Consider the following 72,089-nt stretch of genomic DNA (forward strand, 5'->3'; position numbering starts at 1 on the left):
CTTGCAATGACTCAAGATAATTTGAATAAGTGGTATATAATGCCTTGACATAAGCTATTAGAGGAATGTCTATTTAAACACCAGTGGTTTTTATATCATGCATACTAGATCTTACTTCTGATATTAAAGCAAGAGGGTCATCATTTTTCAATTCAAGAGTGAACAATTTAATCATCAATTGGACAACTTCAAGTTCATAGTGTGAGTCATAGAGTTCCTTCAACTTCTATAAGGCTTCAAAAGAATTTGAAAATGGTGAAATATGGCGACTCACCTCTTCATTTATAGACGTTGCAATCAAGGCATAGGCCTTGTTGTTCTTATTTTTCAAAATGGAAATCTCCTTATCTAAGGTGGGCTTTGCAGGTTCATTACCTCCTTCTGCTACACAAACTCCTTTCCACAACTCATTGAAAATGAGATTGTGTTTTATCTTCCTTGACCATTCAGGATAGTTCTCTTTTCGTGAGAGAACTACTCCAAAAATAGATATCAATGAATGCATTTAAAAAATGTATACTGTGTAAAATGTACTCTGTTGCCAATATAAAAAAAATATTTGCACTTCTCGCCGTAAAAATACAATTATGATATATTTATAGTAGAGGTATATTTAGGGGAGGGAGTATATGGGGGAGGGTAAATGTATTAAGAGCGAAAATATATGTATTATGCAATGGCGCAACGATATATGTATTATAACGTTAATTATGCAGGAGGTAAATGGTTGTGGGAGGTATTATAACTAGAGGTATTCAACGTGATATAATATGAGGTATTATAACCCGAGTAGTATGACTGTGGGAGCGTAGGTATGACAACATTATATAACAGGAGTGGGAGTGTACATATGAAAACTTTATTTAACAGAAGTGAGAGCATAGTATATGTATTGGTGTGCGGGATTAAACCAGTGGTAGTTATGGTATATGTACCCTATTGTCGAGACAAATTTTGGTGTGTGTGTGTGTGTGTGAAATCAGTGTGTGGGATATCATTCAAAGCTAGGAAACGAGAGACAATGTATGAATGGAGTATGGGAAGGAGGTGGTACCAAAGTGGTATTAGAGAAACCGAGAGTCACATTATATGGCAGTTATATATTAAAATGGGAGGAGTCGAGACGACGGTGATAGGTATGTTAGCGGAGGGACGTATGTCAGCGGATAATGTGGTAGGGAGGAGCGATGTGGTTCCACTGAGTAGTGAGGAGAGGTCTGAATTAACACTATAAACCCACTGTATGGGAGTCCACGCCTCCGCTACATCAACCCAAAAGACAAGCAACGATGTATGGTGGTTAGTAAGCGGTGGAAGGTATGATATACAATAATACAATGGCATAACCTCCAATAACCTTCAGGATAACAATCGCAATAACATAACAACGCATGCGACAGTGATAAAAATTTCGACATACCATTCACGCGGGAGAGGTCGCCTCTCGCTTTAATGCACCTTACCACACCACACCATGCACCAGGCAACAAACCTCCAACACCCTCATGCATTCAATATATCCAGGAAGAAAACTCTAAATGGGAGCATAAAAATGGTAGAATATAAGAGCTACAACTCTAAAATGGGACCTGTGCTCATATATCATGTCAAGCCAGGAGGTAACTCCTCAAATGGAATTTTGATTTTATATTAAGGTTGATCATAGATATATACATGGAGGGAGAGACTCTTGGGCTTCATCTCCCAGTGTCTCTTCATATTCCAACTCTCCTTATTTTCTATTTACATCATTTTACACATATTCACCCAATCCCAAGGATTAGGTGTCAACACTATAGATAAAACTTTCCTCGCTAGGGTGTGGTTGGTTGACATGTGAGTATTATAAAGAGTTTTTGTATCATAGTAAAGCATTTTACTTATTATTTACAATGTAGTTTAAATAATCTATGTTTTTACCTTTTTTTAAACATAATTTAGCAAAAAATTGTGTGAATTATAGATTTGAGTTGTGGAGTCTACATAATCCAAATGCACTGGGGGTTTCCAGAGCACTAATTTAATTTATTCATTAAAAATGCAATTTAAACAACACAAAATTATGATCTTTTCCAAATTCAAGGGGAAAAACAAAAAAGTAGAATAGTCCAAGTACACCATTATTTATATAGTCAATACTAGATTAACATGGAAAAAATACCTAGATTACTACAAAAAACAAGAAACAAAAATAAATAAAAACACAATATAAAAATATCACCACGACACTCTTGATCAAAGATAAAAAAAATAAAAAAACTAGCGCTGGGAATATTTATACTAAAATTCATGCTTGGGGACATGGCTTCACATAAAAAGTTACAAAAATAGAGTCTGCCACTACTGAGATTGTTGTTAGAGATAGGCCCTTCTAAGAACAATAACCAAAATTCTCTAGCTACATCTAGAGAAAAACTAAATATCCTAGAAACATAAAACCTCCATAAAAAACCCCTAAAATCTTAATGCATTTAAACTTCATATAGACTAGACAAGAGAAGGGGGGCAATCATTAGTGCCTTGGTCTAACTCATCATGAAGGGGACCATTGAAATATGGTAGGTGTCTCATGGTTGGAGAAGATGAATGAATTGGAGAAGAGCCTCCTTGTTGAAGCTGACATAAAACAAATTATAGTTCATGTAGTTGTTGATGAAGGGTTGCCATTTGATCTTCAAGACCTTGCAGTTTGACTTTGTGTTCAACCAACAACTTCATAACAATAGTTGATACAATTTGGCTATGATGAAGTTGAAGATGCAATACTTCTTGTTGCAATTGCTCCATAACCTCTACCCACTTTGGTGGTGGAGATTTCTTGAGGTCTGGATTTTCCATTTAGTTAATAGAAGAAAGGAAATTATATCATCCAATAAATAAGTAGACTGAAATTTTTATTTCTATGACAACACCTTGTAGGATCTAGTCGAAAAGACTGCTTTAATAGAAATACTCTTCCTTAACATAGGAAGAGGGGACATTGTGGCCTAACACCCTCCAATAAAACCAATCACCCAAACCTAGAGGAACCCCCTATCCCATAGGAGGACGATCACTAGGACTATGCAACTCCCAACCCTGAGAAAATATATCTAGGAGCTAAAAGAACTAATCACGCCACCACCTAGAATCAAGGGAGGAGAGAAGAAACCAGAGAATACGAGACAAAGTTGATGAAGAAAAACCTAATTTCCCAAATAACAACCTTACAAATAGGGTAGGAAATTACCAAATCAAGTTTCAAAGCAAACTAATTCAAAATATAAGCTCTAGCTTTGGGAGGCCAACAATTTAAACACCAATGAATTCACAAAGATAATTTAATGCAAGTTCATCATGCTATCGTAACACAAATAATATTGTTTACTTCCTGACTAAAACTAGAACATACCAAAGTGGACTATTCCCAAGAGACCAAAGATTCACAAGGGAATCAACAAAGACATAAGGGGATGACACCACATTCCCCTCACGCAACCAATGATTAGAAATATTCGACACCCTTTCAAAATAAAGCTAGTATAAATTGAAAAACCAAAAATAGAAAGGCATCCATAAGGCATAAATAACAACCATCATACACAAGAGTGAATAATTGATAACAAATTGATCTAATAAACCTCACAAGGAATTCTAGAATTCAAAATTCTCTTGGTTTGCTAAAAGCTCCCTCTCCCACCATTTATCTTGATACATAAATGTCATCTCCAGAAGTTGAACCATGGATTTGCTCATTTGAGGCTCGATCAATTTGTGCCAAAGGACTATGAGAGGCTGTAGATTCATCACACATAGGGGAAAATCAATCTCACACCCATGCTCATTCAATACGAGATGAAAGATACCTCCACTGCCCCATGACAATCCATAACCAAGCCCTCCATGCACAACTAATTATGAAACCGGGGGAGTACCAAATTATAATAAGCATGCATGGTGGCAACATGGATGGTAGGGATGTCCGCTCCCCTAAAACCCATTTTGTTGACTTGTAATTCTCCTTGTTGGGTGAACCAATTGTTGGGTTGTGTTATATTCTTTCCACGACTAGCCCCAATAGTTAAGCCGGGGGGTTAGAGGGGGGACGGGTAGCGCCCCCCTTCGCTGCATCCGACACAACAAGCGGGGGTGGTAACCCCCTTTTACGGGGTTCGGGGCAGTGCCCCGGGAATTTTTTTTTGGACCCTATATTACGTGGGCGGACCTACCTATGGTTTTGTGCATGGATTTTGCACATGGTTTTGGATGTGATGGTTTTCGGTCCATGGTATTTTGTAGATCCGGTCAAGGGAACTACGATTATGTTCTAATATAGGGTTAATGGATTGGGCTTTATGGATGCTTCAAACATACATACATATATATATATATATATATATATATATATATATATATATATATATATATATATATATATATATATATGTAACATTGAAATGAATATAATGAAAAATCAATCTGGTAGTCCCAGTTTTGGGATCCAGGGGAAAATCTTTGTGTATATTTGTTTTATGTGTTATGCTCTCACCATTGTTTATTTTTTGTTTTTAGAATTTGTATGCAGGTAATTTCTGTACGGAGTTAAAACCTACACCAATCACCAAATTGAACTTTTGTAGATATGTGTGAAGTGATGGAATGATATAATAAAAAGACTCGATCGTTGATTAATAATGATCATTTTGTTAATCTAATTGCCTGATTTGCCATTGCATTTGCCTTGAAATTATTATGCCTTAAAACATGGAAACATTGATAATTAGAGAATCAAGATAGAAAAATCCTTATATAATAAAAAATTAAATTAAGGAGAGAGTCCTTAGGGTTGGTTCCTTTCGATATTGCTTTCGTGAGCAAGAAAACACCCTTGAAAGAGCCCATATGTTTCATATTGAGAAGCATATTGATTATCAGAAACCTTTATCAAACTCCAAGAGAAATTAATTTCTACTTGTTCTTTGAAATTTAAAATAACTCATGCACCTACTACTTTGCTAATATAATATTATTTATTATTTATAATATCCCCTCCTAATAATATTAGGATATCCCTGAATAATTTGAATTTGTTTGGTGGCAAAGACAAAGGTTCGGGTTCGGACCATGGAAAATAGGAAGAGAACCAAATCCGATGATATAGTACAAATAATTTTGAATGTGTTTGGTGGCAAAGGTTCCACAAAAGATAGGAAGAGATCCAAACCCAATGCCCAATGTCTAACTAACACAAATTAAATTACACTAATAATGGAGGTGATAGCGACAGGCGAAGGGCCGTTGCCCGTGCACAGTGGGGCCCACCGTCAATCCATGCACGCCATCCGTGACATGAATTTAAAAAACACAATGAAGTTGTAATTCCATTTCATTTGCCATCATTTCATTTCAATTCAAATTTTCTGCACAGAGCAACAGTAAGAAACAGTAGCGTGTGCGTGGGGACTCGGGGGTTGGGAGGTCGCAGTTTCAAACACCGTGCATTAATGGCAGGCGAATAAAAGAATGTGGGTGGTTTGTTTGTCTGGAAGCATGCAAATACATCAATCCCGTAAGGTTAAAACCCAGCGGTCACATTTTAGTGGTTTTTTGGGGTTTTATCTCATGTTTACACTGAGGGTTTAAACTTCACAGTAAAATGTTTATCTGTCATATGACTTGACCTGAGTCCTCCCGTCACTTTATCTCGTCCCTGTGCAAAGCTTTTTCCGTAATATTTTATTTCTGCATTTTCTTGCTCTGCTTTTTCCAGTGGTCTGAGGTTCTATTCCCTCTGCTAAACTCAGTGCAGCAGTGAATTCGTGTCGAAAAATTTGAAAGCTAGCCAGCAGTGTGTCTCGCATGGTACCCTCGGCCGGTGAGCTGTCTGTCCGCATGGACACCACTTGCAGCTCGTTGCTTCGAGAACTTCAGGTTTGCATTGCCTTCAATTGCTTGTCATTTTGTTTTGCCTTGTGTTTTTTAAATGTTACAGCAGTAGTCTATTACATGGACCAGCATTGGCTTGAAGGCTTCTCACATGGCCTTGCATTGGACTTTTTTCTGGATTTAAGACAATGGGTATCTTGAATTTTGCTCATACCCTGCATAGTTACGTTCTGGGACGCTGTATGTCTAGAGTGGCGTATGTTTAAGTATTTTTATTTTTGGGTTAGTGCTTCCTGAAGCGCAAGACGTATTAAAATTGCCTCAAATGCCGGAGGCCCTCAACGGAGAATCACTGATCACTATCACAAGCACATCGGGTACTCCTCTGTCAAAATCACCCAGGACCTCGCCCCTGGGCAGAACTTCTTATTTGTGTTTTCGGGGAACTGAAAAATGACACACCATGATCATCTTCATCACTAAACCCATAAGATTTGAACTCATGTCAGACCCGGACTGGACTCTATCTCATAATCTTTCTTCTTTAGCTGGTTATTTTTCACGAGCTGGTGTTTGTTGGAATTTATGTTTCCTTGATCACGCAAACTTGACAGCATCGCAGTGTTGTCAATATGCTTTTTTATTTTATTTTAACTCTTAGTTAAGGCTACAAGAGTAGACAAACCCTGTGCGCTCACCGCCTAGCTACATTATGCTTGTGGCTTAACCACCAAGCTGTTCCAAGTAGGGTGTTTACCATTAGGAGACCGGGGATGCCCCGCTTCTGATGTCTCTGTGTAGTGTTTATATTCAGTGCACCGTGTTTGGCATCTTGGAATGGTTTATATGACTGTAAAATCTCCTCTAGATTCTATGGACAGTTTGCACACAAATTGTTGATTACCCAATTCCCCATGCAGTAGAGTACCCAGCTTCTCTCAGTGCAATTAACATTTCTTCAGCTCAACCACCAAGCTACATTATTCATTATCCTTGTAGCTCAGAGGCTGACACGTCACCATTCTGCCTGCAAGATTTCAATCTAGGTAAAAAATCATTAAACATTGTGTTCCTTATGCTGATTGGACCTTTTTCGAGCAGTCCAAGAACCTGGAGTTTTTTTGTTGTTAGGTTTGGTTTCAGTTGCATTTTCAACGGCTCCGAGGGCTTTATAGGCATCTTATTCTAGTTGCGATCTGTAAAATTTCCATATCATTCTACTTTGTCACCGCAGTGTTCACGATGGGAATGCTAGTTTGAATTTCACTTAGTCCTGTTGGCAATAAGACTTCTGATCACTTTAAAGCATTTTTTGTGGTTATGCAGCATATTTGGGATGAGATCGGAGAAACTGATGTCGAGAGAGACAAGATGCTTTTAGAACTGGAGAAAGAGTGTTTGGAGGTTTACTGTAGGAAGGTAGACCAGGCTAGCCATGCAAGGGCACGGCTTCATCAGTCACTTGCGGACAAGGAAGCAGAGCTTGCCTTTCTCATAGCTTCCATAGGAGACAGGAATCTTCACTCTCAGGTAGAATACGTCCACACAATGACGCCTTTATAGGATAGACCATAACTAATTTTTTTTTCTACTGCTTGCTTTGGTGTTTGTCAATTTTCCATGGGATGTCTATTAACAGTCATGGTGGCACTTTTAGATGCGGTATCCATGCACTAATAGATTTTTAACTTAAAAGTTCATGTAGGCTGCTTAATACGATAAATGAAACCTATGCTGTTATATCCCTAATACATCATGTTGCATAAATATGCAGAAAATAATAGATAACTCAGAGTGTAACCTCTTGGGCAATCATATGTGCAAAACATAACGATATTTAATAAACGACTCCAGTTTTGCAATTATGAACTGGAAGACATGCAACTGAATTTGAAATTGGCTCTCAACTCTAGCCCTGGTTGAAACGATTTATTATGACCTTTTTCAAGACTTGTCAACTTAGGTCTCAAGCAACTTATGTGATTGTCTTAATATGCATTGTTTTTGATAGGCTTCATTGGAAACTCACTTTGTGTAGTGCAGATAAAGGGTTCTTCGGGAAGAACTAAAGAAAACTATGACATTTGTTTTTTCAAATTTTGTTTCGAGTGCTTCAATGTTGTTATGTATCAGCAGTAGTGTCCATTTGTGTTTGCTAGTTCTCCCAATTGTATGTTTGTGCCTAGTGTTCCTCTTTCATAGACTATAATTATAAATCCATAATGAAATAGAAAAGGAGTGGTCTTGCTATCAAGATGTCTGATTAACAAAACAGTTCACTAAAGAAATCAATGTGCATTGCCTGTCAGAGATGGTGAATCTCCGTTCTTAGAGGGAAAACTGCTAATACTAACAAGAGTGAAGATGTATAAAGGCTAAATAATATGTTGATTGATATATGGATTGTTACATTAGGCTGAGGTATATTTATGTTGTCATCATGTCCCTTCATCAATTATCCAGTTTTTCTAGTAATGACTGCTATTGTTATTATTATCTATCCATTTGTAACTATCCTACTGATGCCTTATATATGCACATTACATTTTATCCTCTCATGAAATGCTTCAGTCTTGAAACATTGTTGGAGATGGTGTTTTATGTTGCCATTAACAAAATGCTGTAAGTCCCAGTTTGATTAGAATAATGATTTTTTAAAGTGGCCTGCATTGATGATGTCATCTTCCCCTTAATTTCCATATGGAATTGTTGTTTCAATGTGGCACACTACTGTTCTTGTAATAGTGTGGTTCAATTTTTATGAACTTCGTTCTCACAATCATAGATTGTAGATACAAGTAGCTGTCAGGTATGCTCCTACAAAATGTGGTCAATACATGCGTGCTTATTGTTGTGTTTAGGGGACTATGGCCTTAACTTAGGTTAAGGCTAATATCAATGAAACGATACTCATACTTTTGCTTGATTCTTGATTTTGGGTATGCCATTGAGTAGCTAATGTTGTGTGAGTATTGCTTTAGGATAGTATCTGCATCTGATTTACGTGATTCTTTTGCTTAGAGGTGTTATGTTTGTTGGTGATGATTTTCTAATAATAAAGCTGTTTGTGAATTCAACATTGCCTTCTTCCATATCAATGAAAATTCTACTTTCTTCTAAGAACTCTAGTAGATGCAGCTAAATTGCCTCTTTACTCTTGCTTATTCTTTCCTCTTTTTAAATTACCAATGAAATTAATACTTGATCATTTTCTTTTGAAGGTTCTTCTGTACTTTTGCACTTCGTATGTTTTGATTTGTCTTGGCCTTTCAACTTGTATCTCTCCAAATTCAATTGTGAAAATAAAAAAAAAAGAAGTTTTTTTTGACTAATGAGTCCTGAAATTTAATGAAGTCAAATGATGATGGTTGTCTTCATTCCTATATGAACTAATTTTTAGCTATTTTATTATTGTTGTTATTGTTGTTATCCTTCTCTTCATTAGCAAGAGGGAATTTTTATATAAAAATTATGGCAGTCTATGTTGCATGAAACACCGAAATGTTTCAATTATGTTGCAAGAAAAAAAGGAATAACATCCATAAATGACAATTTAGAAGGAAAACCAAGTTTATATTAACTTTCGTAGATGACGGTATGACACCTGTGTTTCTGTTGAGTTTTGGCGTTTTGGGTATTGGTACGGCACGAAATGCCGGGTTCCTAGATGTTTCATGCAACATAGATGGCAGCCCTAAACCCAAAGTCATTATGTTAGAAAATTACGGGATAGATAAGATAAAATAAGATAGATAATTTTATTAATGTCCAACAAATGACCACAAGGGAAGGGGAAGAGTCCTCACCCCCCATTGGGTTTGTTGCACGGGCAAAAGGAAACATTGCTCTGTGGGTAACTTGTCTTTATATATTTGTCTCCCCTAACATCCAAGGTTGAGGAGATAAAACTCATGAAGACCGTCCAAAAGAGTTGGAAGAGAGTCTACTAAAAAACTTGAGCCCAACAACTTCTACTTACGAGCACAACCATATAAATTAATTCACTAGTAAACTTCGATAGTCTTCAATCTATGAAAGACATCAACACACTTACCTCATGATACATCTCACATTGCCAAAATTAAAAAACATCATAATAATTAATTGAATTATAACTTTATAATACATTATTATTATTATTATTAATTATAAAAAGAATTAATATGTAAAATATCATGGAGATTCACCCCCACTTTTATCATGGAGATTCTTAACCTGAAAATAGGCTTCATTACAATACCATAGGCCAATACCATGGTTTATCAATACCACATGCCCCAAAAACTATAACTCATTTCATAGTAAAAATATTTTATTTTAACTAAATTTTCTAACTAATTAAATTGAAAATAAAAAGGGCATAACTACCTTTGAAGTAAATCTCAACCCTCTATCCTCGACAACTACTAAAAATATTCCATTAATAATCCATAAGGTTAAATCCATGCTTTCCACCTATTAATTAATGATAATAATTAAATTAAAATTTTGGAAGCCATATTCCAAAATAGACACACTTATTGGTGTAAAAATTCTAAACACTTCACTAGATACAATATTCAATTGATGGCTATTCCACTTCCCCTAGGTATTTGGCAATAATTGATTGATGTCTCATACTAGAATGAAACACTTACTAATCAAACTATGAACAAATTCAGTATAAAGACAAATTAATGTGTTTTGTCCTAGGTTGATGTTGGAGTGGTTGTCCATGTTGGTATTGCTTTTTATTATTATTGCTAGATCTTCTTTGCTCCTTTTTGAGATCCTAGTTTTATCAAAAGATTGAATACGCTTTGTAGTTGTTTGAGTCTTCACATGTTTTGATAATATAATCTCTATGTAGATTATCCTTGCCAATGTTCGAAAACATCGCCCAAAGTTGCCTGAGGTCTCCTTTACTCCTTTTAGGGCTTCTTTTTATACCTCAAGGCTTTGAATTGCATATGGTAATAAAATAGTGATTTCACCATCATTGTCACCTCTTGAAAATTTAGCATGTTTTTGTATATTGAGAGCCTTAGATATTAGAGTATGTTACACTTATCTACTCACTTGTGGTATTAAGATGTAAATAGTCTTCATTTTTGTGTTGTTCTTAGATTATCTATCCTTTAGTTGATCTCTTCATTCATGGGCATTCTTTTTTTTCTCTCCATATTTTGGCTTTCAATGCCAATTCTTCTCCATTCTAGGTATTGTCTAGATTTTTGGTTTTGGGTGGGGAGGACGGGGGGAGGGGGAGGCAAGTATCTAAACCCCCCTACTTTTCCAAAAAAACTCATGGTGCTGAAGTTGCGTCTCCTTTTCACAAGCTTGGCTCTCCATTCCCTTCTTCCCACCCATTTATTTCCTTTTGTGTATAATACATATGCTTTCTTCACCCAAAGCTTCATCCTCCAAGAGTCTACTCCCATTTGTGAGAAGCATGTTTACACACTCTTGTTATCATGCACTTTAGGAATGGGTGGTCCAAGCTTTTGATTTCCTTTATCTTCAAATACTGCATTCTACTTTTTCTTTCCTTTTCTTCTACACGAAAAAATCAATCAAGAGGATTCTCAAACCATTACCTGCCTTAAATGCATGGATCTACCTTGAGCTACAATGATCATGTGTCGATGGGTTTGTTGGTGGTCCAAATTTGCATTCCCCACTACTTCCATAATTATGCAATGATTTCCTTATTCTTTAAGTATGGGGAATTAATAATTGCATTATTTGCAATTAATTTCCTCATTATACAACTTGAATTATCATTATTGATGTTGATTAAAAAATATATACTTTTTATTCTTTTGGATGTTGATTCCCTTTGAGATACCTCGTCCACACGTTAGTTCTTGAAGATCCATTGTTACATTGGCTAGAAAGTTGTCGTATTGACTTCTCATCTGATGTGTTGGATTTTTGTTTCTCCCAAATTACTGCCCAGATTCTTGACTTTTATTAGTTCGTGGAAGCTATTGTTAAAACATTGGATTTTCTTTTATCTTTATGGTCTTCACCATTATTTTTGAATACTTTTCAACAATCTAATATTATAACGCTTATAATCTAATGTTATAACTGCGTTTTTTTTGTAAATCGAGGTCTTCTATTAACCCAAGAAGTTAAATTTTACAATGTACATCTCCAAAATTCTGTCAGCCTCATTCCGATCAGATTTGTTGGCTAGCAAATATAGACCCATATACTTAGACAACTTACAAAACACAAAAGACATCCAAAGATTTACAGGCTAATGTGCCAAAATACATGTATATTCAGAAAAACTCCCACGATCATCCTTAATTAGTAGAATTAACTAGAGCAAGGTTGTTTGGACTTGCTCCTGGAGATGGGGTTGGCTTGTAATCATAGTGAACATGACCTTTCACATGGGTCAACCTTGCTTCCAGTCTCTCTATTTTTTCCACAATGTGACGTTGACCACGCCACAGACTCACCATACGATCATGCAACTGCCATTGGTTATGTTGGATATGACCAAGGATCTTCATGAATTCCACGCGATCCTCCTGACAAGCTTGATTTAATTGATCCAAATTGGTAACCGGGGACTTAACCAACATATCTAAAGAATCTTGCGAGTGAGCAACACCTAGAGCACTTGATGCTAGCTGAGAGGCGGATGGGATGGAGGGTCCTTTTCGTCTCATGGAGCTCTAACGAGCAAAAACACTTCACCCGCTTGAGTCACGACGACCTCCACGCCGAGGAGGCATATTGTCACGGGAGGACATTGCTAAGGTAGAAGACACCATTGACACCACATAAAACCTTGTGCTAGACTATTGGACCACCCTGGGGCCAATAGAGGATGTCATGGGGACATTGTGCCACACAGCTACAAACTCCTAGCTCTAATGTACCCACCCACAACAACACACCAAGTTTGAGGAGCCAATAGAAACTACAACATAGGAGCAAGCCTTAAACCACCGCACCACCCAGAGGTCACAAGAGAAGGATATAGAGAACCATACTCAACAAGCCACAACCACCCAATGCCAGCGCATAGTCCACCCTCGACACTCTAGGCTTGAGGGGTCACCATGGACAGGCACTAAATAGGGAGCCGAGAGAAATGATCATTTAGAAATGCAACAAATCCAGTAACCCTCGACAATGCACAAACCAAAACACCAACCCACAAGCTAGAACACAAGAATAGGCTTTTGGGGACCTCTTCCACCTCAATTAAACCACATGAGAAGGGGAGCCACAACAACTAAGAGCAAAAATCCGATCATTGTCGCAGAATTCTAAAAAGGCAAACTTAAGTAAACAAAAGACCCAAGCATCGCTAGCGAGCCACCCAAACTTAAACTTAACATGAATAACCCTCAATAGAAACCATTTAATGACCAGAGGAAACATGACAATACAATTACCGTTCACCACACACTGAAGCAACCCAACCTGCTGCGCCAGTGCAAGAGAGAATCCTCAAGGTGGCACACCCACGGGAACCCTCCAAAAAACTAGTGATGGAGAGATCGACGACACTGCTACCACATTTTCCTGGAACATCAATCCCCAGGGCACCCCTTCCCCATTTCGGCGCACCAAGCTGACTACCAATTCAAGTGGAGCAGAGCATGAGGTTCCAGAACCAGAAATACAAAAAACAAACCTTACAAAACTTCAATGCATTAACCATAGAAACAACTAGAATTAAAAGTTGTAATTGCCACCCACTGTGAGCAGTAGGCTCCCACACTCTTGCATGGGCGGGTGATGCCACACCAACCATTTCAAGGATCATTTGTATGATTGTAAGGGCAATGTACGCCCCCCACTATGCATTGTTTCTCAAGTTATTGGCTCTCTCGCCGGGGATACTTTTAAAAATGATTAATTAAATGTTATAATTATTTATGAAGAACTTAATTTTTATTCATTATTAGTATTTTAGTTATGGTTAGGTCAATTTAGTGATAGGTTACAATATATTCATTTTATTTCATATTATAATAAAGGAGATAAATTTGTAAAGGTATCTTGTCTTTTACATTATAAGAACTCCAAGTGACTAAAGCATGGAGTTACTTCTTTCTATTCTTATCCCATTTTTAAAATTTAATTCATAAGATTATTAGTCACCGATTCCAAATTGCTTATTAATGGATATAATCACTTTTCCTATCATTCCTAAAGTAAAAACTCCTCAAATTGCTCACGAATGGATATAATCTCTCTTCCAGTTATTCCTAAAGTTAAATCTCTTCCACAACATTATTCCTAAACTTAAATCTCCTCCACTACATGAGATGATCAAACTATATCTTGATTCCTACAATTAAAAATCTACTTAACTTGCCACTCATGGATTTGCTAGCTCCCCTTGATTATCCTCGTGCCATGTCTTTTATTTAACCCTTAGTAGCGGAACTTAGGTGTCTTATATTCCCCCAATTATTTTTAAATTATTCTCTCCTCTTCCATCGAGATCACCTCCATGTTGCCGCTAGATTTCGTTGACTTCTTGAGTTTCCTTAGTCACCTCTTGGATTCCTAACCACAGTTTTTCACGCCTTTTGGGTTGGTTTCTTAAGAATTGGTTGCTCTTGACTCCATATCCTAGATTCATTTTATCTTGCAACATTAACTGAGCAACCTTTATAAGAGAATCTTTCTTCCTTCATTTTCAAATTTTCCCCTTTATTACTTTTGAGTTGAGGTTAGGGTTATTTATAATTACTTTAGAATTTAAAAGTATCCCTTTTAACTTAAATCTTATAATAATAATGCTTTATAAAAATCTTTAGCTTCTTGGCATTTAATCAAGTTTCTCTTATACATATATATTCCTCCTTTTTCTTATATATATAAGAAACTTTTGAATATTTGTTTTGTTTTTCTGTTTGTAAAATTGAAAAGATGTGATTGTATCACAGGGTGTTAATTTTAGGTATGTTCTATGCTTAGAGAAATTTATTTCAATTTTCACAGTTAGCTCAATATCTTTTCTAGATTAGCAATCACATCAGCATTAAAGTAAATTGCAGATAGAACATAAACATAGATCGCAGAAGACAAGCCAAGACAAGAGGACACAAGATGTGGCGCTAGCCAGGGACAAACCCCAATGTGGGGAAACCCTTGATCAATTCTTCTTATATGTTCTTCAATAGTTCAGCAGAGAGAGAGAGAGAGATAGTACATTTACAACAGAAGTCAACACTTTGACTTATCTAAATAAGAGCATAGATCATCTCTAAGTAGATGATACATGAGGTAGTTGAACTCAGTTGAAGACATGCTGCTTCAACTGATTCTCCCAGGTGACTCCATCACCATGCGGCACCTATCATTGTGCTGCTCCTCATCATCATGCTGCACCTCACTGTGTTGCACCATGCTGCACCCATCATTACTATGCTGCATCTCATCATGCTTTACCAATCATGACTGTACCCATTACTGTACTGCATCATGTACCATTGCTGTCCAAATGTGCTTGTTGCACCATGCTTTCCACCATGTGCTTGCTGCACTTTGCTTACCATACTGTTGTCCTAATGTGCTTACTACACCATGCTTGCCATGCTGTCCCATTGTGTTTGCAGCACCGTCCTCGTTGCTGTCCCATTGTAGCATGGTTGTACCATGCTGTTGTCCCAATGTGTTTGCAGCACCATGTACTTGCTACACCAAGTACCATTGCTGCTATCATGCTGCCCATGCATCTTGCTGCACTATCACTATGTCTATTAGTATGCATTCAAACTTCATGGGTCACCTTGCTTTCACATCTTATCATGGACTGTATTGGTTCATAGTTTAGGATCTCTATTTGCTATGTAGGATGGAAGATGGGACAAACTTCATCATAGGCCATCAAGACAAATCTAACATCCCTCATACATAGGCAACATCATCCATGCTTGTCCAACCTTGTTTGCTGTTGACTATTAGTGACACACTGGTTAGGGCACATACCTGTGGCCTTAATCTTTTCCAAGCTGCCCCAAACAAACCTTGGAAGACTGCGGCTTGCTGAAGGTGAACTCCTCCCTTACTAGGTTGCTGCCTTAGGGCATATGACAGCAAACAGCCCACGCTATTTCTTTGCCGTGGTGGTATGGCCTGCGACCTACCACATAGCCTTGCTGTAGCATACAGCTTCCTCCAAATGTGCCCAAACAACGAACGTTTTACTCCTCTTCTACTCAGCCTAGCAGCCTATCCTTTCGGCCCTAGTTTCAGCCTTAAGACTCACCAAACTCGACCTCTTGTAGCAACCCTCTTCCACACTGTTCCTTGACCCTTTCTGTTTGCGGTTAGGGCTTATATTTGGCCTCCTCCTTGACTGCGTCTAGGGCATAGCTTGTGGCACTTGTTGGACTGCAACTAGGGCTTGTGGAGATCTTCTCTAGACAACGTATAGGTTTTCCTTAGACAGCCTATAGAAGGTTTCTCCTAGTAGCGTAGCTAAACCCTCCTTCCAACACTCGGTCACTTGTCGTTGACCTCCAACATCCTTCAAACCCTCGCTGACCTGTCTTCCTTGCTGCAGCTAGGGCAACCTCCTTTCCTCCAATGTCTAGGGCTTCCTCTCCTAGATTTCTCTTCCACTAAAACCCAAAGCGAGTGGAGAGAAATCAAGAGAGAAGTGTTTGTAAAATGACTCTCAAGTCATCTCCTTTTATACTAAAACGTTGAGCACATGTGGGGGTTATTTGGTCGTTGGCTGACCTTGACAAATTGTCTTATAACAAAAATAAACTCATAACTTCATGAATACTTATCGGAATCGGATGATCTTTAGATCAATCCTACACCTCTCGATGAGAGGGATCCAAGAAAAATATCTGCTCACATAAGTAAGATTACCCACATGGAGTTTGGCCCTAGTTGCCAATTTTAACACAGGGGTAATTAAATCAAGGAGATGTGACCATACATGTATTCACATGAGCAATCTGAATATGGATGCATGAGTTTGAATGTGCATATAGATATGGGTTTAATAAAAGGACCTTTTCCCACATTGATTGCTGACTTTTGGCCCCAAAATTGCATAAAAGGCATGCTAAATATGTTCAAATAAGATCCATTCGTAGCCTTCAAAACCTCACTGATGACAAGAGGAAGAAGATCTTGAATCAATGTAGTCTTGGTAGAAACAACAATTTTGGTCATTTCGAGCATTGACAAAATGGATGTGATTGCAACTTTTACAATAGGGATGGACACAACCTCAATTACGTTGGATTTAATTATATCCAAAATGACAAAAGAGATGAGAAAGACGAACGATGTGTGGAAGACTTGAAGAATGAAGTGGAATACTACAAGTCGTCTCAACACCACTTGAAAAAGTTCATCACATAGGTGACGAGGCTTGTAATGAAAGCATACTAATACAAATGAAGTTCTTCAAGTTCAGATCAATAATTGAAGTCAAGGAGTTTGTAGATGAAGCCATTATACTAAAATGCCTCCTTGCCTAGGAGTTTCGGGATATTACTTGTTAGCACTAAGATTGAATTTCTTAAAAATTCGATTTCATGGGTTTATTATGAGATGGATTTCTTGGTTGATCCATCAACACAACATCGTTGGCGTGTTGAGTGCTTTTAAGACTTGGCACATGGTGGCATGTTTTTGTTACTTATGGATAAATTATTGGACAAGTTATTGAATATATTATCCATTCATAGGTAAAGGTGGGCAGGTGAATTTGTGGTAGTGGGTGCCACATACTTCTTGTTTGAGTGCAGTATTTAGAGCAGTTATGCAAGGATGAATGCTTTGAATGGGATGATCAGGCTGGCTTATTTGCAAGGTTATTCTTCCAGATCTAATCATAAATTTGGATACCCTTTGGGGGGATGTGCAAGGAGTTAAAATTTCAAGCAAATATGAGAAGTTGCTACTTTTAGAGGTTTCTAAAGATGGTTGGATTGACATGATGATTACATATTTGAGTGCCTAGTTGGGAGTTTTGCTTGTGGCTTGAGTTTTATTTGATTTCATGGTGGTGTTATTTTTAGCAATGGTGACTAGCTTTTTCGATACCTAGTATGGTGTGCATTGCGAGTTTTAGATTCGAAATATTAGGGCCTTGTTGTGTTTTGATAGAATCAAGCTTTTGTGAGTTTTTTCTTGTATGGACTTGTTAAGGGCTTTGGTCTTATCACAATGCTTGGTAATAAAGCCAATTAAGCAATTCTTTGGCGACCATCTCTTCTTCATTGTGTGTAAGAGTTTCTACAGTTTTCGTAGACTCTTGCTGTGAATTTCATTTTTGATAGAATTAAAGTAGTAGGAATTGGATCTTTCTTCCACCCTAGTCGCTTTCTTCTTTTTCTAGGCTCTGTAAGGTGTTAGTCTATTTGTTCTAGTTATCTAACTATTCACATAAAAGCAAATTTACTTCTTTTCTAACAGTTTGTGAATCTTAGTAATTCTAGGCATATAGCTTAGGCAACATAGGTCATATCGATTCAATGTTCTGTTAAATCACAACAAATTTTACTTGCTATAACTTACAAAAAACTTTACTTGCTATAACTTTGTTTTTATCACAGAAATAGAGAGAAACATTATGTTTTTCTTGATTTCTGTGCATTGGAAAAGTTTAAAAACATATTAAACATAAAATAATACTCAAAAACAACATTTAATTTAGCATAGGTAGCCTTAAAACGGTCAAAACAGCTTGCTGTAAATTCTGTTCCGTCCTCTTATTAGTGTGTTAATTGATGTTCTTATTTAGTGTTAATTTTCTGCATTGTTCAGTGTGCACCTAGGGAATTTTTTAGGGAGTTTCCAGCTTTGCTGTTTTCCATATTTTATCACAGGTTTTATACAAGGTTAGGAAGTTTTTTTATTTCAATTCTAGGTGTTACTGATAATTATTGAATTGCAGTTATTAAAGAAACCATTTAGGGATACCCCTTTGAAATGTTAGCAAGTATTAAATTTGATGTGAGGGGATGTAAGCAAGGTGACAATGGTTCCATCCTAGTGTTTCTGGACTCCCGTTGGCTTTTGCAGAGCAAGAATTTCCAAATGATGCCTTGCAAAATAATTATGCAGCATTAGGAATTCAGAGTCATCTCTGGCAGCATTTATACTTTGAACTTTGAAGAGGTTGATCGATTTGGGGTTAGCATCCACCATGTTAGGCAGAATCAATGTTGTGAATGTCGACATCAGGATAAAATCAGCGAGGGTCTGGCAAAAGAATTTTTTTGTTGTTGTAAAAATCAGCGAAACATCAGCAAAATTTAAAAATATTCATTTTTTCCCAATTTTTTAGTATCTAAAGCATTCACAACATAAAATAAATGCATTGACACATAAATATGAAAAGAAAACTAATGTATAAGATGTGTAATTGTCTAGTGCTACATCACACATAATAGTAAATTATGTCCTGAATCTTGAGTCCTGACTCAGCCTCAATATCAACAAAAAAAAATAATAAATGTTAGGAAAAATATTGAGAGTGGGGGTGGGGTGTGGGGGATGGTGAATCGGTGTTTTACACACTTTCAATTTCAATTTCTTATTCTGATTATTATACACGACTATTGTAAAGGAAACTAGCGTATGTATGCGACTGTTACTACAGAAACCCGTGTATATCTAGATAACTTATCTGATCATCTGTACAACATTAATTAGTGCATTATTATTCCATTATTCATCAATTAAATAGTAAGTATGAGCAATTAAGAAGCAGATAGAACATAAACACACACAACCATATGAACACCAAGATTTTTAGGTGGAAACCCAATGTGGGAGAAAACCACCACTGCTGTCATCTCTGTCTTCTTCTTTTATTAAAAATAATCTTCTTACAATCTTGTACTGATGCATACTTTAACCAGTACGTAGGCTCCTACCTGCAAAATGCTACAACCTTCTCTCATTTTCCAGCTCCTACTGGAAGGGAGCTACAACCCCCTTTGTGAAGACTGCTATCCTCAGCTCTTTGTGGATCACTTTTTAGAATGTTTCAAACTGGATCCACTCTCAACAATTCTGAAATCAACTACTCAAATACTGGATCATCAAATCTTCTAATGTAACCAATGCAACTTGATCAATTCAGAATAAATCATACCAATGCATAGCCACTCATCAATATACCAACACTGTCACCCATCACAGAAACCAACTGTTGCCATTGCAAACTATGATCAAACATGCATCAGATTGTATATATCACTGTTATTGATCATACTTGCGTATGTATACGCTTTTCCTAAAGAATACACACACACAAATATCAAAATATTGATAACTAAATCTGAATCACTGTGCCACTGAATCAATCACCCAAATAGATACTGAAGCCAACATAAATCACTGAACCAAATACAGATTATCACATAGTAGCATCATCACTTAGTCAACTTCTAATTCATAATCAATTCAGCCCAATCAGTACTGTCAAACACAGATTATTGTAAGAGAGACTTCATCGATAAATAGCAACAAACACAACAAAACAGATCAACCATTATCATCAATTCATACTGCAAAAGCCTAGTTGGTGTACACGACTCTTACAAGGCACTTCCGCATATGTACGCGTTTTTCATACTTGACACCAACATACAATTCTGTCCATACTGTGGAATATATACGCGACTAGTCAGAAGGAGATCCACGTATGTACACAATCTTGCAGAGGCAAACCAACGTATAGATCTGAAATCACTGAGTCATGCTTTCGCTGCAACCACAAGATATACTCTGCAACTCTTACTGTCTCACATTCATGTCAGAGTATCATTAACACCACAAATTTATCACAGTTAGATATTTTCAACAAACAAATTAAACAAGTACTTATGCTACCATACTTCAGATTTTTTAAGATCCGTGTCTTTTCCTTTCTCCTTGGTGCACACGTGTTTCAGATCAAATTATTCATAGAAAACACAAAATTTGCACGACCAACACTTTGATCTCCATCTCCTTATATAGCTTAGGCCTTAGCCAATACCTTAGGACAATCCCTTAGTAATGCTGATGGTATTCTTTGACGGGATCAAATACCCATTGTCGCGCTCATTACTATGGGCCAATTCCGTGGTAAAGACCCCTAGTATTGACAATAACATGGTGCAAAAACTGTACACGACTTTTCTTCACCATACCCACATATGTGTGCAATCTTTATTCACAGGACTTGCGTATACTTTCCAAACTTCACCTTTATCATTTCTCTGTCTCTGCACTGTTACTCCCTTGTCTATCTCACCTGTAGCATCTGCATAACCATCATGTGGACATCTTTATCAAGTAGGTTGCCATCAAGGACAACACATTAGTCATAATGCCAAAATAAATGTATCTCATATCATGAGTCTTACACTAAGTAAGTTCTAACTTCGAACTAATGATTTCCTTCGGCCCTTTTGTCGGAAAATGTAATGGATTTTCTTCTAGATGAAGAAGGCCCTTGTGTTGGCATTGGACTTTGATGTCCTGTAGAAGTAGGGGGAGGTAGACTACATCCTCTATTGGTAACCGTGGTAGGTGGTGTCATGTCCTCCTCTTGTTGCTTATCCTGCTCCGACCTCTCTCCCCTGCAGAGGCTATTAATTTTTCATTAATTTGTTCTATGTTGCATCTATCACTCCAACAATATCCAATAGCATCCAATTTAACAATTATTTGTCTTCAATTATCCAATGATAGTAGAGCAATAGTAGATAGAACAATTAGACAAATGCACAATGAAAGATATGTGAAAATTCCTAAACCAAAATCCCTACTGCAACAAACTGATGTTACCTCTCCTACTTGTTAATCCATACAAGTTATTTACTGTGTTCTACGGTAAATATCGAAGTAAATCTACTGCAACCTTCACTTAATTAAAATAATATGCTGAAACAAAAAACTGAACAATAGAAAGATACAACACAAATGACAGTTGTTTTTGGACAAATGTCCTCGGAAAACCCTAATGCGAGAATACCGGTGCAATAGATCTGAGGATTTTTATTATTAAGCATAAGTTATTTCTAAATACAACCTCTGGATGCCTTGTTGGCAATCCAGTATAGAGAATATCACTTGGCAGAAGAAATTAGTGAGATTACCTCACTCTACACTGCAAGTCCCGACTGATCCAACAACTGAACCAACGAGTCCCTGGCTACTTCTGCCCTGCCCTTGCGCAGTCATTGCGTGGGCCTGCGTCAGCCTCTAAGGCATCGCATCACCTCCTTGCTGGGTCAATTTTCTCTCAGAAGCCGACTCCAGCCATATCTATCCATCGATCATCATGTCATCCCGTCATCATGTACCATCTTTGCTGGTCTCTGCTCATCTAATGCTGAACATTCTTGAATCTAAAGAAGAATAAATGTTGCAGGGGAGCTCCAACTACCACCTTGCCGCTATCACCATCGGGGAGACTCTGCTACCACTCGAAATCATCATCATCATCATCATCATCATCATAGGGAGCCATAGCTATCACCCAGAACCAAAGACAATGGGCAGGACCAACCTGTTGAGAAATCCAAAAGGGTGGCAACTTAATTGATTTCTCTTATTATAACATTATCTTGTGATGTTTCATTATTAGTTTTCTTCTTTCAATCTATCTTATTCTTATCATCAAGACTAATGTCAAACAACAAATAGAAAAGGGCACGAGATGTAGGCATGTAGCCAGGGAAAAACCTTAACACAGGGGAAAACCCAGTCAAGTAATTCTTCCTTCAATAGATTCAAAACAAAGACTGAGATGACCAAGACCTTCTAGACTAAAGACTACTTCCATCCATCAAGTCAACCTTGACACATCATGCTTCAGTTCTGTGGCATCTTAATTATGCTTTAGTCCTGTGACAGTTTCAAGTAGGCTTTAATACTTCGGTTCCGTGATATCCCAAATGAGCTTCGATCCTGTGATAAACTTCGGTTAGCACAAACTCTCTTGCAATATAGTTTCAGTCCTCGGTCTTGTGGAAATAGCCCAAGTTTCGGTTTAACAATGATGGCAAACACTGCAATACATTCATTTCTCGGTCCTGTGGTGACAACTCAAGTCTCGGTCTTGTGGTGGCAGCGTTAACTTCGGTCTGTGGAGGTGGTAGCCCTAAAACAATTTGGTTTGCATTGATACTTAAACTCCTTGAAACTTCAAATCATTCTTCTCTTCAACTTTACCGTATTCCCTCCCTGTAATACACCAAATTCTTCTCTGAGTGTTCCGTACTTCTGTCTCTGAAATTTCTGGAAGTTATGTCTCTGTAATTCTAGCGAAGTTTACACACCTATATATAGTGGTTTCCCATAGTAAAATAAGTCGACATGAACTTGTTTGTGAAGCCTACTTTTGGAGGATGAGTTTGAAGGCTGACCTTGCAAGGTGACTTGATGGAGGAGTTCTTTTGACAAAATAAATTAGACTTTGACTTAAATAAAAATCCTAAAGCCTACAATGGAGGCTTGACCTATGACAATTGACCCAAGCATGAAACCCATGCTTTAACAAGTCAATTTAATTAATAAAAAAATTTCTTTTGGCTTTCTATTGATAAATATATTTCATTATGACTCAAGTAAAATTATGAAGACCAAACCTAGCTACATACTTCAACACTCCCTCTTAACTAGGGAAGTATTCATTCTTACATACATCTATAGAGGTACATGGAAAATCTCAAAACACATGATCTACGAAAAGTTTAGGCACCGCAATGCCATGGACTAGAGGTCGTCGAGATTTGCGAGGCTGGTCTTGCAAAGGTTCGACCAGTTCAAACCCTAACTCCTTATATCCCGACCTCGTTGGGGACATGCAAAGAAAAAACAGAGAAAAAGCAGACCGCTCTGATACCACTGATCCGGATTTAAACAGGAACGCAACAAATTACAGAGATAACCATATACACAAAGATGCAGCGGAAATAATACTTCATTTCATTAATGGAAAATACTGAAATATGCTTACAACCAGAAATGGAAATAAACCAGCTAGGGCGATGGTAGCTTATCTCTGAGAAGAGATGTGTGGCTACATGCCTTTGAACTGTTCTGAACTGTGTTACAATGAGGCTTGAAGGCCTATTTATTGTTGAGAAACAATGGAAAACCCTTCACATTCCAAAACCTAACCCTAGAAGATGAAACACCAAATTGTGGGCCCCGTTTTTTGGGTAAGTTGGTACATCAACTTCCCGGGGTCGCGAATTGGTCGTATTATCTCCGTTTGACGCGCATGATAGCCCGTTGGAAAGATCTCTCCGAGGACTACGACGGAAAAGACGATTTTTAGACAGAAAAATCGCTGGCCTCAAAACGGCTCCGGAAGTTTAGGACCCAAAAAATTGCTAAAAATAGTAAACTGCACTATAATTAAGGAAACTGAAAAACTGAAAGGGACAGTTTTGGAGGTCCAGATGGGATAGGTGGGTGGCCACCAACATCCCACCTGGATCACAATTGAAGAGCATATAGAACAGTTTAAGAAAGAGAAATTGCAAAACAAACCCTGAATAAGCACCTTGATAAAGAAAGAAGATGAATGAAAGGAGCACTTGGGTAAGGAAAGAAGTGGAGTGATGTTACAAGCAGACAACACTGATCCTAAAGGGGATTTAATGAAGAGGATTTAGTTGTGTGGCTGCAGCTTTACAAGCAACTAGCACTAAAGTGAGGAGAAATGAGTCCTAAATTTTCATCGACATCGTTAAAATTTGAAGGAAAGCAGGGCCGGTTGCCTATGCCTTGAAACTCTGAAAATCTTTTCTGTCCATAATGATAGGTGAAGTGTTCACCTAAAACGTCAGACATCCCATCAAGATTAGACAGCGTTCCAAAAAGTATTCTTCGTCAGCATATAGAACAGTTTAAGAAAGAGAAAATGCAAAGCAAAGCCTGAAGCAACACTTAGATAATGCAAGAAGATGAATGAAATAGAAGCACAAACACCACTGAGAAAGATGTTTCAGTGAAGGAGGTTTATTTCAGTGTTTCAAACTTTACAAGCAACTAGCACTAGAATGGTATGAAACAAAAAACTAGTCCTAAGTTTCTATGGACCTTGGCAAAGTAGGAAAGTAGGTGCAGTTGCCCATCCCCTGTACCTCTCAAACAAAGGAAAGCTAGCCTTTGACATATCATGCTTGAAAAAGAAACTGGGCACAGTAATTAGCCTAGATATACTTGTGATATGTCTGCGCATGCATGTGTACTTGTGTGTATGAAAGAAATAAAAACATCAGGCCATTGCATCTATATCTAATATTGTCTCAATAATCAATAAAGCATACTCAAACTATTCATCTCTCCTTTGCCTGGTCTTGCAGCTTGCTCCATCATACTTCATTATTGGAGGGTCAAAAAGCTTTAATATCAAATTCTACAAGTTGACATGACATTGAAGGATGAAATACATCTAACAGTGAAAACGGGGCAGGGGCTGAAGCTCTGGTAGACATGAAAGGAGCTCCTAGTGGGTTGCTGTCTTGCATTCCCATCATCCTCAGGGTCATATATAAATTTGGTCGGGACAAATTTCTGAAGAGTTTGTTTTAACTTTTTAAGTTACTTTCGGCAAATATTTCTATAGATCTGATGTCCATATTTTATATTTATGCCTGTGAATGTGCTATAATCTACCTTCCAATTAAATAGTTCTAACCATCTTTTTTCCTTCTGCATCTGTTGCCGGGTCTTTGTTTCTATTTGTCATTATCTCCAGCACTGATCTAATCATTGTTTGGGCAAATTCTGTTTTGCTAGACGCATGTTTTATTTTCGGTTTAAAATGTTCTAACTTCCTGTTATCTTTAATGCTTATTCGCTTGAGTATAATGAGGTGTACCTTTGTGGTGTTCAATCAACATAGTTGAATTATGAGGTGGAATCCAAATTGTCTATCATACTTGTTCAAATCGTCTAACATAATTGTTCAAATCCTTGTGCCTTCTAGCGTGTTTCCGCTATCACATTGTTTTAATATTCTGCTTGCTAATTTGCAGCCAGAGAAACGATCAGGAACCTTGAAAGAGCAGCTTGCAATCATCACCCCGCAATTAGAAGAGTTGCGATTAAGGAAGGAGGAGCGCATTAAGCAGTTTACAGAAGTGAAAGGACAAATTCAAAAAATATCTGGAGAAATTTCAGGGTATTCTCAACGAAGTGATGTTGTGCTGAACTCAATCAATGGGGAAGAAGATGACTTGTCACTTAGAAAATTAGATGAATATCATGCATATCTTCAAGCACTTCAGAAAGAGAAGGTATATGCAAATATATACCATACCATCATACGCTTTATTGTCTGTTACCTATACAAGATGGTTTTATGCTTTATATCTGTGTGCAGAGTGACCGCCTTCACAAGGTATTGGAATATGTAAATGAGGTGCATGGACTTTGTGCGGTACTTGGTATGGACTTCTGGAAGACTGTTAGTGAAGTACATCCAAGCTTGCCTGAGTCAGCACCTGGACAGACAAAAAATATTAGTAACAAGACATTGGAGGGATTATCACAGACTATTCAGACATTGAAAGATGAAAAGAAACTTCGAATTCAAAAGGTGGATTATCACTGCCTTTTGAGTGAATGCCACTATATTTACTCTTGCTGAATTTCTTTTTATAGCTTATATTTTTTAATGTTTTGCTATTTGCTTTTGCTTTCAGTTGCAAGATCTTGGAACATCTTTGGTTGAACTTTGGAACCTAATGGATGCTTCAATGGAAGAAAGAGAACGATATAGAAATGTTGTATGCAATCTTGGAGCATTAGATAATGAAGTTACAAGCGCAGGTGCTCTTGCACTTGATATCATTGAGGAGGTTTGCTGTCTTTGCATGCTATTGTTTGAATTTTATTTGAAAAAAGAAAAACACCAATTAAATAGAATTTGACTACATTAAGCTTTATTTTGATGGCACCAGGCAGAGATAGAAGTTGAGAGATTGAATCTGTTGAAGGCAAGCAAAATGAAAGAATTGGTGTTGAAGAAGAGGATAGAGTTGGAGGAAATATGCAGACGAGCACATATGGAACCAGACGCTAGCACAGCACCGGAGAAATCCAATGCCCTGATTGATGCTGGTAGTGGCCTTTCCCTGCTTTGGTTAAAAAGTATTAGTTCTTTGTGGATTAAGTTTATTTAAGCCTGTCTAATTAATTATTGGAATTGTAGGTATGGTGGACCCTTCTGAGCTTCTAGCTAATATTGAATCACAAATATTGAAAGCGAAGGAAGATGTTGCAAGCAGGAAAGAAATAATGGATAGAATAGAAAAGTGGCTTGCGGCTTGTGAAGAGGAAAGCTGGCTTGAAGACTACAACAGGGTAAACAGTGAATTTGTTAAGGAGTTTAGCAGACTGATACTTTTCAAGCAATGTATCGTTTGTGGGGTTTGCTAATTACAAAAATAATTAAACTGATTATAGACAATTAATGACTGTAAACAGGATGAGAATAGATACAGTGCTAGCAAGGGTGCTCACATAAATCTCAAACGTGCGGAGCGGGCTCGAGTAACTGTGAACAAAATTCCTGGTTTGTTAGAGATCTGAACTCGTCCAATGTGGTAATGCTTATTATTCCAGTTCTTTTAACGATTGACATTTTGCTGGTGCATTTTATGCCAGCTCTTGTTGAGAATTTGAAGGCTAAAACACGTGCTTGGGAAGAAGAAAAAGACATGCCATTTGTATATGATGGCGTGAGTCAGACCTGTTCTCTTAACTAAATATCTTTTCCGTTGTCTATATGTTTTTCCGTTTTTTGTTTTTTGTTTTTAAATTTAAATATCTATGTTCTTATAGTGGTTATTATTATCTCAAAAATGCAGATACGGCTGCTGGCAATGCTAGAGGAGTATACCTTCGCGAGACAAGAAAGAGAGGAGCAAAAGAAACGGTTCCGGGTACATATTCCTGGGTGTCTTCACATTCTGAATTTTTACTTGACAAGAACTGCTAAAACGTGATTTTGCATATTAAAATTTTAACTTGCTTGTTGACAGGATCAGAAGCGGCTACAAGAGCAATTTCTAACAGAGCAGGAAGCCTTGTTTGGATCCAAACCCAGTCCAAATAAAAATCACAGCATTAAGAGAGTACAGGGTTTGCGAGCGAATGGAAGCACAACCCCCACAAACCGTCGCCTTTCAATGGGAGGTGCCATGATTTCAGGAAATTTTGATCTTACTCCTCGGGTAAATGGGATCACTCCACGACATAATGGAATTGGCAAGGATGGCAGAAGGCGGCCTGCAGCACCATTGAATTATGTTGCAATATGTAAAGACGATACAGTCTCGCTTCCATCTGTAGCTGGGTCTGAGTTGGGTTCTCCCTAGGCTGTATGACTGAAATTTGAGACAAATATGGTATGCCCCAAGGTCAGCCTTTGTTTTGTGGTTAGTGACTTGTAAATATAACTTGAATGTAAACACTTTTTCTTCCTGGATTTCTTTTCTTGACTGAGCTTCATAAGAAACTTGTCCTATTTTCTGTAAACTCTGGTGTTTTGCATTTTAATAAAAAATATGCACAACCTTCAAATATTGAGTCAAGTTTGATTTGCAATCTTTAGTTTGTTTTCAGATGGGTGAGCTGAACTGGAAGTAATCATTCAGAGAAGGATCAAAGATGGATTTTGTGGGACCGGTCTGTACTTTTAGTACACTTGTACAATGTAATTTGTACCAATATTTAGAGCTGGTGAATTCATATTAGGGCCTACGAGTTGACACGCTCCACTTTTTAAAGAGATATGTTTAATGGCCTGAACGGTCACTTACTTTCATTGAACTGGTTATCAGATTGCCATTTGTACAGTTAAGGTCATTGCTTGTGAGACCTAAGGTTGTTTAACTTATTATAAACTTGAAACACCTGTGAATTGATGTAATTTGGAACGAAAAGACTTGAGTCAGCAGCCCTTGTTGGGGGAAGGACCTAGTATGGTTGTTGGATAGTTTAACAATTCTCTTGTTTGGTTGGGGATCTGAAAGTCAGGTGTGAGCCTTTTTGCTGGAGCCTCACTCTTTAAGTTGGTTAATATTGGATTGGCTCTACTAAAAGTCTTTTCTGGTAGGATAGGCATATGAGAGATACGTACATTTATAGTACTGTGATAGTATTTGGTCGTATATAGTTTAACATCGGACTGACTTTATTCTATGTTGCATAGTTTTCTGAAGTTGGTGGATTCTCTCTTTATAATATGAAGAAAAGTAGTGTATTTCTTTTGCTTTCATGGTTATCCATGATGAAAGGTGAAGTGCAAGCTATAATGGTTTTATTTGTCTAGGATTTTCTTGAATGTCCAGTCAGATATTTTGTATACACGTATAACCGTTGTTCAGCGCATATAAATGTTTTTTTATGTACGTGTTAGAAGTATTGGGGACACGGCGGGAGTTCAAAGTTCTCTTTCAACTGCACCCCCAGCGCATATAAATGTTTTTTTGTGTCTGTTAGAGACACTGGGGACACGGGGTGGAACGGCTCCCCCAGCGTTCTTGTCATTCTGTTAAATAAGCTGATCAACTTAACATACACAATTAAGTAGTTTTGAAATTGTTGAAATTAACGTGTGCTGAAGCCTGATGGTGATGACAATGTGGAAATTCATTAAAATGTGGGCAGTGAAAGACGCAAGTAGCTTTCTTTTCTTAAAGTATTACAAACTTGTGATAATGATATTTTTGGACAATAGCAAATTCCTTGTCTAACGGTTCTGTTACTTTGTACAAGCTATAAGGTAACTCTGCATGTTAAAGGAATATGGAAAGTCAATCTATCTGACATCAGGTTAGTTGATGATTCTGTTGTCAGCTGACAACATAAATACGGCATTATATCTGAATGTTTGTATGTATAAAGTCTACCAAAGTATTGGTAATAGGTAATGTTACGAATATGGAAAGTCAATCTATCTGACAGCAGGCTAGATGATGATTCTATTGCATATTTGTTGCTAACAACATAAATACGGCATTATATTTGAATGTTTGTATGATAAAATCGCCGAAGTATTGGAAATTGGAATGGGAAACGTGAATTAAGATTTTGGGAACGGCAACAGCAAGGGTCCAAGAGTATCAGATGCTGTGGGATAATTTATGACTGGAAACAGGAGTAATTTATTTTGTGAAGTTTTGCTACTAAGTTTTCGAACAAATTTTAGCTGTGCTGCAACTCTCTTTCGAAAAATTCAAAACTTGGTGATTGGAAACATTTTAGCCATGAAAAATGCGTTTCGTGCTCGGCAAAAATGGTATTAAGGTGATGCACTATATGTATATTTCATGAAGCGCAGTAGTAAAAGTAGTTTATGGTGGTATATTAATCTCCATATGCTTATGAATTGTTTGTAGAACATGCCCAATGATTACCTATTTTGCAAATTAGGTGAATATTACTTCACCAATTTGACTGTTATAGCGTCGAAACTATCTACTCTTATATTTTATTTATTGTTACTTTACATGGCAACTTTATGTTACTAATAGATGATAAATAGGAGTAACACAAAGTGATGGAATACTGAACTGATACTTGGTTAAAAAAAAGCAATCATTATAATTGTAGAACAAGGAATTTATGCTGGCAAATTAAGTTACTTCAATGAATGAAATTATTCTACAGTCCAATTTTTCTGAATATCAAGTGATTAATAATTTATAGTACACATCACCTTGTGAAAAGTTTGTTGCTGATTTGAGTTTTTGAATTTATCATTATTTACTAGACCGTTATAATTAAATATGTTTTTTACAAATTTGTTGTTCATTTATATTTCAATTATTTGATGCACAAACATTTTAATTTTTTTGCATAATGTTTATAATCATTTTCTTAAAACTTTTTTTTTAAGAAATTTCAATCCCCATTCTGGTTATCAGTTTTCCTTATTACTCCATGCATTTAGTTTTAAATTCAAACATGATAAAAATTCTAAAATCTGGAAATGATAATAATTTTCTGAAAACACAAATTTAGAGATTTTACAACTGCTGAAATTGCAAAAATAAAACACAATGAAATTATGACAGCCACAGAAAATAATACAGTGATTTTTGGTCAATGTGACTGGGAAAAATTCTTACAACTCTTTCCAGTTTTTCTGAATATCAAGTGATTAATAATTTATAGTACACAACACTTTGTGAAAAGTTTGTTGCTGATTTGATTTTTTGAATTTATCATTATTTGTTAGATAGTTATAATTAAATATATTTTTTACAAATTTGTTGTTCATTTATATTTCAATTATTTGATGCACAAACATTTTTATTTTTTTTTGCATAATGTTTATAATCATTTTCTTAAATTTTTTTTTTAAAGAAATTTCAATCCCCATTCTGTTTTCCTTATTAATCCATGCATTTAGTTTTAAATTCAAACATGATAAAAATTCTAAAATCTGGAAATGATAATAATTTTCTGAAAACACAAATTTAAAGATTTTAAAATTGCTGAAATTGCATAAATAAAACACAACGAAATTATGACAGACACACAAAAAATAACACAGTGATTTTTGGTCAATGTGACTCTAGAAAAACCTTTTATAACTCTTGGGGAAAACCAGTTTGAGAGCTCTTTTTTATTTCTGAAAATGTTTTTACAGAGAAACTGAAATACACAGTAAAAATTCTAGCGACCACAAATTACAACTGATTTTGATTTCCATGTTTGAATGCCACCTTGAAAATCATGCCAAACAGCGAACAACCAAAACAAAATTTTTTACAACGATAAAACAACATTAAATGTTGTACGACCAGCCTTGAAAAATGTGCCAAGAACTCGTCCTTTTTTCTTGATTTTTGTGCCTTTCTCTTGTTGTACGGTTTTCCCTTGGGATGCGTGCCAATAAACACTATTGCCTAGATTTGTTGAATTGTTTTCTTGCTGCTCTCCTTCACTTCCTCATTGCTCAGAAATTCTCTTTGCTCTCTCTTCTCTTTCTCTCAAATGCTTATGAAAGAATGAATTGATGTTTTCCTTTTCTCTTCTCCTTTTATTCTCTAAATGACCTTTTGGGTTACTGTAAGATCTAATCGCTGAGATTCATTTAGATCTAGGGATGAGAATAAATGTGCATTTAATTCTCACTTTTTATTTTTTAATTCACCCACTTAAATAAAGACCCGCTTAGCCTTTTATTTCCATAGTGACTCTTTCACTCATTCACTTTAATAAAGTCATTTTTAAATTAGAATGTAACTTTACCATTTATAAAATCACTTTTAAATTAGAATGTAATTTTACCACTTATAAAGTCACTTTTAAATTAAATTGACTTCACTACTTATAAAGTCACTTTGGGAGAAAAACAAAAAATAAATTTGGACACTTTTCCCTAGGCTGAAGATCAAAGCCTTATGGAACTACTTGTCCTCTGGTATCCAAATTTTAACACTCCCTCTTACCGAGGAAAGTGTTCCTCACCACTCACATCTTGTCTTTGAAGTAAACATGCTTGCCCTGTGGTAAGGCTTTGGTGAAAATGTCCGCTACCTGCTCATTTGTGGAAATGTACTCAAGCTTGACAACTCCCTTTTGGACATAGTCTCTAATGAACTGATACTTGATCTCAATATGCTTTGCCCTGTTATGAAAAATTAGATTCTTCATGGGTTTTATGCAACTATGATTATCATAGTAAATTATTGAAGGTCTTAATGCCTGGCCAAATAGACCAAACGACATCTTGCGAAGCCATATGGCCTCACAACTAGCCAAACTGGCAGCCATATACTCTGCCTCAGCTGAACTAATGCAACTGACTGTTGTTTCCGGCTGATCCACGACACAACTGCCGAACCCAACCCAAAACAACACCTGGAAGTACTCTTCCTATCTAAAGTACAACCTGCCCAATTTGAATCCGTGTACCTTGTCAATCTCAGTCCATCACCCTGTCTATAATCTAAACGAAGAATGTGTTTTGCAGCCACCCAGTGCACTCTCTTGGGCTCACACATGAACTGACTCATAGTGTTAACTGCAAAACATATATCTGGTCAAGTGTTGACCAAATACATCAAACAACCAATCAATTGTCTGTATAGAGTAGGATCCACCAACTCAGAATCCGAAGCGTGAAGCTCCTTCTAGTTAGTTATCATAAGTGTAGACATGTGTCTACAGTCCTCCATGTGAAATCTGCTAAGAATATCCACAATGTACTTCCCTTGTCCCATGAAGAAATGCCCCTCCTCCTGCCACACCTCCAATCCCAGAAAATAATGCATCAAGCCAATATCTTTCATCTCAAACTCTGAAGCAAGATCTCTCTTGCAGCGTTCAATGAGTTTCTCTGCACCAGTGATGATCAAGTCATCAACATACAACACCAGAATGAGAGGCTCCTCACCCACCACAATGAAGTATAGGTTCGGATGAGCCTCACTCTTTGTGAAACCCAACTGCTGCAAGTATGTATCAATCCTCGAGTACCAAGCTCTAAGAGCTTGCTTCAGGCCATAGAGTGCCTTTTTCAATCTGCATACATGGGACTCCTTCCCATGCACCTCAAAGCCCTGCGGCTGCTCAATATAAATCTCCTTCTGAATGAAGCCATTGAGAAATGCGGTTTTCACATCCAGCTGGTGGATCTTCCAACCCATCTTTGCTGCAACCAATGTAATGGAGCGAATAGATGTATACCAAGCTATGAGAGCGAAGGTCTTCTCATAGTCAACTCCCTCTACCTGTGAGAACCCTCTCGCCACGAATCGAGCCTTGAACTTCTCGACGTTGCCATCTGCAACATGCTTTATCTTGTAAAGCCATCTGGAAGTAACAACTGATTTATCTTCAGGCCTCGACACTACCTCCCAAACATTGTTCTTCATAATAGAAGAATACTCCTCCATCATGGCCTCTCTCCAGACCTACTCGTTGGCTGCCTCCTCATAACTAGAAGGTTCGGAGTCAACAATGCTTGTTACCAATGGCATGTAACTACAAAACCGCTCTAGTGGTTTACTCTCTCTAACCTGTCTTTTTGGCCCGGCAACTGATGTGGCCTCGCTCAAGGTATCTTGAAGCCACTTGGGCTTCCTCTTCCCTGAGCATACTTCTCCCACCGGAGTGAAAGAATCCTCATCATCATCAGAAGCCTGAACTCCTGAAGGCTTGTCAGCTGACCTCATGCCTGAACCTGTCCCTAAAGATGCTGAAGTATTGTGCGAATTATCCATTAGTAGACTACCTTGTGAACTGCTCTGCGGACTGCCTTGCAGGCTGCCCGAAGAACCACCCACCTGACTCTGAGAGCCACTGCTCACTGATGGACCTGACAGTGTAATTGACGTACCTCCTGATCTCTGACCACTAGATCCATGTGGCTTACTCAACTGCTCCTGAGAGTCTGACGACTCTGGATACTCTAACTCCCGTGACCTCCTATAAATCCGATAAGCTTTCGAGGTTTCGCTATAACCTACAAAAATGCCCTTGTCTGTAGTGGGCTCTAGTTTGATCCTATTTTCCTTAGGGACATAGGAATATGTAAGGCACCCAAAGATACGAAAGTGCCCAACATCAGGCTTCTTTCCAGAAAAAGCCTCCTCTAGAGTCACATTCCCCAAGGCACGATGTAGACTCCTGTTCTGCAAGTACACAGCAGTGTTGCAGGCTTCTGCCCACAAAAATAAAGGTAACCCCTAATCATGAAGCATGGCTTTGGCAGCGCCTGCAATGGATCTGTTCTTCCTCTCAGCAACCCCATTTTGTTGGGGGTTGTAAGGAACTATGAACTCCTTCCTAAAGCCTGCCTTAGCACAAAAATCAACAAACTCACCAAGGGTATACTCCCCTCCATTCTCTGACCCGAGGACCTTGATCTTCCTATCTGTCTCGGTCTCCACAAGAGCTTTGAACTCCTGAAACCGCTTGAAGACCTCACTCTTGGTCTTCAAGAAATAAATCCAGGTCTTCCTAGAGTGGTCATCAATGAATAAAACATAGTACTCATAGCTACTCAAGGATGCATGAGACATCCGCCCACTCACATTGGTATGAATCAAGTCAAGGATCCCGGTCGCTCAGTGGTCACTACTGGGAAAAGGGGATCTGACAAACTTCCCCATAGCACATCCTTTGCATACATCAATGTGATAAGAACTGAAATCTGGCACACCAGTGGTGATCTCTCGCAATGTACTCAAGGCCCCATGATATATGTGCCCCATCATGCAGTGCCAAATCTCACACAACTCTGAACTGCTAGATCTGCTGTCGGTCCTGTTCGGGTGCTGCTATTCAATGCCATTAGGGGCTAGAATGAGAACTTGTACACCTTGGCATGGTGCACACCAATCTCTTTAGCTGAAGAAGCTGGAGTTCCCTTGGGATATATAAGCATGTGCCCTCTCCTGAACAACACATCATACCCTCTATCCTCATCTGCTGAGATGGATATCAGGGTCTTCTTCATTCCAGGCACATATTGAACATCTGACACTTTCAAGGGAGGTTTGGGTCCCCTATCAAATGTCAGTGTCTCCACACCGACTGCTATAACAATGCTGTCATCACCAAGTACTACCTCCATATTAGTACCATCCTCTGAAAGCTCTGAGAAGTATGCTCTAACTCCTGTCATGTGGCGGGAAGCGCCACTGTCAACATACCAAATGCTAGAAGATGCTCTGCTAGTAGTGGGGAATGCACACTCCCTTTGAACCTGTATGGCAGGTGATCCTGCACTAGTGGCTTCACAAGTTATGAACCCAAACTCTCGATCAAATCTCTCTGAGAAGCTCTCTATATTTGCAGAAGCTGCCATGGGTTTGTCTTTCCCTTTCTTGTTCTTCTTCTCCAGACACACAATAGTATAGTGCCCCAACTTTTGACAATTCCAACATTTGACTTTGGAATAGTCCTTCTCCTTGTTCTGCTGCTTGCCTTTACCTTTGCGTTTGGCTCCACTGTTAGAAGCTTGCTTATTTGCTCTGCCTTTCTTGCCTCTTGCTAACAATGTCACATTGTCATCCTACTCCACCTGTTTGGCTGCCCCAAGATGGTTCTTTCTTATCTCATTCTGAATGCAATCATCCCACAACCTCTCCCAAATGGGAAGGTTTTCCTGTGCAACAATGCCATCCGCAAAATTCTCCCAAGTCTTGGGAAGACCATTCAAATCAATTCTCACCAACTCAGTGGGTGCAATGATCTCACCTATGACTACCAACTCATCTCTCGCTGAAGTGATATTTGTGAGGTATGCTGTAGCACTGTCAGTGTTAGCCATTTTAATGGCCTTCAATTTCTCCTTTAGGACCATTTTTCTGTTTTCATTTGAGCTCTGGTAAACACTGGTTAAGGCTGTCCACATATCATGTGTATAAGTCTTTCCTCTCACATGAAGAATGACATGGTCTTTGATTCCTTCCAGAATCAATCTTTTTGTTAAACTTTGCCAACTGTACAGGGTCAGCAGGCACTGCTATTGAGTTCTGTGTGGTATTTACCATATTGCCCCAGAATTCTGCTTCCTCAAAGATGCTCTAGATTCTCTCCTTCCATGCACTGTAGTTGTTCTGCCCATCCAACCTGTCTTCAATTCTCAAACCCAAAGACATGTTTCACTGTCCTACCAAACTGAAATTTTCAAATCTGTGGTAAAGGTTTCTGTTTTTTGTGTAAAAATCAGCTTGCTGTAATTTTCACGTTACTGTCCCAAACTGAACTTTTCAGCCAATCAAGCTCTGATACCATGAAAAAATTCCAACCCCCACTCCGGTTATCAGTTTTCCTTATCACAACCACACACAAAAAATAATACAATGATTTTTGGTCAATGTGACCCTGGAAAAACCCCATACAACTCTTGGAGAAAACTAGTTTGAGAGTTCTTTTTTATTTCTGAAAATGTTTTTACAGAGAAACTGAAATACACAGTAAAAATTCCAGCAACCACAAATTACAACTTATCTCGATTTCCGTGCTTGAACTCCACTTCGAAAATTGTGCCAATCAAGAAACAACGAAAACATAATTTTTTACAGCAATAAAACAACATTAAATGTTGTACGGTTAGCCTCAAAAAATGTGCCCAGAACTTGTTGTCCCTCTTCCTCGATTTCTATGCCTTTCTCCTGCTATACGGTTTTTCCTTGGGATGCGTGCCAATAAACGCTGCTGCCCAGATTTGCTGAAATGTCTTCTTGCTGCTCTCCTTCACTTCCTCACTGCATAGAAATTTTCTCCTTGCTCTTTTTTTTTCTCTCAAATGCTTATGAAAGAATGAATTGATCTTTTCCTCTTCTCTTCTCCTTTTATTCTCTAAATCACCTTTTGGGTTACCTTAAGATCTAATGGCTGAGATTCATTTAGATCTAGGGATGAGAATAAATGTGCATTTCATTCTCATTTTCTATTTTTTGATTCACCCACTTAAATAAAGACCCACTTAGCCTTTTATTTCTATAATCACCTTTTTACTTTTTAATTATTCATTCAATTTAATAAGGTCACTTTTAAATTAGAATGTAACTTTACCACTTATAAAATCACTTTTAAATTAGAATATAACTTTACCACTTATAAAATCACTTTTAAATTAAAATGTAACTTTACCACTTATAAAGTCACTTTTAAATTAAATTAACTTTACCACTTATAAAGTCATTTTAGGAAAAAAGTAAAAAATATATTTGGACACTTTTTCCTAAGCCAGATATCAAAGCCTTAGGGAACCACTTGTCTTGTGGTACCCAAATTTTAACATTTTTTTGCATAATGTTCATAATCATTCTCTTAACACTTTAATTAAAGAAGTTGTATTGATAGGATGAGAAACATTTTTTGCATAATGTTCATAATCATTCTCTTAACACTTTAAATAAAGAGGTTGTATTGATAGCATGAGCAAAGGTTTTCAATTATTAGATGCACAAACATTTTATTTTTTTGCATAATGTTTATAATCATTCTCTTAACACTTCTTGCATAATGTTCATAATCATTCTCTTAACACTTTAATTAAAGAGGTTATATTGATAGCATGAGCAAAGGTTTACTCACATTATATTGAAAAATGTAGTACAAAATCAATATAATTGGATATGACATTGAAAATCCATGAAATACATTGTATTGCATGCTATTATAAAATAAATACAACTGGATATGATATTGAAAATCTACGAAATTGTTGATAAAACTAGCATAGATCTATCTTAAGTACGAATCTAATATGAGTCGAAAGAGATAAATATTTTAATGTGTAAATTTTTTTAGAGTGCAAAATACAATGTGTTAATTTTCATTATTTAAATTGTATTTTTGAATGCTAAATAGAGTATATATATGATCAAATAAATGTTTTAACCATAAAAACTCAAGTTTTTCGTGATATATACATAATTTTTAAAAAATAATATATAAAATATATATAATTTACATAAAAATATTTTACATGAGACATTTTATCGTGCAAATTAAAATTTTTTTTTTTATTAATATATTTTTGAGTTTATATCAATGCTAATTCTTATTAAAATATTTTATTGATAACCCACATTAAATATTTTTTTATATAAAACATTAAAATGTTTTATTTTAACAAATTTTTTTCCTATATATAGATATATATGAAGTTGATATGGACATAAGTTAGTTAACATAAAGTTGATATTGACATAAATTAACATAGATATTCAAACAATTTATTTAAATCTCTTGTTGAAATATTTTGAAAAATATAAGATTTAAACATTTTACTCTTACATTTTTCAACTTCTACTAATTTTCTTTTTTAATGATAGTCTGAATTTTTTCTATTTAAATCATAATTTTTAGTTTTCTTTTAAAGAAAGTCGAATAGAGAGACAAACTTATACATCCCCTCATACTGGGTTGTAGAATAAGCTATTTTGATTTTAAAAAATTGCATGTTAACTTAAAAAAACTACATATAACAATTTGATTTAAAAGGAAAATAAAAATAATTAAGAAATTTTATAGCAAATACACTACAAATAATAAGTAATTTTATAGCTACTTTCTTACTAACACTCTCTTCCTTTCTAAGGTTCTTAAGTAATTTTATAGCTACTTTCTTACTAACACTCTCTTCCTTTCTAAGGTTCTTAATTGCTGCTTAGGCTCATCAAAACAAAGTTAATTCAATTCTTCATAAAATGGTTCATCTTTCTTAGTATAATGTGTGTCAATATCTATCTTAGTATAATGTGTATCAATATCTACGGTTTGATATGGTAATGGTGGATTGTGAATATCAAATTTGTTTTCAAATTAATTTCTGGAAACAGATGACTTATATATTCATCTCCATATATTAGTGGTTATGATTGACTCGGACATGAATAAGATGTTAATTTGAAGTTCAAGTTTTAAATATCTTATTAACTATGGTTAATTTGCATGTGTTTTAATATTTTGACCCTACCATTCTCATAAAATCCAATTTTTTTGGGCAATTTTTGAACCAATGGAATGCTTTTTATGCTTTTTATGCTTTGTAATTCTCTTGTTATACATTTTGCTTATATCTCTGGCTAACAAATTAATGGGATACAACTTTTGAAAATATTACTTATACTAAATGCTTTCCCTATAATTATTTATTTACGAAATAATCATAGTTAAAAGTACATATAATTGTCTACATGCACTATAGTTGTGATCAACACCTATTGATAAAATTTATTAATAAGCTTGCATAAGAAATTGCCATGTTTAACCATAGCAAGAGATGGTTCTTAGGACTTCCCAAGTTTTGTTGATGTAAGAGGGTGTCAGTGCTTTGTTTAAGCTTTGTTTAAGCTGATATACCAAAGGCTGGTTTTTGACATTATTACAAATCATCATTTTAAATCACCGATGAATACAAGCATATAATAACTTGTAATAGGTTTGTTCTATATTCTCTTATTATTATTGATATCCAAAATTCCATAAAGTTTGTGACATTTGCTTCTAATGCTTCCACTTGGAACTCAAAACTTGTTGCATGATATCTGTAAACCAAATTTCTACTTAAAAGAAGACTATGGAAATATATTTTAATAAATACAAATTTAGTTACAATGTTTGTGCTAAACATTATTTAGCGTTTCTTAGCATAAGTAAAAAATGAAACTATGAATTATGTTTTTGTTATTTTAAATAATTTGCATTGAAAAAACATCCAAACATTTGAATTGGGAATGTTTTTATTATTTTAAGTAAAAATGTAAGAAAAATATTTTACATTTGAGTTGAACATCTTTCAACACTCGCTGTTAGACATAAAAAATAGTGTTGCATTTAGAAAGGAATTGATCACTATATATATTGAAAAATGCAGTAAGAAATTCTCAATTTGATTTTGCTTTGATTAAATTGATAAAATTCGAATTTCCACATCAGCAGATAACTTAGATGATGTTAACTAGTGTGACATGGCTTGTGTCACCCAATTTACTTAGTAAATCTGAGTTGGAGGGATTAGAGTTCAATTAAGCATGTGTGATTGCTAATTTGTAGCAATCAAGGTAAGTTATCTAAGGTTGTCTTCAGTTAAACTAGTTTGAACTGTTGGAGGAACTAGTGGATGTTGGAATTTCTATGTCTAACTGTTAGAAACTCTTCATGTATTTTTATGATTTATTTCTGCCTAATTGTTCTGATTAATTAACAAGTTATTTACCATGTAAATATTGAAAATAAATACAAGTACATGTTCAACACATTACAGATCATCAATTGAAGGAAACAAAACAAACACACTAGTGACACCATTGTTTTTGGACCAATGTCCCCGTGAAAACCCAATGCGGGAAAACCGGTGCAACTATCTAAGGGTTTTAATTATTAAGCAGTTTTAGAATACAATCTCAGTGCCAAAACCGGCCCACCCAACAGAGAATAATCTCGGCAGTAGTACCTCTCGTTTGGGGACAGATGTTCTAGCTGAAACCCTGGATAAACACCCCGACAACTCCCAGCTCCAATCTGCCCCATGAAAACTCCAACGTCTGCCTTTGGGGACTGCGTCAGCCCTTTCTGGCCCAGCGTCAGCCCAATAACCCCCGCGTCAATCTTTAGAGGCATTGCGTCAGCCTCTACGTCACCCACGCTAGCTTTTTGAGGCACTGCGTAGCTCTTGGCTGCCTCTGCGTGGGCCCTAGCTGGCTCTGCATGGGCTCTAGATGGCTCTGCGTCCTTCGCTTCTGGCTTTTGCGTTGATTATTCCGGTACCCTCTCTGCCTCTCTGCTTCTGTATTCGCTGCCCCTCATCTGCAACTTTGATCACTCTTTCGACTTCCTCAGCAAACCCTGCCCCAAAAAATCGAAATCTTGATCAACTCGGTGTATTCTCAAGGTGACCCTCAAGCCTCCTTTTATACTTTTCTCGTTGACAATTCAATAGCAGAGATTAAGTCCCTAATCAATGGCTAAGATTAGTTCTGGCTTGATCCATGACTTTTGGACCATTCTAACACAATTTTATATTAATACACATTAATATTTTAGTTTCCCTAAGTTTAGACTTAGGGACTCCATTAAAAATATTAATTATTTTAATATCTCTCAAACTGTTTAGAATCTGCCCAAACCATTTCTAGGTATTGGAGATCTCATATGCCTTATCCTCTCCACCAAGTTTCGAGGCTAAAGCACATCCGATGTTACCCCAAATCAGTAGTGGAGGGTCAAATTGTGTAGTGGGAGTTCAGTCAAATTCAATGATCATCCAGTTAACTGATAAATCAACCCAAATTAGCTAGTGCATGTAGAGAATGCAAGTTATCTAGTTGAGGTAGAGATTCCAAGGTATTGTAACATCAGTTGTAGACTAGTTTTGAGTGTACAGGGGTTGCATGCAGTCAGATGATCAACCTAATGAATTGCACAATTCAATTTGAGAAATTTCTTAAATAATGGGGGTCTAATTCCTCAAGAAACAACACAAGGAAATATGAGCTCAAGCAGAGGAAAATTTTGACTAAGTGTAGTTCAGAGGCCTTAAGTGAGCATAGAGATAGGTTATGCACTTACAGGGCGTGCTCAGTTCAACGAAGCAATTGTAATACATGTCTATTCATTTGATTAATGCAAGCAAACATCGAGGTTTTTAGCAGATTGCTTTCCCCACATAAAAAATACTTGTTGCATGTGTGTTATTTCTTCTTGCATGTCTGAGATTTTTGTTCTAAATTGTGAGTTAATGTTCGTAGAGCAGTAGAGTAGGTTTGTGTCTCGTGCTTTTGATTAAAACTTCATAAGCACTTGCAAATCTACAATCTAATTTCTACAATATATAAGTGTGATATTTGGTCAACAAGGGCTTGGTTAAATGGTTAACTACAGGTGTGATATATCTTTTTAAATACAAATTCAGTTACAATATTTATGTCAAATATTACTTATTATTACTTAACAATAGTAAGAAAATCTAGGATATTTACTTTTGTTCTTTTGAATAAAATACATTAAAAAAAGCTTTAACCATTTACTTGGAAAGTCGTTTTATTATTTCAAATGAAAAATATGGAAAATGAACCTTTGAACATTTTGAGTTGAACACCTCTTGACACCTAATGTTAAATATCCAAATATTGTTGTATCTATAAACAAATTTTAAATTATCACTAGATATAGGTATGATATTTGGTGAATAGAGACTTAGGTTTATGGTTAAGTAGGGATGGTGATATTTCCTCTAAAAATTTTCAAATGCGATATATTTTGCTTTTTGTGGGTGGTAGTACTCATGCAAGCAGAGGGGTTGTGTATTACTTCTAGGTCAAGGAAGGTCTCCAATATTGTAGCAAGAAAAAGCTCTAGAGCTTCGTCATCGAGAGGCCTATCAATAGAGTTTCATTGTTAAGATGTACGCTGACAAGAGTCCCATTAACATGAGTTCCATTAGTTAGAGATTTGACAATTATTGCAAGAAGGCATTTGATAAGAAGATCATTGAAAAAAGGGATGACCAACAATGGAGTCACTAACAAAAAATAAGCAACAAAGGACTCATTAACAAAAAGTTACAATGAAATTGATGGGGAGAACGATAACAATAAAGTTAATAAATGAGAGGTTAACAAAAATGAAGTTAATGAAGGAAAACCTGATGATTGGTGAGATAATGACATTGAAGTAGATGGAAATTTGCCAATTGTTCTTGCATATTTGTCCCAAAGAACAAGGACAACCTTCATAATTAGTTCTTAGATTGTAGTTGTAAATATTTCTTGTTAGTCGGTTAGTAGAATTTTTTTGACTGAAACAATTTGCATTAATCAAAATGGCTATGTTGAAGCTAGCAACAATGCATACCATTTGCATAAAATCGGCATGAAATTCACATGCTTATACAAAAGTCTAACGACTAGGTTTTCATCTATGCTTGCAAAGCTACTAAGCAACTTTGTGTTCCATAATTATTTTACATGCTACAAATTTTAGAAAAATGTTCAAATTATAAACAATAAAGAAATACATATAACATTAGGAAAATTTTTAAGACTATCTTGAATTTCCAATCCCAACAAAGTGAGAAGATTCCTGGTCTTCAATGTCCATTTGATTTTATTATTGTTGTTGCAACAACTTTATATTTTTATATATTGTTAATAAAATAATAAGGACCTAAATTTTTATTATATTTTGTCTATTAAATCACTTATAAATAATTTCATAGTTTTTTTCTTTGATTAGCGTTTGATAGATATTTGTTTCGAATTCACTGTAAATTTATTTTCATGAGAAATAATAAAATTCAAAGCCTTCTATCCTGAAAACCCTATATTCATTTATTCTGATATTATTCAAGGTTTTCATGATATTTCACTGGAATTTCCTTTTTAGATGCTAGCCTCATTAGATTTCGTAAGTGTTGGGCTTACATAGAACAGTGTGAACCAAAAAATTGATTTCTCGAGTCCTCGTAATGACAAACATGTAATCATATGATACATGACACAACGTTTTTCCTGTTATCGACTTTTGTTTGTATGGATGACCATACAAATGTGCTTCAATGGTTAACACTCGATACCATGGAACTCTGAAATCTCAATAAATTAATATCACGTAATGTAACAACAAATGAAAGAAATACAGTCCAACAAATATCAACCTTTTCAGGCTCTGTTTGTGTAGACTATCATATAAAGTTAACACCCGATAACTTCTTGACTCCCCATCATCCTAATAAAGCTTTAATATGATACAGTATGACATGTATTCTCAAATAGTTAACATCTATTATCAACTTCTATTTGTATTGGGAAGAGAGCCTCAGGCCAATGTTCTGATCACCCTAGGGGCCTATAGCCTGACACTTGATACCTAATATCTAATCGCGTGATAGCTCGACACTCGATATCCAAGCGTTCGATGAACCAAAACTGATAAACTGCATATAATTGATGAAAAGTTTCCCATTAGTTTACAACCATTTCAGGATTTGGTAGTATTGGGGGTCTGACTACTGGTTGTTTGATGCATAACCTAAAGCATGACACTGACATCCCGATAAGCCTATCAATGAAATTTTTTTGAATTTTTTGAACGAGCATAGAGTTATTTTAAATATAGATCTAATATGAGGGGAGAGGGATTCAGTTTCTTCACGTGCAATTTTTTTATTAGTAAATATTATTTAAATGTTTTGTATAGTTATTAAAAAAAATTAGATTTTTCATATGAGCAGAATTTCACTTTGATGATGGACTTACAGGGTTACACATCATACTGAGATGTAGAATGAGCCTCTCGGCTCAATGATATAGGGATTAGAGCTTTAATGCAAAAATTGTGAATTCAAAGTGGGCTGTGGTAGTCGTAGCTTGTTATAAAAACATCATTTAAATGAATTTAGTCATATTTTTGACTTCATTCCTCTTCTTTCATTTCATTCCTAGTTTGTCAAAACCATCTTTTGCTGTCCCTTGTTGCCGAAGGATAACATAGAGGACTCATCAAGTGTAGCTATGTTTAGTAGACTTTCAGTCAAATAGTTGATTTCTTGTGTCTTTAGTATTTTTATTCTAACTATGGATTTTTTAATGCAGGTTATGAAAAATTAATGTGACGAAAAGGGGAAAGGGTAAACAAAGTTCAACCCAAAGAGGGAGAAGAAGACAACAACCCTAGCTCAACTTTCTTCTTTAATACGTCCAATAATACAATATTAAATAATTGCTTAGAATGGAGCGAGATATAACGATATCTCGAAAGGGGAAATTTTGAGGACAAGGATGATAAACATTTTGACATTTTTGTGGATTTTGGACAGTCAAGCCTGCACATAATCGCTTCCCAATCATCCATTCTTTTGTTATTGTGACATGGTATAGTGGGTTACTTCCCATTCTAATGTCCAAGCTTGTACTATTGTAATAATTTTTAACACATTGTAGGTTCAATTATACTTGTGGATATCTTTAATATATATAAATTGGAGTCCTTACAAGAAAAAATAGACTAGTAATTTCTTGCTAAGTTCGAAGTAGAGGAAGTAGTTGAAACAAAAATTCCCATGGCCTTATTAATAAGAGATTGGTGTTATAACCCTAATACTTTCAAGGAAAAACAAACTAAATGGTATATTGTTCAACATTGAAAATACTTCCGATTTTTTTAGCCATCATATAATGTTGACTATATGAGGAATCCAAAGCCCAAAAGTTTAGGTTATAATGGGTTCCCCTTATCCACCAAGTCATGAAAATGGAACTATTGACAACGAGAAGTTCTAATGTTTTTCATGTAACATTTTTGAATCTCGTAAGGCTAAGATAGTCGAAATTATAACCCTAGGTTTATAACATTAATTATTTACAACCAAAGTTAAGACTTGGATATTTAAATGTAGAAATCACTTTTACTTTATAAGATTTTAAACTTTTCTGTACATAAATACATGCATATATATATATAGATATATATCATTATAGAAATTTTGAGGTCTAAAATAAGCCTCCTAAGGAATATTATAAAATAATAGTGGAAATAATAAATTATTATTAGATTATCTAATCAAGTTTTGGAGGAAAAAAAGAAAAAAACTATTTTTTCAACTCATATTTTCAACTTATATGCCTTCCAATTTACTCAAATTTTTAGCGGGAGCACTCATTGGATGTGTAATTTAATTTTTCATCCAAGGAGTACCCATGTTGTATACTTTCTATGGACCTTACTACACGAAAAATTTGAAATACATGGAAAACATGATTGCAATAATGTTTTTCATGTATTTCATAGTTTTCGTGTAGTAGGTTTCATCGAAAGTATGCAACATGAGTACTCATTGGATGAAAAATTAAATTACGTATCCAACGAGTGCTCCCGCTTGAAATTTGAGTAATATCGTAAGGCAGATAAGTTGAAAATATGAGTTGAAAAAATAGTTTTTATCTTTTCAACATTTTTACCCTTTTTCTCAAAAAATGGTGAATCACCCCATGGTTGGCATCGTCATATTGAATCCTATTGGTTCTTATAAATTTTATTTTGTTGTACTTTTGTTTTGAGACCCATTATATATATATATATATATATATATATATATATATATATATATATATATATATGAGTTTCAACTAACAATCTATTCTTATAAATCCTAGTGAGGGTCACGATCAAAGGATATTTTTAGATGCCAAGATGTAAAAAATTCATACAATTGCAACCAGGTGCCCAAAGAAAGCAATAAATATAAGTATTCATTGGATCATTTCAAGTAATCCCCAAAAATCATTAAATTCAAAAATAAAGTTAATCAACATTGAACCGCTCATAACTTTTGAACAGAATGAACATAAATTATATTCGAACAAATCAATTTTGAATAAAAACTCAAATATTCAAAGCCAAACTATATTTCTTTTTGACCTTTCAAGATGTCCCCTATTATCAACAAGACAATCTTAGTCCTAGAAAACTCATAAAGGAGGAAATAATAGAATGATCATAAACTTTCAAGCTTTAGCATACCTCCACAAAAAATTCTCTCCCTCTCAATTCATAATATCCCTTCCTTTTTATTCCAATGGAAATTAGTTCCGTAGTTGAACTACCTCTTAACTGATACTTATTTATTGATTTCAAAGTAATAAGTAAATATTTTCAAGGGAAAGAATAAGTTATGAATTTATTTAAATAATAATAACTATGAGAATGTGGGGTCCCACTTAAAACTCCTTTAATACTTATCAAATGCTCATATTTTTCCCTGTAACTCTCATTTAAAATCAATAAGTAATCATAAGACACCATTATAAATATATCATATGAAAAGTCATGAAATCACCATCATATCATCATATATACATTGTGCCTCCGACAAGAACATATTGTGTATATCCATGTCATCATCAAAATATGCCACATATGTCTGAATTATAATGCACCAAATGTCAAATAGAAGAATTATAAACAAATTTCACCAAATCTTTATATGCAAATCAAGGAAAGACATCTCTATATTTCCTTCCTCCTTGACCTTAACTGTACGTGGTTTAAAAGTAGAATTATTGGAGTTTGAATTAGGCTTATCGAGGGGTTTATTTCATTTATCTTCCTAGATGGATAAGATGATATTCTAGTGAAGAGATATGCTCAAAGAGGCAAAAGAAGGAATCACATGGTCAAGAGTAGGTGCAACTGAAACATCCACATGAATGATAGGTCAATGCACAACACTAGATGGAGGTTGTAAAAGTTCAAGTTTCTATCCATCATTGGTAGGTCATTGGGAGACTTAGGAATGTCAGTGATGCTAGGATGAGGTTGCAAGACGTCATTGGGTTAAGTTGGTGGAAGAGGCAAGGTAGCTTGACCACCAAGGTTAATTTGACTAGATTATAAAATCTAATTGAATTCATTGGAATTTGCATGGTATGATCCACTTTTTGCTGAAGACATAGGGTTAAGACACCCCACTATTTTATTAGTGTGATGGATTGTGAGATTATTGAACTTTCAACTAAAAGGGGCATAAGGGAAGTGTTTTTCCTGGTATTTTGATTATTCCTATGTAATTGCAACCATTTACCATCAACATCTTTATTGGATTCTAAACTATTACGAGTTCATGTTAGGATACAAGGTTTTTGTTTGTAACAAAGTCACTTTATGATTTTAGGTTATAGTTTATTCTTTTGCTCACTTTTTGTGTAGAGTGGTTCACCCTACATTCATACTTGGAAATGGCATGCTCAGTGAGAAATCATATATAAGGAGGTGAACTCCATCATAATAGATGCATCAATTATTCAATAATAATATTAATATGTTATTATGAGTATCTTTATTTGAGTTCAATTATGGAACTCAACCCTATTTAGGCCATTTAATGATCTAGCTCATTTTCTAACATGCTATCAAACTAGGAAAGAGTCTAGGAGTCCAAATTCGTATTAAGGGTATTGAGCCTTTAAAAGACAAGGTTTCCACTCTTGCAACTTTAGTAGTCTATGAGCCATAAATTCTGTGTTGTGAATATATAGGGATTATTGTCGATAGAGATAGATGAAGGGATCACCAACATGTATTCTCAAACTCCAGAAGATATGATTGTTTCTCTCTTTACTAAAGAAAAGAGAACCATTTCAAGATAGATTGAAGGCGATCCTCTATCAAAGATGGAATTCTACTTAAGAAACAATCATAGTAGATGAACCAAAGACAAGTGGGAGATGGAATGTTAGTATTGCAAGAAAATGGGTCACACAACTTGGAACTATATATTTCAAATCAATGATGTTTTAAAATGAAAAATCAAAGATAGACTACATGAAGATAATGTTGGAAATGGGAGGATTTTTACTTATTAATAGATTTCCATTACATGATAACTACATGTGAATCTGACAACATTATTATTATTATTAGGTTTTCTTTATTCATCAATCAATTACCATAAAAACATGAATATCACAAAATACAATAGAACGCAAGATATGGGCTCCAAGTCACGTTGTGAGATTATTGAACTTTCAACCAAAAGGGGCATTAAGGGAAGTATTTGTCCTGATATTTTGATTATTCCTATGTACTTGCAATCCTTTACCATCAACATCTTTATTGGATTATAAAATATTATGAGTTCATGTTAGAATATAAGGTTTTTGTTTGTAACAAAGTCACTTTATGATTTTAGGTTATAGTTTATGCTTTTTCTCACTTTTTCTGTAGAGTGGTTCACCCTACATTCATAAGTGGAAATGACTTGCTCAGTGAGAAATCATATATAAGGAGGTGAAATCCATCACAATAGATGCATCAATGATTAAATAATAATATTAATTTGTTATTATGAGTATCTTTATTTGAATTCAGTTATGGAGCTCAAACCTATTTAGGCCATTTAATGATCTAGCTCATTTTCTAACGTGGTATCAAATTAGACTACATCCGGGAACCCTAATCATGGCGGAACCCTAGGTCATCTGGGCATTTGAACCGACGATTTTCAACAGCGGCAAGGGCTTTGGTATACGCAGGATGGTATACCACGCGGATTTGACCGCGTTTAGGATTTCAATATTGTTTTTGGTCTGTGAATCTTTAGGCTTGTCAGTGGATGTTTTTCGATTGTTTTTGTTTGTTCTGTGGAATATCGCCCGTCGTTTCTGCAACTCCGTTACACTCAGCAGCCTGCCCTCCCCTGGACATATGGCGGTCAGGTATTACTGTCGGTTTCAATGGTTGAAGAAGACCTCGTGGATTACGAGGAGGACCCCATGCCAGAACAGGAGATTTGGGCTCATCAATCTGGCCCGGTCATGGGCCACTGGCAGAATAAATTACTTTTCTCGACAACTGCTTTTCTGTCGCCGCAACACCCGCCCTCCTCTAGAAAACGGCAGCCACCTGCCGTCAATGTGGATGACCTACCCAGTTTGGAATGCCCCCCCCTCTCTCCGGCCACTCTGAATCTCCTTGGCACCAGTCTTCAGGCTTCACCCACCTTTGACTCCCCTCTGCCTCACCCCCCGCAACATTCCTTGCCTATGAACCCTCCTTCCTTCTCCTTGGCTCCGGCTGGCCCTTCCAATCTCCCGCACCCTGCACAGTCCTTCATCCACCCGGGCTCGTGTAGCTTCAACCCTCATTCCCCGATTCGATCTGGCTGCTTCAATTCCCCCATACCAAACCTTTGACTTGCTTTGTCAGCCCAACAAAGCTTCTTGGAACCGTGCAGAAGTTTTCTCAAAGAACATCCCACGGGCTGGCGCACGGATAAGCCCAAAAAGGGCCGGTGCCTCAGAGCGGTGGACACTGATATCAATCTGACTTTTGGGGAAGACATTCCTATGGCAGACGCTATGGACACGACGAGGAAAGTTCTAGTTGGTCGTGTATGAGGCAGGAACTATACAGTGGAGCGTCTACATCAATGGACCATGGAGATATGGGGTTCTCTGTTGAAAGAGCTTCCTGTAATTAGGGTATTGGCCAGAGGATGGTTTGCCCTCCGCTTTCATAGGGAGGAGTACATGGACTGGATTTTATCGTGCTACTGGCATATTGAGCTTGCTCCTGTACTATTGAAGAGATGGGATCCACTCTTCGATCCGGAGCGTGAACAGCTGGGAGCAGGGCCTATTTGGGTAAGACTTCCTGGTTTGCCCATGCAGTTTTGGACTCCTCAGGTTTTCAAACGTATTGGAGATGCACTGGGGACATACCTCGAGCATGACCAGTCCTTCGAAAAGACAGGCATTATGACTATGGCGAGGATTTTGGTACATCTTGACACCAGGGAAGGGCTTGAGGAAAAAATCACTCTACACAGGAGACACTTCTCTCGCAAACAACTTCTGGACTATGAAGGAGTCCCATTTCGCTGTAGGAGATGCCACAAAGTGGGTCACCTATACAAGGACTGCCCACTGCTTTCTTCGGTGACTACAGAGAACTCACGGGGGACCAAGCAACAGATCTCAGAAGAGCTGAATAAGGGTGATCAACAACAAGGACAAGCACCACCTGAGGCTGTGGAGGGTGCTTCACAAAAGGCACAAAAGGCAAAAAATCGGCGAAAGGCTCCGACCTCACCTCCACGGACTCGCTCCAAATCAGCTGCGGAAGCGTCTTCTCTCCTGGGTAATGGATCTATCCCCATTACCTCTGTACTTTTTTTAGATGTTTTGTTTACAACTCTGCAAACATCTATGCATCCCCCTCTCTCTGCACAATGCACTATCCCTTCCATCCCTTGCTCCATCTTTCCTCCTCCCCCCACTTTCACTACTACACCTACTTCCCTCAGGGATTTTTCCACTCCCCCATCGCATACATCCTCCCCTTCCGGGTCGGGACCCCATCCCTACAACCTCAGATCCAGAGCTCGTCCTAAGACTCCTCATTTAGGTTTGGGCCTTTCCCTTGGAAGGACCAGGAAATATAAACCTACCAGAGGGCGTCCATCCAAGATCAAATCAACCATCAAGACGACGGTGGCTGATGTAGCGAGGGGCCGTCAATACACCATTGAAAGGGAACTTAGAGAAATTGAGCCCTCCACCCCTGTCTCCCCATGATTTGGCTCTCCTACAACTGTAGGGGATTAGCCAACCCCAAAAAGAGATTGGCTCTCAAGCGTCTTGTACAAGGTTCCAACTGTGACATCCTCTTCCTACAGGAAACCCTTGGCACATCTGACAACATTACCAAAACCCTCCTCTCTATCCTTCCGGGCTGGGTTTTTCAGGGTATGGATGTTATTGGCAGATCAAGCGGTCTTGCTATAGGTATAAACCCCAAAGATGTTAAGCATATTTCCTCCTGGGGCGGTTTGGGATTCATCAGAATGGATATTTTCGTGAGTGAGCTTGGTATCAGTTAAATGTGATTAACATATATGCCCCAAATCATAACAGAATGGAGTTTTGGCACAACTTGTTGGAACACAATCTTGTCTCAAGCACCACCATTATTGGGGTTGACTTAAATTTTTCTTTGGGAATGGAGGAATCCTGGGGACATCATTCACAGATCGACCCTATATCGGATCAGATGAGCACTCTACTGGATACTTTCAAACTTGTAGACGTTCCTATGAACAAGAAACTGCCCACATGGCATAACAGGAGGACGGGTGAAGCTGCCCTGGGTCGGAGATTGGATCGTTTCTTGATCCATGAAGATCTTCTCCGTACCCTACCCCTATACAGACAATGGGTTGGTACTGGAGGGATTTCTGATCACCACCCCATATACTTACAGATCTCTGGTCCCTCTAAAAAGCCTCGTGCCCCCTTCAAATTCTTTACTGGATACCTAAAAGACCCAGACTTCATCAATCTGGTGACTAATTTCTGGAGAGCACAACCCCCTCTCAGGGAGCAAAGAATGGCAGCTGATTTCTATGTTCGACTTAAAAAACTCAGGACTATGACAGAGGAATGGTTAGGGAGGAAGAAATTGAGGGATGAACAGAATCTAAAGGACATTGAAATACAGATAACCCAACTCACGGATGAACAGGGACTTGGATACTTATCGAATGATACTAAACTCCATCTGATTAATCTGGAAAACCAAAAGGCAAAGATTCTACTTGAAAAGGAAGAACAATGGAGGTTGAAAAGTAGAGCCATTTGGCTACAAGCGGGAGATGGAAATACTAAGTTTTTCCACAATTTTGCCAATGGTAGAAAGGCCACCAACACTATTTGGCAGCTGCCTTGTGAGCTTGATGGATGGGCCACAACTCACCCTCAATTAGCCAGGTTGGGGAATACCCATTTCAAAAGTCAATTCACTGCGTCGGCAGCCATCAATCTCTCGGACATCATTAACCTGGTAGGCCATTTCCCTAGGTTTGTGGACCCGGATGAAGTGCAGGATTTGATACAACTGGTCACCATGGAGGAACTGGAGGGAACACTTAAATGGTTCAAGAAGGACAAGAGTCCTGGGCCGGATGGCTGGCCGGTAGAGTTCTACTCGGCATTTCTGGAGCTGCTAGGACAGGACCTGCTGGCGGTCATTGAAGAAAGCAGAATCACTGGACACATCCACCCACCCATCAACTTCACCTATTTAGCTTTGATCCCTAAGACTGATTCACCAGCCTCATTTAATGATTTCCGGCCCATATCCCTTTGCAACTGTCTGTACAAAATCATTTCTAAAATCATCGCCAACCGCATCAAGCCCATTTTATCAAACCACATCTCTCAGGAGCAATTTTCTTTCCTCCACCATAGACATATTCAGGATGCTATTGGCTCAACCCAGGAAGCCCTTCACTCCATCAAGCACAAAAATCTCAAGGGACTCACCCTCAAAATAGATCTATCTAAGGCTTTCGACAAAGTGAATTGGCTATACATCAAGATGATTATCACTCACCTGGGGTTTCCCCCTGCTCTCATCAACTAGATCATGGGGTGCATCTCCACTGTTTCTTTTTCCATTCTCATCAATGGATTTGCAACTCCATCCTTTTATATAGATAGAGGGATAAGGTAGGGATGCCCTTTATCACCACTACTTTTCTTATTAGTCATGGAAGGATTGAGCAGGCTAATTGATTCAGAAAAAAGAAGAGGGGGCCTCAGAGGGCTAAAAATTATGGACCAATATTATCTGACACATCTACTATTTGTAGATGACATTTTGATATTTTTGAATGGGAGTGTCCTGGACACCACATCATTGAATGAGATTCTAAATCTATTCTGCAGAGCAACAAGAATGGAGATTAACAGAGATAAATCCACCATCTCCCTATCTGATTGTACACAACAAGAATCACAGCTAGCCATACAAAAATTTCCATTTCAAGCTACTGATTTGATGGAGGGGCTCAAATATTTAGGTTTCAGGCTAAAACCAGATGGATACAAAATTGCTAATTGGACCTAGCTCATCACAAAAGTGGAGAAGAGAATAAAATACTGGTGTCACAGGTTCCTCTCTAGGGCTGACAGACTAATTCTTATCAAATCAGTCCTCGAAGCCACCCCGGTTTACTGGATGTCACTGGCCTGGATACCAAGAGGGATCCTTCACAGAATTCAACAAATCTATTGCAAATTTCTCTGGAATGGTAGAAAGGAGGGAAAACCTTTTGCCTGGGTTAAATGGACCAAAATTGCTACTCCTAAGAAGTGGGGAGGTTGGGGACTAAAACTTCTTCCGGCCTTTGCTCAAGCCTTGGCTGCAAAACAGAGCTGGTTACTACTAAAGCAAAAAAGTCTTTGGGCTGAGGTTATCCTACACAAATATATCTGGCCGTCTACTATTATAGATTGGATCAGAAGTCCAACATGGAACAGAAAAGGCATTTCGGTGATTTGGAGGGCCATACTCAATTCACTTCCCATCATCAAGGAAGGATTACTATGGAAAATTGGCAATGGAGCCTCAGTCCGCATTGGAATTGACCCTTGGTTGGGTAGTGGAAATTCACATCAGCTACCAATAGGGCTGATAAATCACTTAAACAGCAGGGGCATAAAGTTTATTGGGCAGATTGGTGATCAACAGAATACAACTTTTCATACACAAGCTTGGCTGACCGAGCAGAACTAGAACATACCAAATGAATGGAGTAGAACTTGGCAAATCTATATTCAAGCTCTCACAGAATCGCATGTTAGATTAAAGGATGATGAGGATGAACTTATTTGGGCACACTCAAAATCTGGACAATACTCATCTAAACAGGGCTATGATATTATCATTGCAGACAATAAACTAGAAGTCTTAAGAAGCTGGTGGATATCCTTATGGAAATTAAAAGCTCCACTGCATACCAGGCTATTGATGTGGAACATTTTAGAAAATAAGATCCCCACTAGATCCTATCTAAAAAGGAGGGCTTTTATGGGTCCTACTTGGTGTGTCTTATGCCTCCAAGAAGAATCAACCCAGCACCTTTTTCTCACCTGTCTGACCACCAGGAGCATTTGGTCTCAAGTCCTACAAACTCTAAATATGAATATGAATTGGCAGGGTGCTGATATTATAATAGCTTGGGACATATGGTGGGGTACTATGGCTGTGGAGAAAACAAGGAATCTCCCCCTTCTTGTTTCATGGTACATATGGCTCAAGCAAAACATCAAAATTTTTGAAGACAAACCGGTAAACTAGAACCTGCTCCCTCCGCAAATTTGCGCTGCATTTGAAGAACTTCCAAATGATGAGAGCCAAAAGAGATCTAGGATCATTCGATAAGAAAAAATAAACACAACAATACCTTGGGCCTATTTTGATGGTGCTGCCCAACAGCATGGCTCTGGGGGAGGCATAAGTTTTTACCTATCTGAATCACACTATTTCCAGATTTGCATGGGACTGGGACCGAGTGTTAGTGTCGGTATCTTCATCCCTTCGTCAGAGATCAAATTCTCTTGTTGCATTTCATTTTAGGCGTCCAGCTTAGTCAGCTGCATTCCACTAGGTGCATGGATCATCTGACGGTAGTGGCTTTTCCTACAGATTCCCTCATGTCATTTACCTGCTGGCTCATGTTTGTTCATCGAAGCATATACAACATCTTTTTGTCTTAAAGATTGCAAAGGTTTTTGTTTTAGGGTTTCATTGTCATTAGGTCTAGGGTTTCATTAGGATTTCATCAAAAAACGTTTTAAAATGTCCAATAACAGCCACTAGGCGCATGAGGAGGTTCCAATACCAATAAATTCATAATCAATTGCTCAGAAATGTATTTTTCCTCATTGTATAAATTCATGTAATTTCAGTTTTTCCATATGTAATAACTTTAGTGGCAACCCTGGTCACCTTGCCAAGCTTCAACATCTCCATCACCTGTAAGGCAAATGAAAAATCAAAGCATTCAGTTCATCACAGGCAAAAACAAAGCAAACTGCCCAAAAACAGAGTTTAAAAATTGCAAACATTGTAAAAGTGGGTTTTATGAAGGAAAAATTAAAATCTCTTGTATATAACTCATTGGTCATGTTCAAAGAGCTCATTTGATTTCAAAGAAGACATATTAAGCAAGAGAAGGTTGTGTTGGAGAAAGGAAGCAAGTTTGAAGAAAAATTGTGGAAATCCAAAGGTGTAGCGCATTGGGTGAGAGGCGCGGTGCATAGAGAAGGCGCGGCGCATTGGGCCGCCCTCTACAGTGTAAAAAATACACTGGCGCAACGCATATAAAGGGCGCGGCGCAGTGGATAGAGCCACAAGCCTGATTCCACCTATAAACTCTCTCAAATTTCCAAAATCACTCAATCTTATGGTGTGCAAGTAAGTCAAGCCTTTTTCCTTGCTAGTGAAAGAGTTTTTCTTAAAATTTATGGTGGCTTAGTGTGAAAAATCTCAAACCCTACCTCTTTGCAATTTTGCTCAAAAACAATTGCCTAGGGTTTGTATTTATGTTTTTGCTGCCAAGTTCACTCCACCACTCCCTTACTCTTTGACTCCTCCATTTATTTTCTAGTTTCATCAACTCATTCCCTAATCCCCATATCCCTAAATTCACTAACCCCATATCCCTAAGTCCTACTATCCCAAACCCTAGTTAAAAATTCCCAAACCCTAATTGCTGTCCCAAGAGCTTCATGTCACCATTTGGCTGAGTGTACCATCATTCAGAGGGTTTTCATCATCATGTCAGGTTCCAATAGGTCATTTTACACCTTTTTCATGCTTCAATTGTGCCTAGGTAAGGTTCATTTCCCTCTCCTAGGGGTTCGAAGGTAATTTCTCTTGGATGGTAAAATCATCGGCAAAACTTGTATCCTGATGTTCATACACCTTCCCCTATCCTTAATGTACCTTATTAAACACTTCCCATCACTGATATTCTTCAAATTCGTCATTTTCGCACAAACCCTAGTTTCTTGCTACAACTTGCCAATTTTCTAGGCTAGGCATGTAGTTTGCCCTTTTGGACCCCTTCCCCTCACTCAATATTTGAAATACCACTTTCCCTTGCTTCCCAACATCCCTCCCTACTTCCAAAAATTTTCTCAAGAATTTAGAAGCCCTTTATCCCCTTCATTTCACTTCATTTCGACAAATCCTCTGTTCCACACATCGGGATAGGTTTTACTCCAATGATGTTTCTGAGCAATAAAATATGAATTTGGTAAAACTGAGAGAGGTTTTTGTCCAAAATATTCGAAGGAATAAAAACCTCCTTCACGTTTTACACAGGTGTCATGGTTTTATAGAAATGTCAAAAATACAATTGCCTCGAGAGAATTGATGCACCTCTGAAGTGACCTTGGGAAAATCAAGTTTTCTCTTAGCTTGGTTGGCCAAATGACTTTCTTGATGAGTAAAATGACAAGTAGAATGAATAATATTTCCAACGAGCTATTATGCACCCAATTTAGACATCGGGAAGGCCCTCAAAACTGGTATGTAAAAAAGCACTACGCATAGAAATTTTTAACACAAAATTTTCTACCCTATGCACCGTGCCACGTGGCGCTCGCTGTTGCTATGAGCCTCTAAAGCACAAAAATTAAGATTTTTTGGATTTTTCATGAAAAAATGTGTTTTCCTACCAATGGCCAAGAAATTTGGATAGGTTTTGAGCCCTCAAAAAGGTAAAAAACACTCAAAAAATGACCTCACTGCCCCTATTTTGACACACAGGAAGAAGTGTTGGGAGAACTGACTTTTGGAGGGGCAAATGGAGGAAAAATTTAAAAATTATACTTGGGTTGGAAAGTAGATAGGAATACCTTCCCAACAAGCACACTTGGATCTAATTTTGACATCGGGAAGGCCTTCAAAAGTGGGTCCAAACAGGCATTAAGCATAGAGAATCAGGCGCGACGCATAGAGGAAAAATTGCCAGTTTGACCAAGTATTGCTCTGTTTTTCACCCAGCTTTGGCCAGTTTGACTTTTTCACTTTCTTAATGGAAAATTTGTGATGTACTTTAATGTACATTGATGGATCATGATGTAAATATGTCAAATTTTCACTTATGGAGGTAGATTCATCAGCTTAAAAGTTGATTGAAACTGAATGAATCAGTTCCCTTGTTTCTAGAGGCATGCTGTTATGTTGCTTGATTTCTAGTTCTTAGTTTAGAATTAGTTGAAACAGCGCCTAAACATGTGAGCTCGACCCCTAAAGGCTAGTATGAGCTATGGTTTGTCTATATTATGTTGTTTTTCAGTCATTAGCATGGTTGGACTTTTGAGAAAGCCTTGAGCTTCATTGTACATTCATATCAACATTTGGGCTAAGGAATTGAGACCAGGGTTTGCAGCACTCTTTGGGATTCATGTGGCAATTTTTCTTGGTACAGTGATTTTCTTTGTAATTGTGAATTTGCTTATATGTCATGTATGCCATTCTCTGTCTTGTTTTTTCTGAACTAAACAAACAAGAGTGTAAGTAGAATCCATTGAAATTGCAGTGCTCTACTTGAAGTTTGCTTTAGTTTCTTGATGTTTTCAACTGTTTGGGGAGGATCCATGATTTCTGTTTCTCTCTTCAACACCTCACCTATCTATTCCTTCCATCTCATTCAATTTTAAGTGCAAAAAACAATTGCCTACCTTGCCCCATTGAGATCTCTGCAGGACTGAGCCTCAATTGCCGCACCCAAAATTTGCCTTTCCATATGAGCCAACGAAATCATCATTTTATTCGACCAAACTCTCTTGCACATATACCTACCCTAAGATCAGTATTTCTATCAGTCATATCAAGCCCTCATCGATCATAATTTCCTGAGATTGACCCGGAGAGAGCCCTCTCCTGACCTGGTAGGGCTAGCTACCAGGCTGAGCGTGGTTTGAAGTTGGCCCTAGATCCTACCTTTTCAGCCTGAGGTAGATTTAGGCTCTAACATCGAGCACTAACAATCATGCTGAAATGATATCATTGCGCCACCTGTTATACTTTGCCATTATGAAACATTGCTGAAACATACAAGTTTTTGGGGACTCAAAGATTGTGATTGATTGGTTTAATAATTCAGCTGTTTGTTCTGCTTACTCTTTGAAAACTATTATGGAAGAAATTGTTTTTTTCAAAATATTCTTTGATCAGATCTCTGTTTCTCACATCTACAGGGAGAGAAATGAAATTGCTGACAGGCTATCAAAAGAAGCGACGCATCGTCCTCTAGGAGAGTGGATGATCGCCGAACATACACCTACCGGAATCTATCACTATTTTCATAGGCCATACATTGAAGGGGGACTACAGAGGGGCAACAGCCCCTAATTATTAGCATCTTATTTTTGAACTTTATTGAAATTTTGATACTGTAAATATTTAGTTAAATGATTGTAAATATGGACAACTTTCACACCTGTGTGGGTGAATTTTTGAACTTTTGATCGTGGTCTTGAACCAACACAGTATACCCATGGGGTTTCTATTGTAAATATTAGTTATTGACAGTGGATAGACAGCCACGTTTACATCATATGCTTTTGGGCATCTACAACATGTAATTTCTCCTATGAAATTATGAATTTTCTTTACGGAAAAAAAACATTGTATCAAACTAGGAAAGAGTCTAGGAGTCCAAATTCTTATTAAGGGTATTGAGCCTTTGAAAGAAAAGGTTTCCACTCTTGCAAATTTAGTAGTCTACGAGACATAGAGTCTATGTTGTGAAGATCTAGGGATGATTGTTGATAGAGATAGATAAAAGGATCACCAACATGTATTCTCAAACTCTAGAAGATATGATTGTTCCTCTCTGTTGGGTCCCTATAATACTAGTGATTACCCCATTACTATTGTAGTTATACCCCTTATTTATATTGTTGTGCCCCTATTACCCCCATATTGTTATTTCTGTGCCCCATAGAATCCCTCTATTGTTATTTTTGTGGCTTTATATTATTATTGTTAGGTCGGCTGGATTATATTGTGACTCCTTAAACTCCTATATATAGAAAGGAGGTTTTGTCATTTGTATCATCCAAGAATTGTTCATTTATGTAATGTAAAGGAGGTTGCCCCCTCGAAGAGGCTGAATTCTAAGGCATTGATCTATCTTTTCTATCTTTTCTTGAGCTGGTTTCATAACATTTGGTATCAGAGCTTTGGATTCTAGGGTTTCGCTGCTCCAAACAGGTCATCGTGGCATTTTTGCTATAACGTTTTTTCTGTTACGTTTCAGAAGTCGCAAAAAAAACCATTTGAGAAGAAATTGCGTTGAACCTTGGGTCCGAATTTTAGAGCTTTTCGCACGATATTTGCGGAGATATGATCTGAGGAAGTTGGTCTTTTTGCAGACTCCTGAATTACATTCAAAACAGGTGACCTGGGGAAAATCGTCATAACTTTCTCTCTGGGGATCGGATTGAAATTTCGTAAGAAGGTACAGAAAGAGGATGGACAGTAGCTTCTTGTATGTGTGTTTAAGATTCAAAGGTTGAAACAGTGACGCGTAGTACGTCGTACAAGTTCGCTCTACTGAACCTGTCTAAAAGCAAGTCACTGTGGGAGATTTCACATAACTCTTCCTTGGAGAATCCAATTTGGTTCAGACTTGTGGCATTGGAAAGAGAATGCAGAAGGCTACTACAGGTAGCAATTTCAGAACTAGATGATCCGAAATTACAGAGATACATCAGATTCAATATCAGGCTTCTATAAAGTGAAAAAAGTTGTGTAGTTTTTTTTAAATTTTTGTGTAAGCTTGGTTTAACGGAATTCAAAGGGCATAGTAAAGCATTATTATCAGTAATTGATGCCCCAAGGAAAGAAAATGCAAACACCTAGTAAGGAACCTAAAAGCTCTAGCATGACTCATGAAGAAGAGGAAGAAATGCTACATGATATATCAAAATTACAAGAACAAGTGCAACAAATGTCACGCTCTCGTAATCTAAGTGGCGTGGAATCTAAGATAAATCGCGTGGAATCTAAGATAAAGGGCATGGAAGCTAAGATGGATGATTCAAAGACAGATTTGAAGAGAGACATGGCAGATTTGAAGATAGATTTGAAGACAGACATGGAAGAATTGAAGAAGTTGCTACAAGAAAGGGTCACTAATGGTGAAAAGGTAGTAAAGGAAACTCATGATGAGAACAAAAGAAATGTTAATCATGATTCCATAGACGCTAATGTTGGATCGAAGAATCACCATATTCCAAAAATCGATATGAGGAAGTTTGATGGCAAGGATCCTGCCACATGGATATTACAGATGGAGCAATTCTTCGATCTCAATAATGTGCAAAACGCACAAAAGGTACGTATGGAAACTGTATATTTGGAACCAAATCAGTTTGTGGCTTTGCTCTCGTAAAAAATTTATCACTTGGGCAATTTTTACGGAAGAATTGATAGCACATTATGAAGATACAAAAAGCAACACTTTTTTTAGCCAATTGATAAGTCTCAAACAAAAGGGTTCAGTAATGGAGCACATTGAGGAGTTCCAAAAATTGAACATAAGGGTAAAAGATATTCCAGAGGAGCATAGGATTGATGTGTTCATAGGGTCTTTAAAGGATAATATCCAACATGATGTTCGCCTTTGGGAACCTGATTCATTAGAGAAGGCATTCAGGTTAGCAAGAAAAATGGAAAGCAAAATTATGGCAACCAGGAAGCATACCACTCACAACTATAAAGACGGAAGTGTTGTTGCCCCTAGTCTTCCACAACCTATAAGGTTGACACCACAACAATTGGAAGAAAAAAGAGCAAAAGGGCTTTGTTACAGTTGTGATAGCAAATACACTAAAGGTCATAAGTGTGCTGAGAAGAAATTATTCTACATAGATTGTGAAGAGGAAGAAGAAAAGGAGCAAGAAAGGTCAAAAGAAGAAGATATACTCCAGGAACAAAGCCTAGATGAAGAACAAATAAATCCGACCATATCTTGTAATGCATTGGCGGGAATTACCACTCCTCAAACCATCAAGATAGAAGGACAAATCAAGAAGAAAAAGGTAATAGTGTTGATTGATTCAGGAAGCACCCACAATTTTATTCATTGTAGGGTAGCAAAAGAATTGAATTGCTTCCTATATCCAGCACCAGAGTGTCAAGTGATGATTGCAAATGGAGGAACAATAAATTGCTCTGGAAAGTGCCATAATATCAAGCTATCCATGGGAGAATATGTATTGACTAGCCCAATGCTTTCCATTCCAATGGGAGGTGCTGATGTTGTACTAGGAGTCCAATGGCTACAATCCTTGGGTACAATAGCTTTTAATTTTCAAGAAATTTTCATCAAATTTTCTATGGAAGGAAAGGAAGTTGAATTAAGGGGTATTGCAGGGAAACCAGGAAAGATAATCAGCTCTAATGGCATGACAAAGCTTCTAAAAAAGGAGCAAAGAGGTGTAATTGCACAATTATGTTCGCTAGATGTTTCCACATTGGAATCATCTATTTCTCCAGATCTCCAAAAAGTCCTGGACAATCATTCCAAGGTATTTGAGACTCCAAAAGGTCTCCCACCTATGCGTGATCATGATCATGCTATTCATCTGATTCCAGGAAGTGTTCCTCCAAACATCAGGCCGTACAGATATCCCTATGCCCAAAAGAGTGAAATTGAACGTATGGTTGCAGAAATGCTAGAGGCTGGTATAATTCAACCATGTCAAAGTTCTTTCTCAGCTCCAGTAGTATTGGTGCACAAGAAGGATGGATCATGGCGCATGTGTCCGGATTATAGGGAGCTCAACAAGCTCACTATTAAAGATAAGTTCCCCATTCCTGTTATTGATGAATTACTGGATGAATTGCATGGATCAATTTACTTCACCAAGTTGGATCTTCGTTCCGGATATCATCAAATCAGAATGAAGATTGAAGACATTCCGAAAACGGCATTTAGAACTCATGAGGGTCATTATGAATTTTTGGTCATGCCTTTTGGCCTTACCAATGCACCTTCAACATTTCAAGGTTTGATGAATTCAATTTTCAAACCATTCCTTAGAAAATTTGTGTTAGTATTTTTTGATGATATACTAATCTACAGCAAGTCTTGGAAGGATCATGTTGAACATGTTGACAGGGTGCTACAACTATTGGAGGAGAAACAATTATATGCAAAAAGATCCAAATGTTTCTTTGGAGTCCAGGAGGTGGAATATTTGGGTCATATTGTATCTCATGAAGGAGTTAAGGTAGACCCTAGCAAAATTAAAGCCATTAAGGAATGGAAAATCCCCACATCCATAAAGCATCTGCGAGGATTTCTTGGGTTGACAGGGTATTATCGCAAGTTTGTTAAGAATTATGGGAGAATAGCAGCACCTCTAACAACATTATTGAAGAAAGATTCATTTTCATGGACTCCGGAAGCAACAAAGGCCTTTGAACATCTTAAAGAGGCAATGTGCCAAGCACCGGTCTTAGCTACACCGGACTTCACAAAAACCTTTATTGTGGAATGTGATGCTTCAGGAAATGGAATTGGTGCTGTTCTAATGCAAGATGAAAGACCCATTGCTTTTGAAAGTCGTCCAATCAAGGGAAATTTTTTAAGCAAAGCTATTTATGAGAAGGAAATGTTGGCAATACTCCATGCACTTAAGAAATGGCGACCCTACCTAATGGGAAGACACTTCAAGGTAAAAACGGATCATGATAGCCTTAAATACTTTTTAGAACAAAGATTATCCTCTGAAGAGCAACAAAAGTGGGTCACAAAGATGTTGGGTTATGACTTTGAAATCATCTACAAAAAAGGGAAGCAAAATGTGGTGGCAGATGCACTCTCAAGAAAGGATGAGGATGTGGAAGCATTGTTGTGTGCCATTTCTATTATCCAACCAGATTGGATAAACGAAGCAAGGGAGGAATGGAAGAATGACGAAGAAGTGTGGGCACTTATTCGAAAGCTACAACAAGATTCCAGTACTTCTGATACATTTAGCTGGCAAAATGATTCGTTATGGTACAAAGATCGCTTATACCTCTGTAAGAATTCCCAGCTAAAACAAAAGATTCTTATGGAATTGCACACTTCTCCCTTAGGAGGGCACTCAGGATTTTTAAAAACTTACCACAGGGTTAAGAAGGAATTTTTTTGGGATGGCCTTAAATCAGATATTCAAAAGTTTGTGGCGGAATGTTTGGTTTGCCAGCAAAATAAAGTTGAAACAATTAAGACACCGGGTCTATTACAACCTTTATCCATTCCAAGCCAACGTTGGGAGGAGGTTTCAATGGATTTTATCACAGGTTTACCCAAGTCTGAGGGAAAGAGTGTCATCATGGTGGTAGTTGACAGACTTACCAAGTATGCACACTTTTGTGCATTATCACATCCATTTAAAGCCAGTACAGTTTCTACTGCATTTATGGAAACAGTTCAAAAGCTACATGGAAACCCAAAGATTATTGTAAGTGACAGAGATCCCATTTTCACTGGAAATTTTTGGACAGAATTATTTTCTTGTCTTGGTACTCAGTTAGCTCATAGCTCATCTTATCATCCTCAATCTGATGGGCAAACTGAGATAGTAAACAAATGTTTGGAAGGATATCTTCGTTGCTTTGTATCTGATAAACAGACACAATGGGTCAAATGGTTGCCTCTGGCTGAATGGTGGTATAACACTTCCTTCCATACAGCAACAAAAATGACCCCATTTATGGCACTTTATGGGTATCAACCACCATCCATCACATCATATTTAAGAGAAAATTCTAAGGTTCAGGTAGTGGAACATCACATCAAACATCAACAACAAGTCCTCCAACTCTTAAAGGATAACCTCGTTTTGGCACAAAATAGAATGAAACAACAGGCAGATCAACATCGCAGTGAAAGAAGTTTTGATGTAGGTGATTGGGTATTCCTACGGCTACAACCATATAAGAAAATGTCCCTAAAGCAAGCTAAGAAGGATAATAAATTATCACCAAAGTATTATGGTCCGTACAAGGTGTTGCAAAAGATTGGTACTATGGCATACAAATTGGAGCTTCCTGCAGCTTCTCGATTGCACCCAGTTTTCCATGTTTCATGTTTAAAGAAGGTTATAGGTGACAAGCTCCCAATTCAAACAATATTGCCAGAACTTGACGAGGAAGGAAAAATTATATTGGAACCGGAAGCAGTCACAGAAACAAGAACTCGACAGCTACGAAATCGATCAATTTCAGAGTATCTTATCAAGTGGAAGAACTTATCCGCTGAAGATTCCACATGGGAGGATGAGAATTTTATGCAGAAGTATCCAGAACTACTCAAGCGTTGAGGACAACACTTTTTTGAAGGAGAGGGGCATGTTGGGTCCCTATAATACTAGTGATTACCCCATTACTATTGTAGTTATACCCCTTATTTATATTGTTGTGCCCCTATTACCCCCATATTGTTTTTTTGTGCCCCATAGAATCCCTCTATTGTTATTTTTGTGGCTTTATATTATTATTGTTAGGTTGGCTGGATTATATTTTGACTCCTTAAACTCCTATATATAGAAAGGAGGTTTTGTCATTTGTATCATCCAAGAATTGTTCATTTATGTAATGTAAAGGAGGTTTCCCCCTCGAAGAGGCTGAATTCTAAGGCGTTGATCTATCTTTTCTATCTTTTCTTGAGCTGGTTTCATAACACTCTCTTAACTAAAGAAAAGAGAACTATTTCAAGATAGATTGAAGGTGATCCTCAATCAAAGATGGCATTCTACTTAAGAAATAGTCATAATAGATCAACCAAAGCCAAGTGGGAGATGTAATGTTACTATTGCAAGAAAATGGGCCACACAACTTGGAACTATATATTTTAAACCAATGATGTTTTAAAATGAAAAATCAAAGATAGACTACATGCAGATAATGATAGAAATAGAGAGGATTTTTACTTATTAACATATTTCCATTACATGATAATTACATGTGAATTTGACAACATTTTTATTATTATTAGGTTTTCTTTATTCATCAAGAAATTACCATAAAAACATGAAGATCACAAAAGACAATAGAACACAAGTTATAGACTCCAAGCCAGGGAAAAACCCCTCCAAGGGGAAAAACCATAAAATCTCTTCTTATATAATTAGATCAATTGAGATATCCAAGACCCATAACCACATAAATTCCTCCTCTAGAAGCCAAGTGAAAAATTTCTTTGTTCCAGCAAATTCACCAACAAGAAACTAGTAACAAGAGATGTACCAAGGTAGATCTTCCATATTTCAACCTTCTTGATCTCCACCTTCTTTGTGATATTTCATACCAAAACCATCTAAGTGTGACAATGTTTCCAAATGTGCTCCATCTATCCTCTATTTATACAGTTCATATTGGTGTAAATAGTGTTGGCATTATCACACAGGTTTGGTGCTATGGCACAGGTGTTGTCCTTGATGGCAACTCACTCTGGTGACAGATCTCAGTTCAGGCTCTCAGAATGAAGGAAAAATATATATACGCAGGTTCATCGTGACCAAACCGTGTATACGCCTTGGTTAGACGTTCCAAAGACGCGTATGCGTATACACGCACTTTCACGCAAGGAAAAGCGTGTACATGTGGGAGAACTTATGTTTGGTCCGTGGTATTTAGTCCTTGGTATTTGAACCTATGGTTTTGGACCATGGTATCTCGTCCGAAGTGTTGATCCCAAGTATTGGGTCCATGGTATTGATTTGTTATGGTTTTGGACCATGGTATTGTGAAAGGCCTAAGACTATAAAAGAGGAAGGAGATCATTAGGCAAGGTCACGATCTGAATTATTGAATATCTGATAAAGTGCTAGATCTGGAATACTGGTGATTGGGTTATGGTGCAGAGCTGGATCTGAATGAAGGAGGAACCTAAGCGCAAGGAAAAGGATAAGTTCTATTGATGGGTCAAAATCTTAAGGCTTGAATAATAGTATCTTTGTATGATTTTGATCTGTTATATGTGGCACACGCTTGATCTATAAATCTGATAATCTGGGTTAACTAATGTCTGAATATTTGAAGGAGTGAATTATCTTTATAGATCTGTACGCAGGTTTAGTGAAGCAAAGGCACGTATACACACTGTTTCTGTAAGTCAAAAGTGCGTATACGTAGGTTGGTCTTAACACAGAAGCATATGCACGCAGGTTTCTGAATATTGAAGTAGCGTACATCTCTTAAATTATGTTCTAGCTGCTTCTGTTGATTATTGCAGTGATCTGGGTTCAGAATTGGTGTATGGTTACTGTTATTGTGTTCTGGGTACAGCTGTCAGAGAAGTATCTATTTGATTCAGTTTTGATTGGAGAAAAGGATATTGTTTGATGCAGAAATTCTTGATGTTATTCATGGATCCAGTATGAAAATTTATGAAACGTGGTCCCTGGAAGAAAAGAGAAGGTTGTAGCCTTTTGCAGGTAGTATCTTGTGTACTAGTACCTCAGCTAGTACAAGAACTAAGGGGGTTGTAGCTCCCTTCTAGGTGAAGCTGGAGAATGAGAGAAGGTTGGAGCCTTCTACAGGTAGCAGCCTGCGTACTGGTATAAGACTGCACCAGTATAGAAACAGTGTAAAAAGAAGTTTCTAATTGAAAGAAGATAGAGACAAATTGCAGCAGGTGGTTTTCACCCACATTGGGTTTCCACCTTATATCTTGTGTTCTTGTGTGTGACTGTCTGCACTATTTTTCTGTTCCTGGTTGATGTCTATATGGTTCTGACACACAAATTTAAGATTAACATCTGAAGAATAACTAAATTACAATTCTGTGAGTTATATGCTCTTTTACTTATCTGAAGTTGTGTATATACGTTGGTTTCTCTAACTAAAGTAGCATATACAGATCTGTGGTTGAATTGAAAAATAATTGACTTGATAATACTGATTCACCCCTGCTCTCAGTATTATTTCCAACAAATGACACGTTTATTTGGGTAAGGTTGCCTTGACATGTAGGCTGAAATGACATCTAGAGGGGTTTTTGTCCCAAAATTTACATTTAAAAAATCTCTTTTTCTTTTTCTTTTACAATAGGTCCAAAATAGGACTTTGACTCTTTGACTAAAAAACATAAAAGCATGAAGAACATGGTTATCTAGAAAGAAATAATAAAAATTTCCTTTTTCTTTTCTTTTGTTTTTTTTTAGATAAAATACATAATGGTACAAATTATGAAGACCAAAACTAGTTACATTCTCCAACACTCCTTAACTAGGCAGGTATTCATAATTTGTACACCTAGTACATGGATACTCCCAATTTGAAATATTCTCATAAGAAGAGTCAGATTGGTAAGCCACCTTTAAGCATCAACATCATATCATCATAACCAACAATGTCAACATAGCAAGGCCTTAACTAACAAGCTCTATCTCTCCATAAGATTAGAGCACAACGTTGGGAGGCTTTATGTGGGACATCACACTACCTATCAAGGCACATACCCCATCTGGATGTTCACAAGGTATGTCCTTCTAGGAATTTGTTGATCGGGAAAAATGGCCCTTCAACATTCTAAGGGAGACCACCTAGTCAAGATCTTAAAGCAACTCCTTTTTCGTTGAAGTAGTGGTTCCAACTAGTTAGATTAGGTGATCCGAGTTGGAAAAACTCCCGGATTTAACTAAGATCTTTTGCTTTCGTGATGTGATTAAACTTGCATTTAAAATAGCATAAAGGAACATATATGCATGCTGTAAAGAAGAAGGAACATGACAATCATCAGCAACATAAAAATCAAGACATTGATAACAGAGTTTGTCTAGGAGGGACTACGTATCCGGGCTCGGTGTCAAGATGGTGTAGGCTGCTGCATTAAGTGCTGGAAAGAGTGATGATGTACATGCATGTGTTTTCTCTATAATACATGGAATATTCCCTCACGCAGGGGTGGCTCTAAGAGATGTTCCGCTGCAGAAACTCTCCATAAAAAAAGGACTCCTATTAATATGTCATAATTTCACATATGAAAATAATGAGCATCCCACCAACGTGGCATCAAAGGGATCTCAATTCAGACATACATGAATACAACATGAGTATCCCGTCAACATGACAACAAAGGGATCTTAATAACAACATGACAAAAAGTACATCTCACAGTTGATTCTGCATCACATCAAGCAGGAATCATGAAACAAGTAAGAAAAAAAGATCCCACATCAAACATCAAACAGGGATCTGTGCAACACAATGCATCTCATAGAAAAAGGAAGTACATGAACACACTGCATATACCTCACATCCTGGGGCCATTTGAAGCAAAGGATGTCAAACTGCTGAAGCTGGCCGTACAATCAATTTTGCGGTGTCGAAACTCATGGAATGACTGCTCGCATGTTGAATGCTGACACTTGCACTCCACTTTGAAAAGTGGCCGAAAAATGAAATGATCAAATGGAAAATCTGAATGCACCATCAAATTTGTGGCGTCGAATAGGGTAAAATCGACTGTCAAATTTCTGAATTTTGACAAAGTGAGAATCTAAGGCTTAAGGAATCTTTTAGATTCCCCTAGATTCCTCAAAGATTCCCTCCTCTAGGTCATCTGAATATCTGCTGCTCAGATCAAAATTCTAACTGAGCCATCAGGTTCATGTTGATGAGAGGTGTAAGATTGACATAAAATTTGTCCAATTTGGACACTGGCAAAATTTCGCCCTCTTGAGAATTTGGCTCAATCATGGTTCCCCCTGTGTTTCTCTAGGATCATGGTTCCATCTAAAAAAATTAATAAAAAATTACATGTCTCAACAACTGTGCCACGTTCTATCTTCCTCTCCCTAGGCGCATTGCGGAATTGGGTTTATATAAATTTTTTTTGGGCAGACTCTACCACGTGCGGTCGTTTGGCGTAGTGGTAATTTGAGGAGCTGTTGGGGGATCAAATCCCCACCCCTCTATAATTGGCGTGTTGTAATTTTAATGAACTGTTTTTTTTTTGTATTAAATTTAACCAATGGTTAATGGCGCATTTTGTTTTGTTTTTGGTTGTATTTAAATGGGTTGGTTGTTAGTTGGCGCGCTGCCATATGGGGCCGCTCGGTGGGGGTCGGCTCACATGTGTAGGGCGAGTTTGATCCCTGTTGGCTCCACTTTACTTAATGTGTATATATATTAGCGGTGGTTTTGATGGAGGTGGCGGGGGTCATGGCCTGCCACCCTTTATATATATATATATATTTCTTGATTTTTATTACAATAGCCATTTTTTGAATTTCCAAAATTTGACCGTAGGAGACATTTTAATGAGGCCACAATTTTGCTCGGAAGTTGGCCGGAATCCGGTGGCCTGATTTCAGCGAAATTGTGCCTTCCTTAAGCTTGCCAAGTCACCCAGTCAACCCCAAACTTTGACTGCCTCTAACTTTCGCATACGAGCTCGATTTGACGAACCGTTCACACCATCGCGATCAGGACAACACGATCTACACTTTGGTGCTAGTTCGAAAGTATTCTGATCACTTTTATTTATGAGCTTCCATAAGCCTTCTTTGTCTTGTGTGTGTCTCTAGAGCCACCTGGATCATTAGTTCTAGTTACCTTCTCTCTATCTCTAATGGCTTAAGGTATGACATTCATCTACCAATAGAGAAGATACATTAGATCGATTCTCCTTTCTAATCAGGCAAGAGAATGATCCTTAAGCTAACTTTGTGGCTTAACCAAACCACTCTAAAGACTACCTCTTTGAGGAGAGGACTTCTAAGATTCAGAAACTAAAATTAAAATGCAAAATTTAACCTAAGATGCATTTATCCTAGACCTATCTCGATTGAAAGAAAGAGTAGTCTTTCTCTCAATCAAGAGCAAGCTAAAAGGATGGGAAAATAAGCATGTTGGAATTGAAATGAGATAAAGGAAATAGACCAGGGAAATAGTTCACAATATCTAATCCTTGTTAAAGCAGATATAAACAACTAAATTCCTAATAAATAGTTACCAGACACTTAACTGTAAATAACTCCAACTCCTAATAAACATATGCATAAGAAATGAAAGATTCATGCCATAATACTGAAATAGTTATAATAAAATGACATGTAGAAAAGCAAGACATCTATAACTTTAAACTGTTAGATAGCTAGCCAACCTAAAGAAATAAAAGTATGTTCTTATACAATTTCCAGTTTTCTGGACAGATTTAGGATTAATCCTATAGGATAGTTTGATCATAATTTTAAATGGGCTAACAGTTAACATTTAACAATAGTGCTAAAGCAAACTAATCTACTAATACAACAGAAATATAATTGAAAACTAAAGGATTCATTTATAATAATCGATGCAAATAGTAGTGCTATGCATACAATTAGAAAAATAAATCTTATTATGAATATGAATCACGTTACATAAACCTCATAAGATTACAGTAGTGCAAATCCCCTGCTGCCAACAAACTCGATTCCCTGTCTACAAAGAAAGGCTTAGATCCCACTACAGTAGCGCGCATGAGCGCTGAACTCCCTCGACAAACAAGCTACAAGCTCCTATATTATTCTGCCTCTTCTCCTGGATTTGAATCCCCCCATATTATCTCAGATATGGGTATTTATACATAATGAGAAATATTAATAGTCCCCTTCTATTTCTCATCTAGAAGCTAAATAAAAAGTAAATAAAATAATAAAGCTATTGCAACTAATGTCATGGCTGAACTTGGAAAATAATTGCTATGAAATCCTGATTAGATTTTCATTTCTTTTACCTTTGCTTCAACCATTGCTGCGCATTTTAGTTCTGCATTGTGCCACTTGGCAGGATGTATTTGGAAGTGATTAATCATATATATATTTCTAATCGACCCTGGGTTCTTCCTTGTTATCACAAATAACAAAAATATATTAATTTTTATTTAAACCAATGAAAATCATAATCAAAAGCCTAATATATACTAAAAACCCGTAAAACCATTCAATACATGTTTTTTTTTACATATTATCACAACAACTACACAGGAAGGTGACATGTGGAAAGAGTTGAGGATATTAGAGGATTATCGATAAGAACTTTTAAATGTGACAAAACGAAAAATTTATGAGGTCTTGGAAGCTCCGATATAGAGCGGACCCGGAATTCATGTTGAACTCCTTTTAAATAGTGTGTCGGGTCCGTATATCGGAGGTGAGTGGATTATTGGAAGTCGGAAGTCGGGTGGAAGAGTTCCAAGGTGACATGGCTATGAGAGGTTGGGCGGATGGGTTATATCGGTGATATTAGAGGTTTGGATTATCGGGGGTTTTATGAATGAGCGTCGAATCAGTATCTCCGATATAACATACAATCCAACCTTTATTGATAAGCGTGGGATAGATAAATATAATGGAAGAGATATATAAGGATTCATGCCGAAGTGGGCCTTCCCGAACACCTATATTCCATTTTTTTTGGAACTATAGCCACTTGGAATGGTCAGGTCT

The 72,089-nt window shown here is 37.2% G+C and overlaps 1 protein-coding gene across 6 annotated transcripts; it reads left to right on the forward strand.

Annotated features, from left to right (window-relative positions):
- The first annotated feature begins 5,396 nt into the window (after window positions 1-5,396).
- Window positions 5,397-29,095, forward strand: LOC149267584 (65-kDa microtubule-associated protein 1-like). 6 transcript variants are annotated; one of them, XM_089433516.1, is made up of 13 exons: window positions 5,397-5,548; window positions 5,784-5,910; window positions 7,192-7,395; window positions 25,848-26,108; window positions 26,195-26,410; window positions 26,517-26,672; window positions 26,775-26,934; window positions 27,026-27,177; window positions 27,301-27,388; window positions 27,481-27,554; window positions 27,684-27,758; window positions 27,858-28,223; window positions 28,441-29,095. In XM_089433516.1, exons 2-12 carry the CDS (start codon window positions 5,839-5,841, stop codon window positions 28,191-28,193), a joined length of 1,794 nt encoding a protein of 597 aa, XP_089289642.1. In that variant the 5' UTR covers window positions 5,397-5,548; window positions 5,784-5,838; the 3' UTR covers window positions 28,194-28,223; window positions 28,441-29,095. The 6 variants fall into 6 exon arrangements, 5 of the variants coding, with proteins under 5 accessions (XP_089289642.1, XP_089289653.1, XP_089289646.1 ...); XR_016261147.1 differs by lacking the exon at window positions 5,397-5,548 and having other exon boundaries at window positions 5,603-5,910; window positions 27,858-28,253; XM_089433527.1 differs by lacking the exon at window positions 5,397-5,548 and having other exon boundaries at window positions 5,603-5,910; window positions 27,858-28,235; window positions 28,430-29,095.
- The last annotated feature ends 42,994 nt before the right edge of the window (window positions 29,096-72,089 follow it).

The sequence above is a fragment of the Pinus tabuliformis genome, chromosome 6, assembly GCF_031772625.1.
Source record: "Pinus tabuliformis cultivar Carrire ecotype Pingquan chromosome 6, CPIR1, whole genome shotgun sequence".
Lineage (NCBI taxonomy): Eukaryota > Viridiplantae > Streptophyta > Pinopsida > Pinales > Pinaceae > Pinus > Pinus tabuliformis.

Bases quoted from the DNA above. Each gene is read 5' to 3' on its own strand.
- LOC149267584 (XM_089433516.1), top strand. From the start codon at position 5,839: ATGGTACCCTCGGCCGGTGAGCTGTCTGTCCGCATGGACACCACTTGC. The intron at 26,411-26,516 runs GTGGATTATCAC...TTTTGCTTTCAG, and splicing joins AGAAACTTCGAATTCAAAAG to TTGCAAGATCTTGGAACATC. The intron at 26,935-27,025 runs GTAGTGGCCTTT...TTGGAATTGTAG, and splicing joins CAATGCCCTGATTGATGCTG to GTATGGTGGACCCTTCTGAG.